This window comes from Abrus precatorius, unplaced genomic scaffold, assembly GCF_003935025.1.
Source record: "Abrus precatorius isolate BTA unplaced genomic scaffold, Abrus_2018 Scaffold3, whole genome shotgun sequence".
Classification (NCBI taxonomy): Eukaryota; Viridiplantae; Streptophyta; class Magnoliopsida; order Fabales; family Fabaceae; genus Abrus; species Abrus precatorius.
The window spans coordinates 352,796-423,511 of record NW_020874373.1 but is presented as its reverse complement, the minus strand read 5'-3'; the positions used below and the strand labels follow the sequence as shown (position 1 = coordinate 423,511).

Genomic DNA, 70,716 nt, shown 5'->3' with positions numbered 1-70,716 from the left:
ATTATTTCTTTTATAGTATATCTTTAGATGCACAATTAAAAAAATTAATTATTATCATTGATAGTTTCCTATATTATCAGTGAAATAATGTTTTATAATTAATATCAAAATATGTAATATATGTTTATGATGCATAGGTGGATTTGTTTCAAATAAAACATTAAGAAAGTCGAAGAGTGCGTAAGAACTAATTATTGAAGGTAATTAATTGCAAGTTATGAATAAATGTATTAGAGCATTATTTAAGGAGGTATAAAAAAAATTGAGGAACGTAATTTTTAAATATAATTAATTTATGAAGTAAGTGCTCTAAGTTTTTTAAAGATAAATCAAATAAAAAGTGTATTATCAATTTATCAATGTTTTTTTTTAATTAACTTTGTTATTAGAGAGAAGAGAAAGAGAGAAATGTTCGAGGACTACGAATAAAGAAAAAAAAATACAAATAATATTACAAGCGGGAATTTTCATTGATAAAGGATTTATAATTAATTTTTATAATAGCATAGACAAAATTACTGAGTTTGATCGGCCAACCCGAATATACACATAAATTGAGAGTTTGCATCTGAAATTTGAAGGCCCAAATAAATTATATTTTTATAAATAAGGCTCACTTACCTTTTTTTTTTTATTATAAAAATAACTATATTTTAGTGCTTTTTCATTTAAATAGTCAAAACTATTTGAAGAGTTTGTGTTAAATATTTGAGAAATTTAAAATGTGTTTTAAATTTATTGGACGAATTAGTGATTTTTTATTTTAATTTTATACCGATAATGTATTAATGTTAAACTCTAAGTAAAAATTTTATAATTTTGAAGATAAAAATTCATAAATGTTTTTACAATTACACGTTTATTTAATGTTTATTTTGGAGGAAAAATAAACACATATATTTTTACCCGATTTTAATAAAAATGTAACATTAGATTATACATTCTCGTCTTGGTGTGGGAACATCGATTACGTGTTTCGTTCATAGTAAGTTTTGGCCACGTAGTCACCACACCTTGTGGATAACTTGTTCATGTTAGATATGATTCATTGATTTCATATTTTCATTTGAGAAACACAACTTGTTAAGGCTTTCCTAAACTTAGTTTCTTCAATATTGATTTGTTTTCCTTTCAATTATTCACCTGAAATTTCGATCACTTTATGGTTTTGATTGAAAGGGTAAACAATAAGCAAACTATCACCGTAGAATTAACGAAAGTAAAAATGGGTATGCTTTTAAACATAATTTGATTTGCTGCATTCATTCATTTTCTCCTCATAGACCCTTCCATAACACATTTACTGTCAAAACTTGCCTGAAGTTTTTAAACAATTCTTCTATTTCTTCAAATGACATAAAAATCACTAGCTAGACCATGTTTGTAATTTTTGTTGCCTAGGAATAAAAACAGTAAAAATGTACACCTTATCCTCATTGATGGGCTCTCTATGAAACATTTATTCAACTCAACAACAAATGGATTCTTGAATTAGCCTTTCAGGAAGAAATTTAATAGGGGAGATTATGAGTTAATGCCTTCATCAACATAGAAATTTCTTTGGTTTTCTTCATCACCCCACACCCCACTCATTTTCATTAAAGTTGAAATTCCTTTTATTTTTTATCTAGAGTCTCAAAATTTCTTCCAGGTTTTACTAGAGACTAAGTAAAGCTATATATTAGTTGTGTAAAGAGAATTCAAACACACAAGATTTGTTTAACATGTCCAGCAACAACACCAACAATAATAAGGTGAAGGGCCTCCTTAAAGGGCTAAGATTCATTTCTCAGATATTTGGTAAGTAACATTAGGCCCCCTTGGTTGTAATTATTTATTGTATTATTTCTAATGACTTTTTTTTTCTTTTCTATTCTCATCTACATAAAGTTGAAGATAGCATGATAGATTAATTAAAGACTATCACTCATATACTTTGCAGATAATAATGAAAAAGAAGAAGAAATTGAGATCGGTCATCCCACAAATGTAAAGCATCTTGCACATATTGGACGCGATGGTCCCGTTGAAAGTGCTCCTAGCTGGGTAATTCTCTATTTTCATAAAAAAAAATATTAACAATATTCAAACTTGTGGAACATTAATTAAAAAATTAAGTGCTCTAAATATAAAATTGTGTTATTTTTAGTGTCTGTGTAAATTTTGCATCATTTTAAAAAAAGCGTTTGGAGCATTATTTCGCTTTTTTTCAGATGAACGAGTTTAAATCTGTCCCAGAATTTTCATCTGCATCTCCTAATGGAGACATTCATAGCACAGGGCTTGAGAATTCAGCTCAACAGGTCTCTAAAGGTAGATATTATTAAGTTTTCATGCTACGAGTTGACATACAAAATGCATTCTTGCGAATGACTAGTAAATTATTAAGTTAAATTGAAACATGCATGCAAAATAAAGATTAAAACAATAATATGATAAAATTTAAGTGTAATATATATAGGAGGAATAACCAGAGACTACAAAAGAATAGAACTAAAAAATGAAATACTAGACATATCTCTTACCAATAAGAAACTACACAATTCACAGAAGGATCATTAATATATGAAGATCCATTAAATGAGAAAACTTTATCTTATTACTTCATGCGTATATATTAATTTATCAAAGATAAAACTCTCAATTTTTACTGGAGAATAGAATAAAAAACAGCAACTAAGTTTTGTATATAATAATAACATTTATTTGAATCTAGTGGTTGTGTATGTGCCTACGTAGATTCAATAAGAAGAGGTTCAAAGTCTAGGAATCGTGAAGGTGAAGAGAAGGACATATCACCAGAGTTGCCAAAATCATCTAAGAGGCAATCAAATTCATCAGGAAACATGAGAGAGTGCCGAGCAAAGGAAAAGTCAGATAGGCCAAGGCACCAAAAAAAGTCATCGAAACATTCACGACCAAATGATTCATGTAAAGGATCTAAATACACCGAACAACCCATGATGCACGCAGACATGGATTCACTTCAACTCCAAATGAGTGATGACATGCCTAAAAGGTCTCGTTCTAAGATGTCAAAAGATGGTTCTGTTGGTGGTGGCTCAACTAAATCCAGATCGAAAAGGGACAACAATTCCAATCCATTATCCCCTTCTAAATTCAGTTCCAAATCTAAGAGCAAACATATGTCCTTTGAAGAAGATGAACAACTTAAGAGAGGACACACTCAAGATATATTGAAAAATTATCCAAATTAAGGAATTTCTTTTAAACTACAGCTATTTTTCACTGAAGATATTATGTTTGAGTTAGATAAAATCAAAATTTTATCTTTATGCTATAATAATAGTGTTGGGTAGTTAATATTTAAATTTAATCATTGTTCTCCTCCCTTTCTCAATTTGTAATGCATCTTTGTTCCCTAATTAATGACACTATCAAAATTAATTCATATGATGCTCTATCTTATTTGATTATCCTTATATGCCAATTGACGTTCAGAAAAAGGGACCAGTAATATCTTGTGTTATTTGGCTTAGTTTTTCTTTTCAAAATCAACGATGCAATAAATAAAATTAATTTTTTTATATATGTGAATTTGTTTAACCTTTTCATAAAAAAGAATTGATTCTAGAGTGAACTACAGAATACAATTATATTTACAGTTTAAAAAGTTATTCTATTTTATTATCCAAACACAGTTAATTTAGCCAAAAGGCCAATAAAAATGTATAGCATAATATGGATAGATTGATTTATAGCTTACAAGGTTGTTGGGTATTCATAGTATCATATGAAATATTTTGGGTTCATTAGCGGGCCAAAGCCCAACTCACACTTCGGAAGAAAAAATCATTTTTGGGTTGTGTAAAATGAACAGGTAGATTATGTTTTGAAAAATTAAATTAAATGTCAAATTGATTTATGTGTTTAACCTTAATTTGACGCTCGAAAATGGTTTTTTTCTTTATCAGAAAACTTTTCAGCTGAACAAATAAATATTACCATATTTATTTCAAAGCTAAAATAATTAGGTGGAACGACGCGGTTTCTATTAACTAATGTCTTAAAAAAAAAGTGGAATTGAATGCGAAAAGTAACAAAGTTATATATAAATATCGATTTTTCTAACGCGTTTATTTAATAAAAATTGATGTATAATAAAAATTTATTAAAATTAATGTACAATAAAATTAAATTTTATAGTTTTTAATAAAAAAATGTTATTTGTTAATCTTTTATTGTGCATTTTTGGAATCACAACTTATAAAAGAAACATGAAATTTGGGATTAGCGATCCCCAATACGAGCCATCTTCGGTGTGCTGTGCTGTGCGTTTCTCCGTAATCGGCTTCGACGATCGACGGTGACAGACACCCATCGCCATGAACATCTTCAATAAGAAACCCACCGCCAAAGGTTATTCTTCTTCTTCTTCAGCTAATTATCATAATTGAAGTAGCGTTATGTTTCTGATCAATTTTCACGTTTTGCTTTTGTTAAACTGAAAAGGCCAATTCACGTTTCTGTTTATGTCGTGCAGAGGCTCTTCGAGAGAGTAAACGAGAAATGGCCACCGCCACTAGAGGTTTTTTTTTTTAATTGCATAATTAACGCCTTCATCAATCAATCACTTCTCATTTTATTGTCAGAATAAGTTAGAGTGACACTTTTCTGCTTATGTATTCATTATTAATTATATGTTTTCTTATTTTCTTATATGATGCAGGTATAGAGAGGGAAATTGGGGCATTACAATTGGAAGTATGTTACATAGTTACTTAACGTGTGAATGTGACTATACTCTTTTTTAAACTCAGCTTTTTGTGTTATATCTAATATGGGTTATTTATGTGTGTCATTAGGAAAAGAAGCTTCTTGCTGAGATAAAGAGAACTGCTAAGACGGGTAACGAGGTATGATCTGCATTTTATGCTAATAGTCATAGTTTTATTATTATTATTATTATTATTATTATGGATATTTTGTTTGCCACTGTATTTCTCAGGGTGCAACTAAAACTCTAGCTCGCCAATTAGTGAGGCTTAGGCAACAGATTGCTAATCTTCAAGGTAGTCGAGCTCAGATGAGAGGCATCGCAACTCACACGCAGGTGTATTATTGATGAAAACTGTTTGTTTTTGTGATGTGCTTTTCTGCTACTTGTATTTAAGCAGGTACATGCTTTATGCTGCTGCTTATCTTAGCTGTGTTTGTCATTTGATGTAGGCAATGCATGCTCATTCTTCTGTTGCTGTTGGCATGAAAGGTGCTACTAAGGCAATGGCAGCTATGAATAAGGTCACATGTTCAATCTTGTATTTTAATTATGTTTTATGTCCATGCATAATATATTTGTTCCAAGTTTTTTGATTGGGCCATGAGAGCAACATTTTGTTATATTTTTATTACAACAAGAAAAGTGCTTTTAGGGGGGACAAAGTGTTGTTATTGAGTGCATGAATGGATTTAATGTTTATTCATGGAGAAGTGTGTAAGTTTGTTAAAGGTTGAGGAGGTGGAGCATAAAGTTGATATTTAGGGGTTGCTGTGTGATATTGTAAAGAATATGCGTGAGACTGTAGAAGATATTGCTTCCCTTCTTCTCCCCTCCCATCACATGGACACTCAAAGATAGTGAGAATCAGAAAAAGTAGATGGTGTGGATATATCCAACATCAAGGAGAAAATAAAAGGAAAAATGCCGCATCAAAAAAGAAGCAATGATAATTTTGTTCTCCTAACTTCATCCTTTTGTAATCTTTTCCCTTGTGCTAAATTAGAAGATTCATTGCAGCAAATGGCGCCAGCAAAGCAAGCCAAAATTATACAGGACTTCCAGAAACAATCAGCGCAGATGGATATGACTGTAAGATGATGCTTTGATTCTATTTGTTTTACAAGTTGGAAAAAATGGGAAACACTTGTTTTTGTTTCAACAGCTATGGACTTTAATGCTATATAATTTTATGAGCAGACTGAAATGATGTCAGATGCCATAGATGATGCCTTGGATAATGATGAAGCTGAGGAGGAGACTGAAGAGCTGACAAATCAGGTAATCTTTCTATTATATTACCTCTCCTTGCGACCTTTTTTTAAAAAAATTTGCTCCAATGTTTGTAGGGCTTTTTACTCGATTAGTTTTTCAAATAATTAAAGACCTTTACTATATTTGATGACATTTATTTCACTTGTAGTTTATAAGGAGGAATAACATGTATATCTCTGTCTTGCGTTAACAGTCCATAGGGATTAGCAGTGCCTAGAATCATAGGTTCAATTTTAGGTTCTAACCCCTATTAACTACAGCAATAAAACCCTGCCATTGGACTAACAATTTGGATTTAGCTGCTAATTCTTAATCTGGTTGAGATAGTTACAGTACTAATCAGTGAAAAGCTTAGGATCCCCTCATAGCCCCCTTTTTTTGAAAAAAAGAATTAAAACAAAATAAAGAGAAAGGGTGTGGCTTTTTTACCTTCACATTTCCTTCTCAAGAACTGAAACAATGTTTAAAATTCTGAAGATGTTATAATTTCTTGTGCCTTAATTTTTAACGTTTAGAAAGAATGGTTTATGATTCACAGAGAGTAATGGGTCTATATTTACCAAAGTGCAAGGATTATTGTTTGGCAATGACATTTGTTTTTGACATAACAAAAATAAACTGATGGTAATTTCACTCAACCTTTTTTTTTCAGGTGCTCGATGAAATTGGTGTAGATATTGCCTCACAGGTAGGACTAAGCTGTTATTAATCTCTGCACTCCTATCATCTGTCAAAATGCTTTTTCTCTAGCTAATTTGTGTTGTATTTGAACACTTTGGCAGTTATCAGCAGCTCCCAAAGGAAGAGTCGGAACAAAGAATACTGAAGATGTCAGCAGGTATCTTCTGGCTTACCCTTTCTCCCTTTCTCTTTAAAGTAACTTAAGAGAAAGAAATATATGAAATTCTGTGTTACTTGTAAGGCCTGAAGAAATTAATTTGGCTCCTTGTGTGTATTTGCATGAATAAGTTAAAATCTCTTTAGCCGTTTGCTTTCTTTTGTAAGTTTGTTTGACCTTGGAAATTTGATCTCATTGCAGCTCGGGCATTGATGATCTCGAGAAACGTTTGGCAGCTCTTAGAGACCCATAATTTTTGCCTGAGATTATGTGATTCTCGATCTCAAAGTTTTAAAATAAAATTCTTTCTTGAAGTATGTTTTCTTGTGATTTCACAATTTTAGAGTGTATATACTATACACATCCTTGAAATTATGTATGAATATTAAAATTTCTGAGATGGACAATTTTCTTGTAGAAGTTTTAGATGTAGATGAACAACGTGAAGTTTGATGCTATTTGTAAATGAGTTGCCAAGTAAATTTTTGTTGTGGGTGGCCGAAGAAGCCTTTACACGTGGGTGAGCGAAATTGGGTAAGGGGAAGCAGATTGAACACTTGTCTAATGTATCACTGTTTTGTGTGTCTTCTCTTGCCACCATTTTTTTAATTCCTGCCAAGTACACCACGAGTGTTTTATTACTCCACAAGAATGCACCTAGAACTTTACAGTGACCTTTTTGGGAATGAATTTGGTATGTTAATACTTTTCGACAGCACACGTGGAACTCCGAAATTGTCACTTGTAAATGAGATAAGATTAATTGGTTCTACGGAAGGGAAATGCTATCGCTAGCTAATTGCTCGTGGACCTTTCATTATCAAGATTTGTTAAAGAAACCGTTATGAAGTTCCCGTAAATAAATTATCCCAAATTTCGAAAGAGACCATTTTTGACATTAATATAAGCATTATCTAGTGTTTTTAGTTTAAATTTTGCTTTCATATAAGATTGTTTCATATTTTTACGAAGTAAAAGGTGTCCAATTAACTGAAAGTGTTTCTCGGCTAAACAAGAACCGAAATAAATTGAATAATTGTCACTCGTTTGATTCCTATTGGGCCAAACCAATCCTTATTTGTGATTCAGTTATGTGTTGCTTTCAGTTAAATTTGGAGTCTATTTGTTTGAACCTTTTATTATTTTGAAAGAAAATGCTTCTTAATTAAAGATATTTTTAAAAATTATAATAATTATGCATTTTAAGAAAATTGAAAAACGGTTTCAATACTTTGTTCATTATATTTGTACAAAAAGTAACTTTGAAGAAATAAATATAAAAAGTAATAGTTTTTTAAGCTCAAATAATTGAAGACACAGATACAAAAGGGCAATTCGGCAACCACAATTGATTTAGCTTGGTTAAAATTTGTATTAAATCAATTTTACAATTAAATGTTGCTCAATACTTTAAATCAGTTTGACAATCTAATTTGGCAACCACAATTAAATATTAAATCAATTGACAAAATTTTAATCATTGCACAATACGGAAACTATATTTCAAAACTTAAAAGACAAACAGAGATAATATTAAAAAAGAAATAGAATTTCAGAGAGAAAAAAGAAACCATTAATTAAAAGAAAATACAATAAAACTTTGTAATAGTTTTTTAAGTGAACTAATTTTTTTTTAAACATAGATTTGTAAGAAAATATATATATATATACTTAACACTTCAAATTTAAAACAGACACCATTATAACATAACTACTTGTGTGAATGAGTTAAGCAGCAACCCCCAAAGTTACCAAATATATCCGCCATGTGAGCATGAGTTGTAGTAGAATTGTAGTAGAAATGAATAATGAAGGATATCAAACTGCTTTTGTAACTTGAGACCAAATTCTATCAATTCCACTCTCATAACAAGGGTAATATAGATGCAGTGTTGGGTCTCATTGCGAAGAAACAATTGTATCATGAACTACAACTCTAGTTTCATCTATTTTTTTTTTTTGGGCAAAAAAGTAAACAAGTTCTTCTAGTAAAAAGTTAAAAAAAAAAAAAAAGAACCCTGATTTGAGTTCTCTGGAGCATGTTTAAGGAACATGTTACAGCATCCGAGAAATCTTCTTTCAGAAGACTATCTTGCTGGGGGCATAAAATAGTCCCACCTTAGTCCACAAAAGTGAAGTTGATTATGACCTCATGGTAATTCAGTAATATACATGAACATGATCTTGAGATCGATGGTTCTTGGATAAACAGGTGCATCAGAATTAAGAAAATGTCTGGTGACAAAATGAAACTGAATATACTTGTTACTTCCTGATAGAGAGGAGCTCAAAACTCCGCAGAGGATCATCTCGGTTGCCTCTGCTAGATCCGGACCGTGTGTAAGTTGGTTGTTTGGTCTCATACATTGGTTGAATATTTCTATGAGTGGTAGATGGACGGCTAACGGTAGAAGTTAGCCGGCCAGTACGACTCTCAGTGTGATCCCCAGAGGAGCTTGGTCTGGTTGATGATGAGATTATGGCTCTTCTGGAACTGCTACCATATCGAGAGGAATTGCGTCCCTTCTCTTGATCATGATACTTGAAAGACAATGTAAAAACTAAACGTCAGAATAAGTGAGTGGAAAATGTAAACAAATATATGTATGTTTCAGCCATACGTAAAACAGGAAGGAGAAAAAAATAAAGGGTGATAAAAGCAAATGACAAAGTGCCCGTTTGGTTAACAGCTTAATTAAGCGTTTATTCAACAAGCACTTACTATATAAGGGGTTTACACTATAAATTTGACCATGAAACTTATTGGAATAAGTTGAAAAAAGCTTATTTTGATAAGTTATATGAAAAAGCTTATCAAAATTAGCTGAAAAGAGCTATGAAGTCATAAATTGTTTTCATAAGCTCTCTATAAACTCTTCTAAACGCACTCAGAATCCAGTCTTTAGTTTTAGAGCCAAAACATGCATCCTTGCCCACTTCTTCCTTTTCTTTTTTCCTGCTTAAAAAAGTTTATACCCCATTGTAATTATATTTTTTTTTAACTCTTTTCAATTTTTTTCATTTTGATTTCTAGTTTTGTTAGGAATTGATGTGGGAAATCTAACTGCAATTGTTTGCAACAGAGATCCAATCAGACACTTAAATGTCATTGGACTAAGTACTAACAAATGAGCCAGTGAATTTCAAATCAACATTTGCGGAAACACCATAAAGCCATATACAAATTAATAACATAAAGACATAGCACATACCTACTTAAAATGAAAGATGTTATCAGACATATTCAGCTCAAAATCCAAATTATAGGACTAAAGAAGAAGATTAACTAATTCATTATCTAACTAGCAACTTTAACCATTTCTTCCACAATGGAAGTACTCCACAACTATGACAATCCAGACATAAAAATTGATAATAAATGATTGAGTGCAGAATCTTCACAACCAGATATTTGGATAAATGATACTCCTCTAATAGGGAATATTCATGTGATGAATTATGGATTCTCAATTGGTAGAAAACAATATTTACCACATCTTTGTGCACTGCTACTTCCTCAAAACTCCTGTGTTTGGAGTGATCACCACGAGGACTAGAAGTTGGGTTCCTTCGAGAGAATGCTTCAACAGCACCAGAAAATTTCTCTCGAATCTCCTTCCCAACTGAAATAAGCAATTGAATGACCAAAGATTATACAAAATAAATTTGGGAAAAGCATGTAGTTTGACAGTGATGTGAGCAATGAAAATGATAATTATAGCTGAATGCTTTCAGACTATCTATTTTCTGAATTCAGAATGTCACCGCATATACTAAATTCAAAATTCCTGACCACCCTAGTTCCTTATGAATTAGTAGAATAACAAAGTTCATTATCTAATTTGGCTAAAAGAGAGTGGACCTGAGATCTTTTCTGGCTTTTGTACAGATGGTCCTGCATTCATCGCTGCCTTGCCACTGTCATGCTATTTATTGAAACAATTATAGTGACTCCGTGAGTGACCTCAACTAGAAGGTAAAACCCAAACAAGAAATATATAAAAGTACTAACCCTCCCTCTAGAGCTGCTGCCACCAATCTGTGGATACTTCAATATAGTCCAGTCAAAAACATAGTCAAATTGATAGCCTGCACTAGCAATGTCCAGATCAATATGCAATCATATCACATACCAGGTTTCCATCAAAATAAACAGAATACAAGTGTACTAATTAGATATCTTCTGTATCAGACCTTCTCGAATAAATAAATCTCGAAAAAGCCTCTTCAAATATGAATAATCAGGCTTGTCCTCAAACCGCAATGATCGGCAGTAGTGGAAATATGATACAAACTCTGAGGGATATGATTTGCAGAGTACCTATTATACAGGCACAAAATCAACAACAGTAATAAATGATTTAATTTAAGAGATAAAAAGCGAAAATCAACCCGAGAGCATTCAGTTAACTGCAGCATCCCATAAGTAAATCTAGTTCTAATGCGCAAACGAAGCATGCTGTTCATTTTGTACAAGTATTCACATTCAAAGGAACAAAGTATTATGAGAGTGGCTCTGAGGCCTGGCCTGGCCAGTCTTCTAAACCTCATGGTATCATACACCCAGGTCCAACTACAGATCAGACCAGTCAACATCCCAACTAAACTTAAAACATCAAACACTAGATCCAGAGGGAATATCAAATTTCACCAAAAGCCACACAAACCCAACTAGTCATAATACCTCTATAGGAGTTGACATCTTCTTTTCACTGATTTTATCATATTTTTGTTTTTTAGTGCCAGCCTTCAGTCCTTGCCAAGGAAGACTGAAAAAAAAAATTTTCGGTGAAAGGAGATAGTAAGAATAGTATTATAAAGATGTCCAAATCTAGTAGGGTGTAAAGTGTGTCTATCAAGTATCTCACCTTCCTCTTAAGAAGTACATGAGCACATAACCAAGAGATTCCAGATCATCCCTTCTGCTTTGTTCTGCCAGAACAATAAAGTAAATTAACAAAGAACTGTAATAATTGGTTGTCAACACAAAAAGGAATGGACCATCATACCATATATTACTCACCGATTCCAAGATGAGTGTTGACACTTGCATACCGAGCTGTGCCTGTAAGGTTCTTGTTTTCCCTATGCAAGAAAAACAGTTTTTTCATAATAAATAAATAAATATATATATGAATTTTACAAATAATAAGAAATAGAACTATAATTAGATTCATTCAAAGTAAACAAAACATCTTTGTAGAATATTTGGTATTAGAATGAGAAAACAGACAAGGCAATAGAGACTTGAAGCCAAGTGATGGATGACAGGTCATAAATTGCTCCATGATGGTATCTATGGTGCAGAATGTACTCGATACCAATTCAAATTTGCAACAAACATACATGCATGCTTGTCAATACAACCACACTTAAGGTAACTGACAGTGACCCCAATTATTACTATCATTATTATGAGAATGAATGAAACCAAGACCACCAACATTTAGATGAAAAGTGTCCACTTGAAAAATGACACAACATCCATTAAAGTGATGACATGTAAATGCTTAAATCCAAGGAAGACTTGCAATTAATAAGGCAAGAAAAGGTTGCATTCTTCCTGGGGTGTATTTTATACTACTGGTACCCCTTAATATCATAAAATAATGATGACAAATTTTACCTGTATGGTATGTGCCTATGAGTTTGAAGATCCCTATATTTTTTAGCAAGGCCATAGTCAATGATGTACACCTGAAATGGGATATCCAGTACAATATGAATATAGTTAAAAGAACTGGGATTTGAATGTTAATATAGAATAGTTAAATTCATAATTGATCAATCATTTATTTTAGTGGCACTGAAGAGGAGGATTCTGTTGAAATATAATAGACGTATAAGATTGGGAAACCATCCATCCAAATGACAAGAAAGGAGTCAGAGGAAGTGTAATGACTCAAAATGCTACCCAATCATTTTGCGTGAATCCCTTGTGAGTTTCAAGGTGTAAAAGTGGCCACCATGACATGCCAAACCTGAGGCAGGATGAGGTGTGATGTGCCACCTCATGGTTTGTTGTAGAAAACAACTGCTAAAACTCCACTTAATCACTCTTAACCAAATATGTATCCCATAGGACAAAATAGAATAACTAGTGGTTTTCACAGTTTTTCAATTGACTATTGTTCTTTTATTTGGTTCTTTTCTCATCCTTGAAAAGCTACACATTCTGCTGCTTTTTTTCTTGTTCAACCTGAAGCAAGCTTGTGCAACTCAGCTTCTTACACATACTACAAGTAGCATGACACTGTCATTTTATGACTTCTTTTGAAACTTCAAAGAACAGTTTGGTTCTGTTGGAGGTACATATTTTAGTGGTCTTGCATGATATCAATTCCAAAATGTGCTTTGACTGTATGACTAAGAGTATTTGTAAAACAGTAATTTCTTTCTATTTGTATGAAAAACAACAAAACAACAACTAAAATCTTCCAAAATAAATAGGAGAAATAAAAGATCAGCATAAATAATATACCTGGTTTGCTTTACGTCCTAAGCCCATTAAAAAATTGTCCGGCTTAATGTCACGGTGAAGGAAACCTCTTGAATGCATATATTCAACTCTGTTAATCTGAACAATAATATGAAGCAAGCAAAACATTCGTATCACTATTGAAGCAAGGTACCTTATATTATAGTTGCTATGTTGAGTAAAAATGTGACTTACTAATTGGTCAGCAAGCATTAACACTGTCTTCAGTGTTAACTTCCGATTGCAATAATTGAACAAATCTTCCAGACTTGGTCCAAGAAGGTCAATTGCCATGACATTGTAGTCTCCCTCAACTCCAAACCACTTAAGATGGGGAATCCCCGCTTCAACAAGGAAACAAATTGGATTACTCAAAAGGAAACATCGTAACTGTTTTCTGGAAAATTTTCAGCCGTAACTTTACTTTGAGGGCATGGCTTAAAGACTAACATTTTTTATTTCATTAGAAGATTAATGACATCAATTATCCTACATTACAGATTCAAGAAGACAGAATAACAGCACACACACATATAATGATTGAGAAATAAGTTTAATGTCAAACTTTAGCACGAGGTATTAGCTAATAAATTTAGTACTCAAAATGGTAAAAATAAATAGAGATTTAGACTTACTTCCTCCTTGAAGAAGCATATACAATTTTGACTCATAGTGAAGCTGTGGATGTTTGGTCTTCACAGGTTCCTGCAAATTTTATGGGGCAAGGACACGATTATTAAGAATAAAAACATAGAATATAATAATAAGCAGACTAATATTTAACTAATATAGAAATTTCTCAAAACACAACAAAAAAAAAGAATATGATGAACAGTCTATGATAAACTACAATGTACAAATGTGAACCAAAGTATACACCCATCATGAGACAATGTAACATTTCACACGCCACTCCACTGCAATCCATAAAGTGATCTTATTGATTTCTTGAAAACCTTAAGTATTGCTCAGTAAAAATCTACTTCAACAATTAAATATATCTAAAATCAAATGTCACATATCCTTATAGGAACTCCCATAGCTTTGATAAAAAAAAATAGGACACTTGGTCTTCTTAAGTGACAATGTCCACAGCATGGAACATTACACTCCAATGGGTGCAATACATTTATATAGTCTTAATAACATGTTCCAGAGTATATCAAGGTGGTTAGATCATATATGCAAATTTGCAATATGATATCATAAATGAAATCAGAAACAAGAAAACATAAATCTATCTGTAAAAATTCATAAAAGAATTAACTAAGTAATCACTTTGCCCCATTTAGACATAAAAGAGGGTCAAAAACTTGAAGAGGACTTAACATACCAGCTTGACAGCCACCTCCTCCCCAGTTTGTATATTAACAGCTGATGAAGAGAATAAAATGAATATGTTACAAACAAATATAACATTCTATGATAATGCTGCAAAAGGAAGATTACAATTAATATTTCAAAAAGAAATAGAAAAGGGGCAAGAGACATGAACAAACCTATATAAAGCTCCCCAAAAGAACCACTCCCAATTTTCCTTCCCAGTTTAAACTTCCCAGCAATAACATGATCCATCATAAAACGACCTTCAATACAACTACACCCAGCAACTATAGGGAGCCTTTTCTGCTCAGATTTGTTCCCAATTCACCAACTAATTGTGCATAAAGGGGTCTAGCAGGTAAGAAATCCCAAGCTTTATCCAATAATCCACTCAAATCCAATTAGATTTCCCAATCTATTCATCCGATTAGTCGAGAAATGGCAATATAATGTAAATCCACAATAAGGGTAAATCGAAAAAGGAGAAAAATTCACAACAAATCAAAGCATCCCCAGAAATGAAGATGAAATCTTTATTATCCAGAATACAACACCACCTTCTCCAACTACATTCCCTTACCACACATATCCCAAATCAATCACCCCAGACAACGGATTGAAGCCCTAATTTCCAGAGAACAAGACGGCATTGACCCCAGAACAGAAAATGCTAATGGATATCAGCAACAACACCAAAAATTGAACCTTTTAATTATAAAAACAAAAACACAAAGAAAACAAAAAAGAAAGAACTAGAGGAGGAGGAGATTGAGGAGCCTGTGCTTAACCAGGTAGGAACAAGAGTAATTCCACAAATCAAAAAGCTTGGACTTTGAAGAGAGAGAAAGACAAGGAGAGAGAAAGAGGAACAAGAAAAAGAAAAAGCTGGCACAAGATTATAGTAATCGTTGGTGTGTTTTGGGTGTATTTAAAAATATTATTTTATTTAAATTATTCTTTACTTTTTTTCTCTTCATTTTTTCTCTTTTTTCTTTCGAAAAGGAAAATTTGAAGAATATGACAAGACGAGGGGTTAGCCGATACCTTCTCTGTCTGCCCCTTACCATTACTTGCAGTCAAACTCCTTCCCTTCTTTTCTTTTCTTCCTTTTTTTTTATTATTTTATTTATTTACTTGTAATTTTTACAACAATAAATGTTTCTTCTTTTTAGGATTTAATTTGCTTAGACATTTCTTACACGTAAAACCTCTATGATATCATTATTCACAATTTAATTCTTACAGCTATGTACAGAGTTTGTATAGTCATCCTCTTGTGTTCATTATTTTGATTCATCATTCATGTGTATATAATGACAACGAATGAATTTAAAACAATGTTATATATTAAAATATTAACACATAATAAATGCACCTTAATTTTGTATAATGCTCGTAAAAATATGTGCAATATTTTCTTCTTACAGTTAATAAAAAATAAAGGAGGAACTATGAAAAGTTTGGTGTAATGATTTTGCTATGGATTTGCCACGAGTGCAAAAAATATATAAGCATGTATAAATGGGATATATTAATTAGTAAAAGCAATAATTGTAAGACCAAAAGGGTCATTATGGCGAGGATAAGGAGAGGAACGTGCGATCAATTATAAATCCTATTATTCCACTCAAGAAAAACTACATAGTAATTAATAAAATGGCCAACAAAAATATAATGATGAAGCTTCTTTTTTTCCTTTTACCATTATAGAGTATACGCTGGCAAGAAATTGGTATTTTTTTTTTACCTTTTTACACAATTAATAAGTATTTTGTTAATTGCATAAGCATTTTAAAGTTAAGCAATTTTTAATAAATTAAAAATACTTTAGAAATATTTAAAACTATAAGAGATATTATCTAATAATTAAAATAAATAAATAAAATTATTTAAATTAAAAATAAGAACAAACTTGATGCAAAAATATTTAATGAAATTAATATAAAAATATAAACAACCAAAAATTTGGGATAAGAAATATATTTTAATTTAATTTTTCAAATATATTCATTTTGATAAAATTAATAATTATAAAAAATGTCATTTTTTTAAAATAATTTAAATTTTGAATTTTAATTAATTAACTAATAATAATAATAATGAAGTCATGCATTTTAATAAAAATAATCAGATTTAGAATTTATTACAAACAACTTAGGAACAATGCTTATGAAAAATAGTGTATAATTTTTTAATTTATTTTAATAAAACTTATAGTTAAAGTTATGATATAAATTATTATATAAAAAATTATTAAATAAATACATCAAACTTTTTTTTTAACATACAACATGTTTTTACCTTACTTGGCCGTGACCCTTCAAAATTTTTAAAGGGATCATATCATAATAATATTATTATTAAGAGGATGATCGACTAACATTCTCTTGATCCTCGATTGTTTGATCTAAGCTAAGAGGACGAATTTTTCACAGTAATTATAATAATATATACTATTTGGATGTTTTTGTAGTAATAGATAGAGATGATAAAGTTAGATGACACTTAACCCACTATCACAAAGTTTGATCACGTTATATCTTTTGGTTAGCATCATCCCTTAAAGTGTTCCTTATAGTATGATTAAAAAATGTTAACTCCCAAATAAGTTATGAATAAATTTTCTCACAAAACTTGCTCAATGATATACCCATTGAATAAGCACTGGTTGCATCTTCAGCAAAATCATGCCTCGCATAGCTCAATCCTTCATTCTCATTGCCTAAACTTGTCTCGAATGTTGATGAAGAGGGTAAAGTTAGAGCATGGAGAGAGAGAAAAAAAAACCTAAAAAGACCCTCCATGCAAAGTGTCTTACTCTCCAAAGATTGCATGCTTAGTCACGATCGAGTGAAATAAAAGTACAATAAAATAAATGAAGTCAATATATTTTTTATGACAGAATAGGAAAACATAATTTTGTTTAGTTCTCTCAAATTAAAAGAAAAATATTAAAATATAGCATTTATTTCAATCTATTCGTTTTTATTAATCCAATGATATAGCAAAGGGACTTTCGGCTTTATAACTCCACATCAAGGGAGCCTTAATGTTTTCCAATGTGGTCCAAACACAGTAAATTGATTGTACGCACCCAAAAAAATAAAAATAAAAACACTGATTATGTAGGATTATTTTTATATATATTGTATTTAAAAATAATCTATACTAAAATATGGTATTTTTAAAAATATTATAAAAATATAAGATTAAAAAGTCAGTGCAGGTATGTATATTCTTTAGTTAATGTCATTTATGATGCATTTTTTATATGTATATTTTATATCAAGGAATGTTAGTAAGGCAAAATGATTATGTTAAATTACGTATAACACAAAAAATTAAACTAATACAAGAAATAAAGTGAAATATAAAAAAGTATGAAAGAATCATTAATTAAAATATTAGGAACTTGCCAATGTCAAGCAGCAGGTAATGCATGGCAAGCATATTCATGACAACAAGAAAAGGATGAGTGACTAGAAGCCAACCATTACAGTTCGGTTCAATTGTGATTTTCATATTAAGAGTGAAGCTAAATAATTTCTAGAGCAATTATTGGCTTAACATTTGAGCTGTGCTACAAAATTGAAGTTTACAGAAGGGAGAGGGACATTTTGATTTGTCTTGATGGAGTAGAAACAACTACCACTGTATAAATTTTTTAATGATGCATTGTGTGAAGATTAAGTGAAAATCTAAAATTGCCCGTGATGGGTTTCCATGCATGTTCTATGACTTGGACGTTAAGGTACTTCCATAATTAATTTATAGGTAACAGGGAGTACTTTGGTGAGGACATGCCGGTGGATCTTCTGACTGAAAACAAAAATCATTAAGATAGTGAAAATTTTTCTTCAAAGAAGATTTAATTTTAAGGTGTTTACCAAATTTGACATCTGAATTCATGTATATATACTTCAAGCCTAAAAATTAAAAAAGTAGGTATATATGTGTAATTGGACTACTAATTATTAATTAACATATATATTAATTCAGTTGTTAAACAACCATTTAGGTAAAAGTGATGTCAATATGTTGGTTTATTGGGGTTTAAGGGAGTATGGAACAACCATCCAATTCTGCAATTCATTTTACCAACCCACAACCAAAGTTTAAAACACAAAGCTTATTATTATCGAAAATATTTTTTGAGTAATGAAAATGAGACAACAAATGCTTCTTTTATTGGCATATTTTAAATATATGTCTGTATAGAAAAATATTTAAAAATGAGAAACGATAATAGTTATATACATTCTCATATATAATTATAAACTTTATATTAAAATAATTGAATATATTGTTAATTATTACTTTAATTTTCCTTAGAACGCAACCCTCTTGAAACTTGAAGCATTTGGCTAATGATGATTGAGTTGTAAGCTTGGATTTGAAACGTGCCCTTGTGTACTATTGTAGGTCAGAGGTTCTGATTTTTCTTCTTCTTCCATAGATGCCTAATGACCTAAACGACACGGCATATATATAGAAAAATGGTACCCAAGTGCATAAAATAATGACAAGGAAAGCACTACAATTTAATGCATAAATAAACAAAAATGTTTATAAATTTGGTGCAGTATTTGATAATTTTTTTTATTTTGGTTTTATATTAAAGTATTATGTACTTTAGTTTTTATATAAAAAATTATCTATAGATCAATTTTTGTCACTTATTAAAATTAAAATAATATTAAATTTAATTAGTTCATTTATTTAGGATATTATTTATAGATAAAACTTGAATTCTATTAAGAAAAGGTTTGTTGAGATAATACGTATTTTGTTCTTTAAAGTAAAATTTTAAGTTTAAATTTTATGCATAAAGAATTTTGTTTAAGGAGTTACTCTTATTATATTATAAATGTTTTCATAGTTATAAAAATATATATAATTTATAAATATTATTCAAGTTATTGTGCCGAAAGTGTTATGCAATATTTTTATTTTTAAAATATTTTGTTTATTGATTTATTTGTTAGTTATTAACTGTTCACGTGATTCTTTTATACGCTTTTAACCTTTTATGATTTTAATATTTTTATTATTAAATATTTTATATTTTTTCAATAATTAAATTAATACTAATTAAATTTTTCAGCATTAAATAAATAATTTATTTTTTTAACAGTAATAATATTTTTATTAAATGTATATTTGATATAAATAAAAATATTTAACATTAATAATATAATATAATATTAATAATTAATAATTTTTTGTTATAATATTAAAAATATCATAACAAATAATAAACATAGGTTATTATTTAATCAATAAATAGTTTGTCCGGATTCTTTTAATATCTGGTAAAAAACTTTCATAACTTGAATTCTTTAAATTTGTCCGGATTAAGCTATAAATTAAACTATTAAAAAAATTACGTAACAAAAATATATATTATTGTAAAAAAAATTGTGATATCAAATAAAATTTCAAACATTAAAAGATAATTTTTTAAATTTAACAGACTCATTTGATATTACAGTTTTTTTTAATGATTGAGTAGAAAAATACAAGCACCTATATATCAAAATTTAAGATATTTTTTAGCATCTCAAATGAAAGTGCTTGATAAACACCTCTCTCGCTTCATCCCTGATCTTGCAAGAGTATGAACTATTAACAATAATTAAATTTTAAATTTAATTTTAAACGGGTCACGTTTTGCAAAAGTAGCATATATAGAACGTCTTTTAATGATTTGCCATTATTATTGTAAAAGAATAACACGAATATACACGATTAATTTCTATTTGTAATACGTGTGCATGAGTGCTGCATGTTTGACAAGCAAAAGAGAATAAGAGATTTACAGTTTTATAGTTGTGGTGACTAGCAAAACTTGCAAGACTCGCCTACATACAACACTTTCTTCTTGCATGCCTTTCATCAAGACATCAATCAAGTAACCATTCATGTTGCTAAGAACAAAATAGACGTGGAATAGCATCAAGAATTATATTAAAAATGGAAATGGTCAAAAATGTTGTAGGCTATAATTTTGGCACTTATATTGATTGGGCAGGTTGATCATTATATTGCTTAGTCATGCTTGCAGATGTATCTGAGCTCTCTAACACTTCGGATGTATCTGACTCATAATCTGTGTATATGTCACCCCAGTTTGATTGAATAATATGAGTTAATATTACAAGCAAGAAACAAAAATAAATGTATGCAAAGAATTAACAACACAAACTAAAAAAATTGATTATAATCATAAAAAAGTAATTACCAAATAAGGACTTGATGGACGGCTTCTTTGCTTTGGATGTTTTCTTCTTCAATTCAGCTACAAAGGAGAATGAGAAATCAAGACAAAAGATGATAATTTTTAACTTCTAGAACATTCTTAAATGTAACACACTCAATATACATACACACACAAAAATGTTTTATTGTCGCTTCCTAAAACTTATGTCACCTCATCGATGTGAAACTATCTTTTGATTAGAATTCCAATTAACATTTTTCAAACAAGGAGAAATTGAAGGAATCATAAGCAGTATCAACCAAACTCCATAGCATGATTATGCAAGTAAATTATTCTTTTAATTGAAATATTGAAGGGTTTGTGAGCTGAATAGAATTTGGTAATTTATTGATATATTAATGTGCATATAAGACTCCCTTCCAAAAAGGAAGAAAATGAAGGCCCAACTTAAGCTTAAGAAATGCAACATCTGTTAAAAAGTCCATGCTTTCTATCTTCCCTTGACAAATTTGCGGTTCATTGAAATAAGTTTTCATAAAAGTTTTTTAACTCCGTTCATGTTGAAGAAAGAAATCCAAAGGAAGCCATTTAATAAAATAAATATACTTTGTTATACATTTTAAGTGTTTAAGTTCCCTCATGTCCTATTATTGTTTAATAATGATACGAGCTATATATATAGTTGAGGTCTATTTGATAACTTGAGTTCAAATAAAATAAACCCACTGCTTAATTTTGCATCAATTATTGTGTATGTGTATTTAGTGCTAGATTTTGTTCTAACAAGTGTATCCTCAGCCGACAAAGCTAAGAAAGTGGTTTACATTATTACAAAGTTGTTAGAGAGTTAAAATTAGCATTATAAACAAGTATTCAAAAGGAAAATGAGCAAAAGGATATGTACCCATCCCAGGAACTTGATAATCGTTAACAATTTCAAAGTTTTTGTACGTGTATCCTACAAAATTCATGTCTTTGGACGAAAGCATCTGCAATAGCCAAATAAAGAACACAAAGCAAGAATAAGAAAAAGAAAAGAGAAGGATAACATTTAAGAAACTGAAACTATAAAGGTCAAGAATTATAGACATATATAAACACACACAAAAAATAAAATAAAATCATAAATATGGGCTTAAGAAAAGGAAAACTAACTATAACTTGCCAAAGACCTAAAAGCATGTCCATTTTTCTTGTTAATCGCATGCTATACACTAATATTATTTTCAATAGAACTAACAATAATTCTCTTTTAGTACAAAACAATATATCTTAGACTCAAGCAAGTGCAAACAAGCATAACTCGTTAAACTTGTTACAAACCCTAGCATGAGCATGTTTCATAATCTTCATTTTAGCAAGCCTAACAAATACACAAACCGGGTAAAGCAATGACTTAAAGCTTCCTAAAAATTCAGGGAAAAAAAAAAGTGTTTTCATGTTACATTTCAAAAATTCAACGATGTCTTTCAATATTTAGACAAAATGTTATAAAGATCTATATGAGGATTACCAACAGAGACATAAACACCTATTATTACCTTTCTCCATGGACCTGCTTTTGAAGATGATTGAATCTGTGTGTCAGACTACAGATGAAAAAAAAAAAGTTAAAAGAAAATAATGTAACAATGTAAATGGTTTTGCATAAGTAGCAAAATAGAATCAGCAAGATTCTGAAAGACTCAAATACCTCTTCAAATTTTTCAAAATTTTGGGTATCTAGCTCATCATTAACCTCCGGAATAAATGCAGCCTCAATTTGATACAATTTGTCCCATTCAACACCTTCGAAGAATGGATGAGCCTAAAATGGTAAATAACAAGAAGGTAACTTCTATATCCAAATATCTATATAATATATTTTAGAATTTAGAAAAGGACACACCATACAACACCTTTATTTCATCCGCACCATTTGACCCTAGCCTTTGGTGTACACTACACAAAAGCTTACTAATTAGATCTATAGCCTCTGAAGATAGCCTTGCTTCTTCAGGAAATTTCAAGTGGGATTTCCAATTTACTATCTGTATAAGAATAAGAAGATTTCATTATGCAATATGAGATATCTTAACTATTATGTTTACAATCAAAATGGTCAAAACAAATGAAACAAATTAAAAAATAACATGTTTTAAAAAACCAGGGAAAAAAAATAAAATAATTAACTTTATTTATTTATTTATTTGCACTTGAATAGTCTTTTTAGGCTTTCATATTCTTATTACCAATAACAAACAAGTTGAATTATAACCCATAAGAATATAATTTTTATTTCTTTACAATCAAAGAATTGCTTATTAAACTATCAGGTCTTCAATCACTTAATAAACAATTCTTGCATAGTTTAATAATAGGCTTAGATACCCACCCATTAGTGAAAAAAATCATACACAACATGATAAGGTCAAATGCCACTATATTCAAAGGATTTCAATCTAATCACCACTTTGACACTAAAATGATGATCGTCTAAGAATTTTATATAAAAAATATGCAAAAGAAAAGGACAAATAGCTTTCCTAAAATTCAATTATAATGGATAATAAGAATGTGCCATAGACATTTGTAGAACCAAAAGTAAAATGTAAAATAAACGTCACTCTTCTTAAACATTTATATTATAAATTAAAGATTACCTTCCTACAAGTTGACATTGGATCATCTGAATAAAAAGGCGGATATCCCACCAACATTTCATACATAATAGCTCCGAGTGACCACCTATAGTTTTTATTAAAACAATGTCATTATGTCAAAATCAGCTATGTAACATGAATTCATTAACATTTATTTATTCATAATTCTATGTAAGATAACAAAAATCTAATATATAATGAAAAATTCAACATGCTTACAAAATACTTTATAAAGTAAAAGAAACTAATTAAAAGGACAATGTCTCGAACAATATGTCAAGAATAAAAGAAAAACTTTAACGTAACAGTATATTGAAACCTTTTAAAATAATTATCTGTCGAACAAAAAAATTTGCCATAAAAATTTAAATGGAATCACTTTTAAAAAACTTATAAAAATAATTTAAAATTTAAAATTTTATTTTAATAATTTTTAAATATAATTCATACTAATAAATTATTTTTAATTTATTGTAATAAATTTTATGGTCAAATTTATAACAGAAGCTTTTATCTATAATAATAATAACTTATTAAATAAATATTTAACTAAATTATGTATTCAAATAAACCTTTAATGTTAACCTTAGCAATCAAAAAACTCACCAATCACATTCCATCCCGTAACCTTTCTTCAATAAAACCTCTGGAGCAATATAGTCTGGTGTACCAACAGTAGAATAAGCCTACAACATTTATACACTCACAATTACAAGCATAAACATGCATGCAAAATAAAAATTACTAGATCATAAAGTCACCATAATCTAACTAATTACAATTACACCCAGTATCATATTGAATAAGAAAAATATATCACAGAATAGCAATAAACTTACAAGTGTCCTCCTATTCTTTTGCCAATGTTCCAACTGTTCTTGTTGTGTGCGTTTTGGAGCTACACGTTCATCATTTTGTGCAGATCCATTTGCATTTTGACCTATAGAAAGATCTGTTTCTTCGAGTGTACTACAGTCTAATGGTTTACATAGTCCAAAATCTGACAACCTCAAGTGTCCATATCTATCAAGCAGTAAGTTATCAGGTTTAATATCCCTGCAACATGACAAATTGAAAAGATTAATTTACATTATATAATTCACTAAGGGTGCTTTAGATGTTAGTTTTAGACCAAATACATATATTGTTATACAAACAAATAAATCTGACTTCATACATTGGATAATTTTGAGTATTAAATCATTTTGAATTTAAAAAATGATGTGAAAAGCAATCATAGCAAAACTTGTTTCCAGGCAATGAGTTTTTTTTTTTTTTTTAATTCATACTAGGTTGATTTCAATCTAAGCCTACTAGAAACAGTTGAATATATATTATCAAATAAAAAATAATTAGCAACACACTCTATAACATATTTTTAATTATTAATTAGAATCTATAAAAAATTGTATGAATTTTACTCATTCTCATTCACAAATTAATATATTTTTAATATTTTTATAGTTTTTTTAATAAATTTTAATTAATAATTAAAAATGTATTAAACAAATTGTGTTAAAAAGTTGTTGTTGACATTTCTCTCGGTATAAAACACAGGACTAATATTATGTAAACAACCACTTTTATGTATACCTATGTATATAATTGTGTTTATGTATAGATTCAATAGCCAAAACTGTTTCCCCTACATAAAATCTGGCTTCATCTTCAGTCAATATATCCTTTCTCATAAGAAGAGTCATCATATCCCCACCCGGTAGATACTCCATAATAAGATACAAATAGTCATCATCTTGGAAAGAACAATAAAGTTTAACTATGCAATTGCTGTCAACCTCTGCAAGGAGATTCCTCTCAGCTCTAACATGTTCTACCTGAAATAGTTAACAAAATTAAAAGAAAGTGTGATGACTTCAATAACCTTTTCCACACAAAAGTTGTTATTTATTGAAGAAAATAATACGTAGCAAGACAAAATGAGTGCAAACCTGGCCTCTACGAAGCATTTCTGATTTCTTTAGCTTTTTCATTGCATATACATGATCTGTAGTCTTTTCTCTACAAACTCTGACCTGTAATAATTTCAAATTTTAGGTAAAAAATAGAATCATTGATGGAAAGCATATAAAGATTTAGAATTGGAAGACGAAAGAATAGTTGGTTTTGTCATAACACTTGTGTCATATATAAGAACTTACCTCCCCAAATGCACCTTTTCCAATCATTGTCAATAACTCGAAATCATCAACACCCATTTTGTGCCTTTGAAGACGCATATATTCAGTTTCCTTTTTCTCTAAAAACTTAAGTAGGTTATTTTGATCTTCCTCAGAGACATCAGCATCAGCTAACTTCTTTTCCAAGATGGTTCGACTGTTATATGTAAGGTGTTAAAAATTCTACAATTTTTTTTTGTCAATTCAACAAACATAATTCAAATTAATATTCAAGCTTATACAATACTTTAGCAGTTTGAGACATGCTTTAGCCAAATGAGGAGGGGAATTAGTAATTATCACACAGGTCAACTCAATTTACACCTCTAAAAAGGAATTTACGAGAGGATTATACATCTCCCACAATACATTTCGCTAATTTACTAATTCTAGGTTTTATATTAAGAATCAATGGCCTATGATCTCATGGAACTAGGGATGAGTTCTCTTTATTCGATGAGATTCCTATCCCTATAATTAATAATGAAAAGGCATATGAGGAACGGGGAAATACTCCCTACCCCTATCTTATCTGATTGAATCCCCTTCGTGCATTTTTATTTCTACATATAGTTGTCCACAATACATCCAAATCCTTATGGGAGTAGCAATAACAATTCCCTCCAATTTGATTAACAAAATAAAACATTAACTACCACAAACTTGTGAGGCATGAAATACATATTGAGAGACAAATATTTATTTTTCTTCTACAGGTAGCTTCTTATTCAAAGTTATGCCCTATATGATACCATGCAACTAGGGTATTTATCCAAATTAGTTATTTGAAAAACCCAACCAAACTAGGCTCACAAAACAAAATATATTCTCTTGTACTATAACTTGTGTACTACGCATAGTATAAAGCAGTAATAGAAAAGTGCAACATTTACACTAAAAAATTAATAATAGAATAAATATCCATTTAAATATTACATTAACAATATTCTAATAAACATGGATAGTTTCAAATCCGTTGGACAAAAGCTATGAATGCGATTTTTTCAGTTATATAAAATTTAATATGAATGAAATGAAACACACCGTTCCTTCCTTTCCTGAAGGTTCTTCATTTGCTCCTTGTAGTGGTTCTCAATATATTGCTTGGCTGCTGCAACCTTTTGTTTTGTGGTACTAGAGAGAGATGTTTCATCCATTGGCTCATTTAAACCTTCATTTCCACCATCAGTATCATCCTTCTTCCTCGTAGAACCCCTCAATCTGTCACGGGGTTGAAACTTCTGTAACCAACTCCTTGCCGAATCCATCTTCCTCACCAATAACAATCTCAATTACTACCAATAACAACCATCCTTATCCTTCCCTACAGTTTCTATGCTTTGCATCCTTGCAGTGTAACTATAATCAACCTGTGTAACATTTTCTGCATTAAATAATGAAACCACAAGAAAAACGTGAAAAAAAAATAGTCGTGTTTTCCTACAATCGACTTGAGAAACCTGTGTGACCTTAATTTTCCATTTGAAACATTTGGGAAGGAGAAAATGTAAAATTAAAAAAAAACTAATGCAGAAAAGTAGGATGATATATATTTGTTCATGGATTAAGGAAGCTTGAGAAATAAGAAAGAATTGTATTTATAGGAATTACCTGAGAATTCGGATTACCGCGTAATCAATAGTTATGATTCCACCGGAGAGAGAAAGAGAGTCCAAAAATCTCGGGTGCAATAATATGTTATGGTATGGCTTGACTCCTCCAAACAGAAACTTAAGATCACAATTCACAAGTACAATGTAACATGGCATTTCTTGAGGGGAAACTAGTCTTATTTTATAAATATTTTTGTCTTTCCTTTTTTGTTTTACCTTTAAATACATTTTTAAATTTTATAAATATTATTAAACTTCATTTTATTCTTGCAATTTTTTTTATTGCTTTTGATTCTTGCTGCAAGTTTTATTTATTTTTTTAAAATAGTCTCTGTTGTAATTTTTTTTTACTTTGTAAAGACATGACATGCAATTAGCATTACTGCCAACCATCGTTATAAAGTAACAAATAACATATTTTAAAATTTTAAATTTATAAGAATCAAAATCAATAATTTTGTTTGAAAAAAAATCAAATTTAGTTTCTTTTACATGGATAAAAATATATTTTACTTTTTTATTTTAATTTTAACCAGTGAAAGAAAGCAAAAAAAATATATGAATCCCTTAATTAATTATTTTTTATACAGAGTAAATTGTATTTTATTTTTTTATGATATGTATACATTATGCTTTATCTTTTTATTTTTAAAAATATGTTAAAATTATTATTGTGCATATAAAGAAATGGTATTAGTATTCTATATTTCAATTATTATATTATATGAAGAAAGTATTAAAATATTGTAAATACCCAATCAAACATTAAACAAGCTAGAGATATATTTGTAATTAAAAAATACCACACGCAAAAAAGACGAGTTCAGCTTGATTGTGCAAAACTATAAACACAATGCACAAACAAAACAATAACGTTTCAATCTGTTCCATTTTATTTTACTCCTCATACAATATTAATATTATATTTTAGAATTTATTTTAAATAATTAAAAAATGATAAAAATTTTAATTAATAAAATACTTACTACACTTTTATATTTTAATTGCTTAAAATAAACTTTAAAGATTGATATTTACAAAATCATAAATAAATTAAAAAGTAAGACAAGGTTACTGAACGGGCCCGTCTGAGACAAGAATTGAGACCAATGCCCAATTGGAGGACAAAAAAAAGCCCAGTAGGGTGACCTAAAAATAAAAGTGATTATGGTAAAGGCAACTTGCGCGAAGTAGAGGATCATAATAAACCTTGAAACCCTTTCCTCGCCTCCATCACAGGTTTCTCTTGTGCTGTTCTCTCTCAATCAGGTATTGTTTTGATAACCTTTGAATGATAATTGTTTCCAACTTACGATGCCATCACGTGCTCTGTTTCTTGTCGTTGTCCTCTTTTTTTCTCGGAATAACTGTTGTGTTATTTACATTGTGCGGGATGAATAATAATAACAACACTAATAATATTATTATTGAATTTACTTCATTTTTTTGCAGTGATAAGCTATCAGCAACCATGTATCTTCAGTTTTACATAAACGAGAATGGTGACAAAGTCTACACCACTAAGGTAAGCTCTGCGCAAGTGATTCTGTTATATATCTTTATCAAACCTTCAATCATGGACTCAAAAAAGATTTTTTTTCTCGTTTTTTGATTATCCTCTTCGCTTAATTTGAATTTAGTTATTGAAAGGTTGTTTCAACCCTAGCTCAATTTGATGCTGCATTTTTATTTATTGTTTCTAGAACACCCTAGTAGTTGAATTTTGCATAGATGATGAGTAATAAATAAAAGTTGACACTTGCTAACAAGTACCCTAAAGTTGCTAATTAAGAAATTAATAAATAATAATTTTTTTATTAGAAATTATTGTAGGATTTCATTGGAAATCAAGGTTGAGTATGCTGGTAATACGTTTTGATAAAAGTTTTTCACTTTAGGGCACTGGTTAGCATTTTCCAAAAACATTTGGTGGTTCACTGGCAATTCTAACATTGTGTTTTAATTTTATAATGACACTTTTGCTTCATTTTCGTTTGCAGAAAGAGTCACCGCTTGGGTTAGCTACACAATCTGCTCATCCTGGTATTTTGCTGAATCAATTTCAGTTTTCTAACGTCTATCACTTATGTGGTCTTTCAAATCATGACATATGTGCAGTGATCCTAAAATATTCTGTGGTCTTTTTGATTCGAGGGCTTTCTTTTATTCTCTTCTAATAGCCTCTGAATATTTTCTTGGTACGTGCATTGCACTACCATCTTGTATTTTAATGAACTTTTGTCCTAAGAAAAGTGAAAAGAGGGAAAAAAAAGATGACGGCATTAGACCTAGTACCCCTTATCGTTTTGCCTCAAGTGCTGACTCAATTTCAGCTTGGCATACAAGCTTAATAACTTATTTTCTTTTTCCTTTATCATTTCATTGCAATCTTCAAGTTGTTGTTACTGTTAGATACTAGATAAAGAGTAGATTTCATGTTGGATGTAAAATCATTGGCTGAGAAATATTAGTGTGGCTAATTGATTAAGAACTTGAACCGTAGGATGTGGAGCTAGGTAGCTTAATTTGCTCCTCTCTGTGTTTATTTGGCTATAAATGAGACAAAAAGGCGTGAGGCAAATGATGATAGCTAGTACAATTTTTTTTTTTAATGGGAATTGGATAATTCATATTTGCTCATTTTTCTCTGTATTATTTATATATCTACTATGAATGGCTGTTTTTTTGCACTCCATTGATGCGTCACTGGCAAAATTTGTCACTGCTTATTGAAATAACATTACAATCACCTTGTTTTGACAACTGAGTCTCAGACTAATATGTCAAATATTATTTAGAATTCATGCACCTTCTATAGCTGTTAGTGATTTTTCTTGGTTTTCCTGATCTGCAGCCCGGTTTTCACCTGATGACAAATATTCAAGGCAGAGAGTTCTTTTGAAGAAGCGTTTTGGATTATTACCAACCCAGCAGCCGCCTCCAAAGTATTGAGCGATGTAGAAGCTCTAACTTTCAAGTGCTTTTCATTCCCTGCTTATCTGTGTTTTCTGATCTAGTACTGGTGTCAAGTAGCTGAGCCGTATATGTATTTTTGTTCTGAACCAAATATGCCAAAATCTAGCTCACATATTAGAATGAAGTGACGAATGTTGAAGTGCACTAATGAATTGAGTTGATGTGTTTGCAGTTAATATCTTCTTCTAAAGGTCATCTCAAAAATTTATTTGAACTTTCTCACAATGCAAAAACAAATTTCGGAACAAGATAAAATCTGTTACATGAATAAAAATAAAAGTATGCCTGTGCGGGCTTTTGCTACCTCCTTTTTGAGGACTTAATTGGTGAATCGTTCCTTAGCATTGAAACTGTAAGAAAATTGCACTGCAATTGATTCATTTCCTAATGACAAAGTTGGAATGCTGTTGTAAGCATTAGAAAAACAGTACATATACGGGGAAGTTAAATCAATACAGTTTGATTTGTCATCTAGAAGTCATGTTACCCTAATCAATTTTATATAATTCTGTTTCAAATTTAACATTTTTAGGACCTTCACATTGTCACGCTTAGTTTTGGGTTGTCTAATGAAAAATAATGTACTGAATTTGTATAAATATGAGCACGAACAACACGTATTTCTGAACCAACTTTCAAAGAACACCCAAGCATCATATTTCTGAATTGCTCTTCTTCCCATTGTGGTAAGATTAACCAACAAGATAGACTTGAATTGTGCAAAGAGAGAGGATGCGAGGCGAGTGCGGTTTATGCTAACTAGCGAGTACGTATACAATTTGTTCTTGCCAAGAGATGCTTCGCTTTCAGTGAGAACATAGCATCAAAGTACGAGAGGCATATTTATGTAATTGTTCGATTATCTTCCCAGCATTTCAGCAAGCAATTATAAATAGAAATGATAATTTCTTTTTTTAACAAAAGACAGAAATTATTAGTATCTTAAACTTTTACATAGACAGATAAATAGAAATGTTTTTTTTAAGACTTAAATAAAAATTCACGTATAATTTTTCTTTGTAAATCAATATAAAATATCACAAATTTAATACATTAATAATATTAAATATTTTAAAATTTAATCGATTTTTTATTATTCTTATTTCTGTGAAACGTTGATTTCTGCATTGACTTGAAGGGGGACAGATAAGGTATTAAAACAGTATTTTGGGGGGCATTTTAGGTAATAAAATATGATTTCACGACCAAGACGACTATAGTTCAGTTGCACTCGAAACACCGAGTGGAAGTCGAAGTCGTCGCTTGGCAAGTGCAACCGAACCCTTCTCATCTTCATGCTGCTTCCGCGTACGTCCTAATTCTCGATCCCTAAGCCTTAAACCTACGCCGATCCGCTCCAAATTGTAAATGTGATTTGCTTTCTTTGTGAAATTCTCTCTCTGATTCATCGCTGCAGGAATGGCCAAAAACCTAGGAGGATTACTGGCACTACTTCTCGCTATTTCGATCTGCGGAGCCGTAACGATTCCTGGCCCTATATCCGATTCTCACCGTTCTGCAGCTTTAGAACTCTTCGATGGATCCTTTTCAAGGTCAGTTGAATCCTCTCTAGCTGTGTTTTTCTATGTATAGTTTGATTTGATACATGCCTAACTTAGTTGTGAGATGCGGATTCATGGATCCTTATATTGTGTGATTCCGTAAATCTAACTATGGTCTCGTCGTGGTTTAATTTCGTGAATCAGTGTAAGTAGTGAAGAGTTTGTCTAACTATAGTTCCGTCAATACAAACTATGATAAATATTGATCTCCGATTTCTCTGAGGCTATTTAATTACAGCATTGTTTCGGGAACCAAGTAGGAGTTGCCTTAATGTGATTTTTGTAGTCCTTTAATATTTGTTTGAAATGCAACATTGTGATCTAAGCACATCCTGAGACGTCAAAAGATTGTTTGTAATTCTTTTAGGTTTGTATGATGTGTTACTTTGTTGAAATTATTGATTACTGTATAAAAGACTACTCAATAATATTCTCTCGTATGTTGTCAGTTTGGAAGATGCCTATGAGGCCCTAAGAGTTTTTGATATTCTTGCAATTGGGAAAAAGCCTAATGTGAGCACAGCCGCTTGTCAGAAAGTATTGGAAAATCTTGGGTCGTCATCCCCTCTTAAGGATTTGTTTTATGCCTTAAAGGTTAATGGCATATTAAAATGCAAGGTTAATGGGGATGTTTTCAAGGTAATCTAATGCTTTGGGTATTATTTTATGATTTTGTTGCCAAGGTAATCAAAATCAATATTTTACTTAAGATCCAAAAGGGGACTGAAATTTTTAAATCATGAGATTGTAACATGGATCATCAATATATGTGCATATAAAATAGCTGAAGTATGAAAATAACCTTTAAATCACTGCAGACACTTAATCAAGCTGAAATTGAATATCCATTAGGTGATATACCATTCATAAGTCACAAATTAACAACTTAAGCTAAAGTAGTAACAAGTTAACAACTGCAAATGCAAAACACCACGTTTTTTTTTTTTGCAGGTGACAAGACATAGAATATAAACACCAACCCCTTTAGAACAAGTAGCCGCTTGAATGTCATTGCTTATGAAATTTATAATTTATGTCGTGTTGTTAAATACCTAGTCTGAAAACTGATGCTATTATTTGTTTATCTTTTAAAGGATATTGCTTCAAGGCTTAAAGCTACTATCAATGATGCAAGTACTTTGGTTGACATGTACTACTCAATAGGAAGTTTACTTCTTATAAAGGTAATTCTCTTGACTCTACTTAATTTGGGAAGCCCAGTGGGCTGTTTTGAGTTTTTATTAGTATCCTCTGGGAACGATGTGGTGCATTATTGAAAATATTTACCTGTCCTTTCTACTCATAGTAAACTGGGCTTAGTTCCTAGTTATCCAGCTAATCTAATTGATATGTAAAATTTCTTTTGGTCTTTCTAGTATTCTCCTAACATGCTGAAATTTCTCATGTTATGTAATTTTAAATAGTGGAAATGTCTCTCTTTTGAGGGCTATGCTTTTTAATTAAGACTTGCAAACTGCAATGTGATATGTTTCATTATGATTTATTCCTTCATTGTCCCTTCATCGTTATACAGGATCAGGCTTCTGATGTTGATGTGCTTCTTACTGATGCTGATGGGACTTTCCATTCAATCAAGGTCTGTTTTTAATGCCTTTAGTTTTGAGGAAGATGGGAACTTGGTTTGTTACTTGATAAATACCATTCTGGTCTCATCTAACATGGTGACAGGAGATTCCCCCAGTTTAATTCGTTTTGCTTCACAAATTACATAAGATTTTGTTACTGGGTGCAATATGATGATTTCATCTACTGCAATATTGGCAGGCTCTAAGCCAAAGTGATGGAAGATGGCGCTACAGCTCAGATAATCCAGAGTCTAGTACCTATGCTGCTGGTAATGATCTATATGGAAATGTGTTGAGATTTTATGTTTTCTGCACTGAAATTAGCAATACTGAATCCCTGGAAATGTTGCTGTTTATCTGTAAAACAACTTAAGCTATTAATGTATTTTACAGGATTAGCACTTGAAGCACTGGCTGGAGTAATCTCATTAGCATCTTCTGAAATTGATCAGTCTAGGGTAAAATTCTGAGTCTTAAACTAGCTGCTACTTGCTTCACTATTTTATACTTAAAAATCTTGTTTAGTTGAAAAGCTTCATATTATTTCTAAATTCTCCAATTCATGTTGATGAAATTATTTGCATTATAATAGTATGCTAGATAATATTTTCCTGGGCATCCAGGCACTCCCATTGATGTCTAATATTAGCTCCATATTGTCAGGTGAGTGCAGTGAAAAATGATATATTGAAGCTTTTTGATGGCATTGAGAAATATGGTAAGTGTACCTTTACTTTTAACCTCATTCAAATTTCAAGACATGACTGTTAATGTTCATATATAAATTTAGATTTCCCGAGCATGGATTTATATAGCTTCCATGGTTAATTTTTTCTTTGGTAAATGTTAGATTCTAAATATCTCCTTCTGTCAGTGCATTTTGTGCTTTGTTGCATTGTTTCTTGTTTGGCTCTTTGTAGCATTTTGTTCCTTTTAGTTTAAATGTTGATTGTGTGTCTCTGTTGCAAATTAGCAACCACCTCTTTGGAATTATCCTTCTGATAGTGTCATTTGTCTCTGTACATTGGAAAATGTTATGTTTAAACAATACTGAGTTTCATTTTGGTACTATAGTATTTTCTTGAAGGTTTCAATTGAGTTGACTACCTTTATTAGTTGCATGCAATGGTAGCATGTTTATTAATTATTACTGACCAATATAATGTCCTATTTTATGAACTAAGTTACCCGAAGATAGAAGAGGCACCTCTTCAAAATGATTTAGTCTTGAAGGCCTTTTTTTTGTGGTAATATATATGTTGGGTTGAGAATGAGTATAGCGATTTCAATGTTTTTTTTAATCAAATTTAGTACTTACTAACGTAGAGCAGACTTGAATAAGTATTTATTCTTCTTTTGCTTGTAAGACCTCTATTTCTTAGGTTCATCAGTATTATAAGAAATTGAAAATGCAGAAAAACGTTGTTTGTTTTTTCTACTTCTCATTTTTAATGTTATGTCATAATACTATTAATAATTATATTCTTAAATTAAAATATTTTTATTCATATATATTAAATAAATTTTAATTGTCAGTTTTACAAGTTTTAAAAAAAATTCTAGATGTAACATTTAAATTGTAGAATTGAAATTGAATTTAGAGTTCAAATTATAAACCATAATTATTTGCACAACCAAAATATTAAAATTCTGCTTAAGAACCCTAATTTTATCCAAATGGACCCTAAGTGTTTGTTATTGCATTCAATGGTTCTTCTGTTTCATTCTTCATCCTGCTTGTCTTTGATTAACATATTCTTTTTCAGATGATGGGTCCTTCTATTTTGATGAGAAATTTGTTGGTGGACATGAGCATCAGAATTCTCTTTCCACTACTTCTTCTGTTGTTCGAGGGGTTACAGCATTTGCTGCTGTTACTTCTGGAAAAATAAATGTATGTGGAGTGTAACGGGCTGCTCTTTAATTTTTTATTCTGTTTGAATTTTCTGTTAATGTTTAGGCTTTTTATTTCCAGCTTTCAGGGGATAAAATATTGGGTTTAGCAAAATTTTTCCTAGGCATTGGAATCCCAGGAGATGCCAAGGATTTCTTCAATCAAGTTGAATCATTAGCTCTTCTAGAGAACAACAGGTAAGTGCTTCTCTCAAGAACAACCTATTATTGTGAAGTTCATGAACTTAATAGTGATACCTCTTTTTTTTTTTTCTGTTTCTTCTTTATTGATACTATGATCTCTTTATGATATTCAGTCATAATATGTACCTTGGATTTCTTGTTGTGCTGTAGGGTTTCTATCCCATTGATTCTGTCACTTCCTGCAACAGTTTATTCATTATCCAAAAAAGATCAGCTCAAGGTATGCAATGAAATTAAAGTCTTTAAAGTCCTTATTTTGGGAGTATTATAAGTAATAGCTCTTAGAAATTGGGAGATAATGATTAGTGGATGGTATACATTGGCTTCTGAATGCCTCAACGTTAGTACAATCTTTTTTTAAAACTAAAAGTAAATAGTTTGTAGCCCTTTGGTTTTTATCCATTTTTGGCCTGAACCATCATCCTTAAATATACATTTTTGTCACTTCCTGTCAGAATCCAGCATTAATGAGTCAAATCTCTAAAATGATTACCAATACAGCTCATAGTTTTGATTAGGCTTCTTTTGTCAATTATGACCATAAGCTGTTATTTGAATTGTTAATGCCTTCATTTTCAATCATTTCTTTTAAATTCTTTTTGTTATGCTCTCCTTGTGCTGTTACCTTTATTCTGTTATGTAGCTTAACAAGCTCTTGTTTTGCATGTTTTCCCCTTTTATTGTGTTTTTATTCATTTACATGAAGTAATTCATGAACGTCAAACCCATCAGTTGGCTGTGTTAATCGTTCATCTGCCTTTTTATAATTGTGCAGTTTTTCTGCTTTTCACATACGTTTATAATTGGGAAAACATGACAATTTTCTATTTCAAAATTAATCAGGTTAGGGTGAATACAGTACTTGGTTCAGTTGCACCACCTCTAACTGTTAAACTTGTCAAAGCTTTCCACACTGATGCTAAAGGTTCAGCTATTATTGAGAGCAAGGTGAGTGATGAACCAATGATTTATTTTGAGGAGTGGAGCTTGGTAATTTCCCCCCTATGATGCAGTCATTTAATTTGACGGTTTTTTTCTTATCTCTGGTGTGTGCTACCTTCCATAGTTTGAATACACTGCCCATGTTTCATGATACAGGAGCTCCAATATGATAAAAAGAGTGGACTTCATGTCTTGGATGTTTTTCCAGATATGGTGGACGTGGGAACCTATGTGTTTGTTTTTGAGGTATTCTTGCTTATTAAATTTAGTGATTATTTTTCCTTTTAAGTTGCATCAAGGTGTATTTGTTTCTCCTGTCAACTATAATATTGCAAATTTGTTTTATAGACGATGCTTCATGATTCTGCTGGTGAAAAAGTTTATGCTACTGGAGGCCAAATTCATGTACCAATATATGTCACTGGCATTATTAAAGTTAGCACTGCAGAAATTGCAGTTCTTGACAGCGATCTTGGAAGTGTTGAAACCCAGAAGATGTAAGTTTTTGTTTTTGGTTTAAAATTTTTTCTGAAGTTATACTATGGATCATTCAACTTATTTACTGAGCACATTTAATTGTCATATGCCTGGCATTTTATGTTGTGTTTACTGTATGAAGTTTGGACTTAGTACGTAGGAATTTAAATCTTGAGTGTTGTATTTAACTGTTCGTAACTCATATGCATATGTTTTTATTTCTTCATTTTCAATTGGCATTTTGCTATCCAGGTTAGATTTGGCAGGAAAGGATGTTATTTCACTCTCAGCTAACCACTTGCAAAAGTTGCGCTTTTCTTTTCAATTGACAACACCTCATGGTCATGCTTTTAAGCCCCATCAGGTCTGTAGTAGTTTCCTAATTGTCTTAGACCTTCTAAATATATGTCATTTCAATGCTCTGTTTATTGTGAATTTGTTCTTCTGCAGGCATTTTTCAAGTTGAGGCATGAGACAAAATATGAACACATCTTTGTGGTTGGAAATACCGGCAAGAAGTTTGAGATTATTCTTGTTAAGTGTCTCTTATCACATATCTCATTGTTTATGTCAAAATGCTCATAATTCTTAATAAATATCTGTTGCACAACTCCTGAGGTCATATGATGTGTTTATGCATAACTGCATCTGCATTGTCATTCTGGATATTATAAATCAAAATGCAATATTGAGTGGAAAAGGTGTGTGGTGGTTTTGGTACATTCTAGTACCTTTAACCACTTGTAGGGAGGGGTTATTTTATATATTATTTTGGAACTACATGCAACTGTATTGTAAACTGATGATTCGCCTTCCTTAACTTCTTTTAGTTGGACTGGGATTGAGGAGCTTGTAATTTTGTGTGACCTATGTTTCTGTGAAGACTGTAATTGTCATTTCATTCTCATCAACCAAAATAGCTGTTCTTGTTTTGCTAATGTTTTGTAATTTTGGCTCTTAGGATTTTCTTGGTCTGGTAGAGAAATTTTATTACCTCTCAGGCAGATATGACATTGAGCTGACTGTTGGTGATGCTGTCATGGTATCCTGTGCTATTTACTTTTAATTTTCTCCTTTACCCATAATACCATAGGCAATCTAAGAAAAAATTATTTGGTTTCAGGAAAATTCTTTCTTATGGACACTTGGCCGTGTTGAATTAGATCTTCCAGAAGCACCTGAGAAGGCAGCCCGTCTTCCTCCACTCCCTGTCGATCCATACTCAAGATATGGACCCAAGGCAGAGATAACCCACTTATTCAGGGCTCCTGAAAAGCGACCACCCCAGCAACTCTCTCTTACTTTCTTGAGTTTGACCCTGTTGCCATTTGTTGGCTTTTTGGTTGGGGTAAGTCTTGTGAATAATCCTCCCTTAGAACTGGGAAGAGAAACTGCAGAAGAGTTATCTAGAAATGTTAATTTGCTTTTACTTTAAATTTACTTTTATGGCTAGTCTTTATTAGTTAACTATTAATTTTATCAAAAAAATATTGAATCAGATGTCATAACTAACAAGAAGCCCAAAAGCTCAACCTAATAGGTGAAGACACATAAATTGTTTTATATTATATTACTAACATGCACTTGAAGTGGGAACAATGCACAGGCCCACCTACCGTGTATGGAAATTAAATATTTATCTTTATTAGAAGAATGGAGATGACTAGGATAGAATTCTAGACCACTTATCACAGAGGCATTGATACCATATCATGATCCAACAATCTCAAAAGTTTAAGCTGCTAATTGAAGACACATGAATGGTTTTTATATTATACTTCTAACTGATGTGGTAATTATTTTTGGGAGCTTTTGGGGTAAGAACTGAAGAGTGAAAATGGCCTTCCTGTTTTATTTATTTATAGCAGTTATATACATTTTCCCCTTATAATTATGACAGACAAACTCATTATTGGTGGTGAATCTTAATGTGATAACCTAGTCTCAACTTAAACTGCCTGTTTCTCTCGCCATCTTTTTTAACCAAGTTACACACTCCCACATTAAAATATATTTCCTTTTTGGAAATGGATATGGCTGACAATGAGAGCACTAGGGTCTTATCTACTTTAGGACACCAGTAAAGGTTTTTTAAATGTAGAGCAGTGTTGTCTGGAATCTTGTCTTATGAAAGATAATATTTGTAAAGATCAAACATTTAATATTGGAAAGACTGCTTTAAATTTGCAAGACTTCCATCTGCATGAAATTGGGCCTCTATGGGAGTCTGGTCTGATTGCTTTAAGTTGCTCTTGCTAAATGTTTAAATTGTTTTCTTTTCGGTCTAAAGTTTGGAATTCAGGAATTGTATGTTAAACATATAGATATATTTTTTCGCTTCTTATGTTTAGGAATTATGAGGTTACTTGTACAAAATTGTGGTTTATTTGCTTTGTTTTGTTAAAGATTTGGTCTATTTTCCTGTATGTTATTTAACATTTGTCATTCTCTTTGATGTCATTTATAGCTGTTACGCTTGGGGGTGAACTTGAAAAATTTTCCTTCTTCAGCAGCACCTGCTACATATGCCATCCTGTTCCATCTTGGCATTGGTGCAGTTCTATTGCTTTATGTTCTTTTCTGGTTGAAGGTATGCCAGCGTATCACTATTGAACATGTTTCATTCAATTTCTTTTGCTAAATATCTATTTGTCCATATAATTTCGAAGTAGAGGTAATTCATTATCAATGAGAAGCACCGTCTCCTGTAAACTGAGGGGAATTTTGTCAGACATTTTATTCCTCCTTTTTTCTATGTGAAATGCTTCTCTGCTGACATTTTTTGGTCATGTGCAGCTGGATTTGTTCACTACACTCAAAACTGTAGGGTTTTTGGGAGTTTTTCTGATATTTGTGGGACACAGAATTCTTTCCCATCTCGCTACAACATCAGCCAAGTTGAAGTCTGCATGAGTAAAAGGAAAATTGTCTATTTATAAAGACACAACATGATAATTTGAGTTTTTCCTTGAAAAAAATGGTACTAATCCAATTTTGTAGGACTTTGTTGTACTAGTTTGTAACAAATTTAGAATGCTCAACTATATCAAGGGAGAAAAGCTTTATCTTGATCTTGCTTTATCCTGATGAAAGCCATCGTCGGATACCGCCTGTTTTAGCATATTCTACCTATCCGTGACATTGTATGGTAGACATGGCTTTTTTTCAAACCATATGCTACCATAGTCCGTGTCCTGCAATGTCTGCCAACCCACTTCAGCATCAACTAATCAGTATTGCGTTTTATAGATCATAAAGTGTTCGTCAAGTTTTGAGGACTTTTGTTTACTGTCTCAAAGTTTCAGCGTATTGGAAAGGCTGGACAAATTCTGGTCCGTGGATAAAGATGGCTTAGACCCTTTGTGAACATGTAGGTCGTGTAAACATATTAGCTGTTTCAAGCGGTGTCTTTTCTGGTTCTTTTAAGTTAGCTATGATAGCTGCAACCAAAATAAAAAACCATGATAGCTTGGATCGAGAATGAAGAGCTGTTATAGTCCCTGCAGTGTAGGTCGAGTGATAGTTGGACATGCAGTCAAGCGGGGTGGGGTTCGTACTGTGTTTCCTGGTCTAAAGGGTTCGAACTCTATCAACCCAAATTCCCTGTCCAATGACCCCACTTCCAGGCCGAAAAGAGAGAGAGCAAAAATGAATAATATTTGAATTTAAGAATTAAGTACTGCAAAACTTGTTAAATAAAACCATGGTTGGCATACAAATCTTTTCGTAGACTAGATTATGCGATTTTAATTAGTTTTATGTATTTAAATGTGATTGCCAAGACAAAAGTGCTATTAGACAAAAATTATTAGACTAAATTATGCAAAAATGAATTTTGTATATGTATAAATAAACTGAATTTGGAGAGAAGCCCGGTTAGAAAACTCTTCCCAAGGTTCCAAACAATTGAAGTTAAGTTGTTCATATCACGAGAATGTACACATGGGAGCTACATCAAAATCCGTGATTTTGATTAGATAATAGAAGTGTGTAGCTAAACTGTTACTAAGGTGAATATAAAATTTGATCAGCTTATTCATTCTTTATGTGCTTTCCTCCTACTGAGAGGGATTGCTTATTTAAACTGTAAATTTCGTGATCCATAAGAAAAATTTACGACGAGTACATAGTTCATACAATTGCAGCCCAAAACAAAAAGAAATAACTTAATTGCTGTAACTTGCCACCAAATTGCTCCAGATGCTGACTACTACATTATTATTAATTGCTGCATGCATTTCCATTTAGGCCATACACGTTAATGAGAGACAGGATTCCATAACAGAATAAAAATGTAAAAATAAAACTAAAAAATATCCTGTAAATGTAAAAATTAATTTAAAAATCGGCATAATTCTTCATACTGGATAAAAAGGTTGAAGTGTCTAGAATTGAATAAATTAGAATAAAGATAAGATAAATTGGGTGAGCTATCACTGTGACTTACGGCTGTGGTGAACAGAATAAAATCCAAAAAAAAAAATCCTAAAAGCTTAGACCCTAAGTAGATAGTGTGGGCATCTTACACCTAGCATTGGTAATGACACTATTCTGATTCTGATTCTGAAACCCGAATGCTACCACTTGTGAGCCACATTTTCTTTTGAATTATAAACACTGCATCATCCTTACCTTGATCTACATTATATATGGTCACAGCCTCCCAGTGTAACGCTGGCAAGTATTTCTTTATATAGTCTACCACTGATCGCTTATCATGTACAATGATGAAACCTTTTGGCCTCAAAATCCTATCCATCTCAATTAATAAATCCTCTGGACTGCATTCTTTCTTAATAATATCAGAAAATACAGTCCATGCATGGAGTAGATCATAAGTTCGAGGGTAGGTTGAAAAAGCTTCACACCTGTCACATTTATATGCATAACATCATTATGGTCATAAAAAAAATTAATGTTACATTACATTTCACGTGTTTAGTAATCATTCATATTTTCACAAATTAATTTTCATCAGATAAAACTATTTTACTGAAATACTGTTTGGTTTTAAGTTTAACCTAATCAGTTTTTCATCAAACCAGAAGTTCCCATTTTTTTACTTCCAACATGTTTTGGCACACAATATTTGGTATTAAACTTAAAGCCAAAATTTAGACAAATCACTTAAATTCGCAACTAGAAGTTCCCTTTTTTTTATGGTCATCATTTTTCCTAGGAGGGTATTTTAAAAATGAAGAAATTTATGAGGGGTTGCCATAATATAACCTTGCTAAGATAATTATTTGAATAAAGTTAACACACGAGCCATACCAGTTGTGAGTTGTTCCTATGAGTCCTCTGTCGTATACTATCTTGAGTGTGTTTGACCCGTTTTCTGGCACCACATTCATAACCCAAACATCTTTGTCCTTCAAAGCAGCTGCAAATGAACCCAAATTTGCCTTCATATCCATCACATTCCGAATTGTGTCTGCCTTTATTCTACTGCCTAGTTTGCTCCAGTAATTATGAACTCGTTCTTTCCAAACTTCCTACACAGAGTTAGATCTCTCAATTACCAAAAGCTACCAAACGTTCATTTGTTTGTTCAGGCCAGTGTCCATTGCAAGATCATATCAAGCTTTATTGCCTTGGATTCAATTCTAGAATATTTTCTTCTTTTAAAGCTTATTTATTGTGTCCATGATCATTTTAGAGCTGAAAAATAAAATTATAAAATTTTCCACAAATTCAACCAACATATGTTTATAATGCATGATGAAATCTCAGTAATCATTGTTTATATTTTTCAGTTAACTAATGCAGGAGAACAAAAATTATAAATTACCATGTCCTCCTTAAACATTTCAGCAGAATAGTTAATTTCAGCCAGACGAGGAGGTGGAGTCGTCAATCGAGCTGGCCATGGAGACAAACCACTTCCTTTTGCTTTGTGCATTTCTGTATAGAAAGCAGAATATATTGTTATTGTATGCAATAGTTATTAACTATGAACTAATACAAGCATTAGCTGGTGTAACATTAAAAAATGCAGTAGTATCATCATATATTGGACCTATCTCTAATAGCAAAAGCAAATTCATAAAGTGAGCTCTTGAAAACAACTGCTTAGTAGTAGTGCTTTTGTTGCAGTTGGTGTCTCATCATTTGTTATTCATAATCATATTTTAGAAATATTAATGAACTGAGAACAATTTCTTCACCAGTATATCTCACGATCTAGCAATTATAAACATGAAATAGAGGAAATTTCACTCACGATCTGAATAACGCGAAATGCAAGCTTTCATTTTAACTCCCCAAACAGCATCAGGATCATCATCATATCTGCATAGTGGAGGTTGAGTACCAGGTTCTCTCTTTAAGTAGCAGCTATTTGTAAGAGGTTTGACCCAAATAACAGTCTGATTCCTCTTAGCAGCTATTTTCCAACACATCCTCTCTACAAGAGCACTCATTTCTCTCCATATTCTCCTATCCTCTTCATCCTGTGCATAGGCTTCAGGAGATGAGTATGCAAAGTAGCCTCCTGGCCTCAGTATCCTATCTAGCTCAAGAAGAAGTAAACCATCTCTCTGAAGCCAATCGATTCTACAGCGAGAACAATGAGCAAATTCAAAAGATCTACTGGGATAAGGGAGTCTTAGGGTCCCTAAGACACCAAGATATGCTGGAATTCCTCTCTCTAAAGCAAACTGAATTTGATTTTCATGACCATCATTTGGTGCTAATGACATTGCTATTACATTAGAAGAAAGAAGATATCCTCCAAAGCTTGCAACTCCACAGCCAACATCAAAAACAGTCCGGATTCTTCCTCCATTGTTTATATTATTATTTGGAAAATTGAGCATCTGAAGGCATAATTGTGAATAAATATAGTGTTAAGGGTGCGTTTGGATACACAAGTTATTTAAAATTCAATAAGCTCTTTCTAAATGATGATTTATGCCATAAATTTATCGATGAAATTATATGGATATGTTGAAAATAATATTTTGATAAGTTATAAGAAACTTATTGAAATAACCTGAAAACAACATCATAAGTTTTTTCGAACAGACCCTAAAATATTTAATTAGGTGAGAAACTTATATGTCTCAATTTTGAGAGAAGCTTACATTAGCAATTGATGCAATATATTTATCAGCACCATGGTGGAAATGGGTTCCTCCACCAGGAAAAACTATTCTTTCACCTTTCACAACCATCCAGTTCTGGTCAGATTTCTCAGTTGCAAGATGGGTGTGAGGTATATTTGCCTTCCATACTTGGTCTCTGCTTTTGGGCCACTTAATTGGAATCTATTATTATCAATAACAACACAGAAACTAAAAGCTTAAGCAAAGAAAATTTCCAATCCAAACACTATGAACTTCCTTAGTTCCATCTAATATAAGCAATGAAATGCCTAGAGACGAAATGTCACCTTGTAACCTGGAGTAGGAGGAATTAAACAATTATAACGCCTCTCAGGTATTGGGCAGTGTCTCTCATAGTGCTCCATCAAGGACAAATCAAGCTTCAATCTTGTTTGGTATATGAGGTTTCTGTCCAAACAAGGAATCAGCTCGGATAGACGATCATCACAGACCTTAACAAAGTAAAATGTAAGAGTAAAAACAAGTTGAAAATGTTCATAATATCATAAACTAACATTCTAGGCTAGTGCTAAGGAAAAACATAAAAAACTTGTTCATGTCAGAATCTTAATTTAACTCACTGGAATGCTCTTTGGTATAGCACTGTCCTCTACTCCTCCAAGTAAGGGGGAAGATTCATCGTCATCTTTGTTCCCTCTTAGGTGACTTGATGATTTACTACCATACTCAACAGGAGGTGAGTCACTATAAGAATAGAAGTACAAAAAAGCACCAATAATCACCAAAACCAACACAGTTGTGAACAATCTTTTTCTTGATTTCACATCTGGTCTTCCTCTTGTCATGCTTGCCACTGCAAAGGAATCAACTTTTTAGTATGACTTTAACTTCCACAACATGAAAAATCAAACGAGAAGGTAAAACTCAAATACCCGTAACAAATTTTTCTCACAACACTCCCTTGTTTGAAGTTTACTGACTCATGCTCCTGCAAGGCCCCTGTTTGATGCAGTTACTTGGAACCTCGAAACAAGAACTGCACACAAAGTTGAATTCTTTTAGAAAAATCATCGAAACAAAAACACCCCAAAAGAATAAGCATGACTGAAACATCATTGGCTCTTTGTGGGACCTTCAACACATTCCTCATAGAAGAAACATCACTGTTGAATCAACTACACATTAATAATTAATGCTTACAAAAAAAAAATACACATTAACATAGTCAAAAATGAAAAAGGAACCTTGTTGGACAGAATGGTAGTAAAAAATGAAAGCCAACAAACGTACGTAATAATATTCCAAAAGTTATGGAAGGAATTGCAAGTGGCTCAATGAGTGGAACTAAAAAAGCACATGAAATTTGTAGAAATAGTGCAAAGGAAGCACAAGTGGGGAAGTGTTGATGAAATGGATTAAACATTAGATAGTTATAAATGAATCACCGACAGTTGCCACTTGCCAGCCAATGATGTCATTGTTGGAATACCCAAATGGGTAGTGATGAAAAAATAAACAGAAAGTGACTTAACCACTAATCCCTCGTATGGGACCATAGTTTTAGATATTTTGACGTACATGATCTTACATAACGGTTTTGTTAACACTACTTAAAAATAGTATTTTTATTAAAAAATAATATTTATTATATTTCTATATATTTTATTACGTCACCATATAATAAAATAATTTGAATATATAATTATCCTTGTTTTTAATCAATGAAGGTTCATTATTTAAAACAAACAGAAAAAAAATATATTGACTGGTTTTTAAACCAGATTTCTCTGCAGTAACTACAGTTACCTGCACTTAGTGTATTTTTGCATTTTTTTCATAAATTGAGATATAATTTTAATTTGTAGAAAAATTTCTTTATTTTATAATTATTTGTTTAAAAATTAATCCAACTAACTCAAAGTTTAGAAAAACAGTATCAACAATACCTGTAGTACTTAAGTTTTGCTCTTTGTTATGTCTCTTACTAACATGTATCTAAATTTTCATGTCAAGAAATTAAATGGGCAATTTGTGTTTGGTGAAGTTGAGCAGTTTACAATTGGTCCAAACTTTTACCATAATTTTCAATAAAATCCTTCTAATGTTTGTTCTTTAATCAATACTTATAAAACACTCGTTAACAAGGCTTTAGTTTTTGTCCATTTGAGGATTGAATTTGACCCCCAAAGGTCTTATGGGCCTTCACTATTTCCAGCCGAGTTGTGCAACTTGCTTTTTTCTTTTTTGTGTCATTTATTAAAAATTATTGAAAGAAAACTGTGAAAAGCTACCATTTTTTGGGTCCAAGATTGAAAGTTGTCGTTCCGATTCCCATTTTATTAAAGATGCTTCTCTATTGGTTGCCGTTGGAGTGGGCTGTACAAGTTATATTACAGAATGGTTTTGGGTTGAGGTACTGTTTCCTCCCTACCGGGCCCATTTGCTTCAACTTTCTCTTTTTTTTAAGGGGAACAAATTTTGACCAAAAAGAGGGGGAAAATATATATATATAAGAGAAGGAATTTAAATATTCTCAAGTTTTAATGTTTTGATACAAATTTTAGTTAAATTTAGAAGAGAAATAAAAAATCTCAGTCATTGATGGTATTGATATTATCCATACACATGAATAATAAATTATGAATTTGTTAAATTTTATTCAATTAATTTTTTAAACTAAAATTTGTAAATATACCTTATAGTTTGGAACTTTATAGGAGTTAAAGTCACGAACTCACTGTCACAAAATTTAAAAAACTAAAAATTTTGGTGAATAATATAATACTCATCTAATGTTCATTTTTAAAATGATTAAAACATATTTAACGCTTCGTATAAAAATGAAAAGTTTAACGAAAAGGTTTTCTGATTCTGAAGTTAAAGCATGTGAATCTTAATAAGAACGTAACTTATTGATCACACACTAATAAAAGTTCACTTAAACTAAACCCAATAACTATTTTAAGAAGGAAAGTCCAAAAAAGTTTGATCGACACATGTTTTAAGGAATTTATTGCTTTCACGAATTATAGTTTGCTAAATCTTTTGGGAATTTATTCAAACCCAATGAAAGAGTTTAGTGTGTGAATTAATTTCACAGCGCATTTTAAGGAATGAAGTATTAAGGGAAGACGTGGAGTGCTTTACAGCGTACGTGGGAGGGAAGAAGAAAGATTAGTAGAAACGCTGTAGCTTTGTTCCATTAACTTTCATTTATTATAACTTTGATTGTCAATGTCAGTGAAAGAAAATGCAAAATTGAAATCATTCTCTTTGTACAGTGTCATGTTCAAAATTTTCAGATCTTTGCTACCTTTTCCTTAACATATTTTTTTATGATAAGTTTTAACGTATGATAGAAGAAGAAGAAACTAAGGAGAGTCCATCTCAGATTCAAAGTTCAAAGTTCTCATATGAGAGATTAAGTAAAGAGATATCTTCAGCGTCTAGAAGAAGCTGGCATGACTCTTGAGGACTAGCAATGTCTATTAAGCATATAGGAAATTGGACTGTTATGATTGTTTTTGAACAGTGCAAATTCAGGTTGATTACATTAGGTTATTTACTAAAATGCTTCATTGTTAAATGTATTAGTTAATAATCTGATATGATTGCCAAAAAATATTATGGAGATTAAGTACTTCAATTGCATGCACTTAACCAATATATTTGAAATTTGAATAATTGTTTTTCGTTTTAGTAATTTGATCATTTTTAAAACAAAACAAATATCTTAAAATTAGTTTACTTGTTTTTATAAATATTATATAATTTTCTTAACTTTAAAAATTATCTTCCTTTTATTCAGAATTATATTCTCAAACACATCCTAAATTGAATATCTACATTTTTATGATTATTTTCTAAATCTTATACACTAAAACACGTTTAATTCAGTGTTGATCTTGGTAAAGTTGAACAATAATTGACAGAGGAAAAAAGCTAAAAAATGAGGCCCACACGGGTGGTAGGTGTGACATCGCATCAAAAACAAATAATTCATATAAAAGTGGAACACACAAAAATAATATGAAATTCATTGAATTCTGGGATTATTGAGTTACAGGGAACGGGACTAGAGATTCAGGGTATACTGATGAAAACATGATTCAATCAAAACTATAGAAAAGCTTCTAATCAGATTATGATTTTTCATGAGAATTAAAAGATTAAATTATTATAATTAAAGAAAATAATTATATTTGTTATATTTTTTATAAATATAAATCTTATTTTAAAAATATTTATAATATTAAATGATGTAGTTAATAATTTATATATTTAATTATATTAATAAAAAAAATATAAATTTTTTTAATAATTAACACATCTTGAATCTATCATTTATTTTTTATAATAAAAATTCTATTTTATTTCTTATTAAAAAATCAGAGTCAATAATATCGTGCAAGCTAACAAAATATATGTCTATTGACACTATTTATGAGTTTTAAGTAAAATTTGAAAATAAAACTAAGGTATTATGAAATACGATAATACTACATGTATTAAAAATATTTTTTACTATACTCTTTTTTAAAATAAAACATGCGAATCAATACACATTATCTTTATCTATATCAATATAATATAATCTAATCTAAAAATTAATTTAATTTTGAGATTTTCTAAGACTCAACGATCTTAAAATCTAATAAAAATATATAACCCTTTTAATCCAAGCTATTAAACTTTGAACTTAATTATCATAATTAAATTTAAATAATGATATTTAAGGGGAATTAAAATATAAATTAAAAAATAATGTAGTTAATATAAAAAATAAAAAGCACCTGATAGAAGAGAAGCCACGTAACCTAATGTGAATAAATTAAAGATAATCTTAAAAACTCTCCTTCTAAGAGTAACTATATAGATTTATAAGTTATAATATATTAACAAATTTTGTGTATATTAAATATATATTTTTTATGAACCAAAAATAAAATTTTAAAAATAGTGTGTTGAAAATATTAATTAAGGAATAAACATATTAAATGAAAAATTAATGTATAAAATATTTTAAAAAAATTCTTTAATACTTTTAAATTTCTTAACGAATGCACCTATGTCAGAAAATGACAAAAAACCATGCAATACATTCTCAAAAAACTGTTAAAGAGTACAAGTATTATCAATTTGAAGACAAAATTTCAAAGGTTAAAAAGTCTATAATTATTATTTTCAAAGATAGCTTTTAGTCTACAAAAACAAAATAAATAGAAATTTGCTTTATGGATGTTGTTTTTTAAGCTCTGTTTTGCGTTTTAATTTCTAAAATCACACCAAAAAGCAGAAACAAAAATTGGCCTTCATAGTGGGCTCATTCACTTGGCACAAAAATATATAATTGACTTAATTTTTCCAAACTTGAAATTAAATGTGTCCTTAAACGACCAACAACTTCAAACAGTGTATGCAGTGTTCTAAGTAGTGCCAAATCTATTATGGTCATGCCCACCGATGAAGAAACGTCTCTCAACTTTATGTGCTCTAATATATACATGCTAGCTTTCAAGAAACCACACCTAAGATTCCTTTCAACATTAATTTTCTTCTACCAAACTTTATTGAGTTACCTTGTATTTCATCATTAATTTTACCAAACTTTAATAATCTTTTATTATTAAAGCTTAAGCTGTGAAAATTAATCATAACAAATTTATATAATTTAAGAAAAAATAGCCTAAAGATACCTTCGTTGAATTTTGCCATATGATTGTACAAACCATCTCTGCACTTATATCTTTTGAAAATAGTTTATCATTTTTAAGTGTTAAAGAACACAACTTAACCATTTTTCTCATTTTAGTTTTATTTTTTGTTTTGCATTTCATCTTTTCTCTTGGAACCAAAGCTTAATCTTTAGATGGAGCAGCTAAAAAGTTTTTTAAAAACATCTAAGAATATTCAAGATAGAATAAAATAAGTTTCAACCGAAAGAACCTCAATTTCGAAACCTCCAGTATATGTGTCGAAAACTAATATTACTGAAGAGAAACCATGAAATTATTTACTAAATCAATTTACCAAGATCTCCAAGAAAAATGTCGTAGAAGATAGAAATCTAGGGTAAGAAATACCTATTCCCTCTAACTTTAGTTGTCATTCTTAAAAATAAGTGATGAGATTTGAGAAGGAAAGAAGAAATTTGTGAAGAAGGAAATTGTTGATTACAAGATCTCACGATTTGGTTAAAAAAAAAAAAAACAATATTTTCCAAAGGGTTTGGGTGAAAAGAATAAAATGAAGGAGATAATTTGTATAGTTTTAGATTTTTCACTATATTTATTACTAACAAAAATTATTATAAAAACATAATTTAAATATGTGCAAAGAAAGTCATTCGTTAGGAAAGTAAGTAATATGATTTGTAGTTTGATAAAAAATAATAAAGAAAATATAAAAGAACTTTAAAATAAACTATTAAAGGATATTTAAATTTTTTTCTAAAATATCAAAGAAACTTTTATTTTAACGTAGTTTAATTATATCGCATAATTTATGTAGTTGTTCTTATTTAATGAGATGGGAAATCGACGCTGTTAAATACTCATATTTAACTTTTTTTAATTATTTAATTATTTAAATTAAGTCTTTCACATTAATGTTTAACCTAATAATTAAAAAACATAATAAATAGTATATCATTGATTCATATAAATTTATAAAAAATATATATAAAATAATTAAATAAAGAACTTTTTATTATATTGTATTTAAATATTTTATAAATTTTTTATTAATATATAAAAATAAATAATATGTCTCACTTTTATTATATTTCTGTTAATAATTAAATAAATTTTTTTAAATAATTTAAAATTTAAAAGAACTAAATTTGAGGAATTATATTTAGAATGACTACAATCATACGTAAATAACTAAAAGTAAAATTAAACTAATTAATAATTAAATTTAAGTCGTCAAATTGTTTTGCTAAATAAATTTTATTTAAAAGGGAATTAATTATCACTAATTTGTAAAGTATTTAATAGTTATTTGTCAAATAAAACTTCATCTCGTGTCTTTAAATATTAACTAGAAGAACACAAGTATCAGTAATCCATAACTATTTAATAGTTATTTGTCTAACAAAACTCCATTTCATGTCTTAAAAAAAAAACTAGAAAATCTTTTAGTGAAATTATGGTCAATTTATTTAATTTAATGATGTGTTTAAATACACAGTTTAATAAAATATTTATTTAATAAATATATTTTATATGAGAATAATTTTATTATAAAACTTATCATTTGATAAATTAAAAAAAAAATATTAAAATAAGTTAAAAAATGGATAAATTTTATCCTAAATATTCATAGTTATCAAGTCTAACCCAAGTATAAAATTTTGTAGTATCAAAATTTGACCTCGCAACCTAAACGATTTTTATTATTTTTTTGTCTAACACTTAATAATCCTTCAGTGTAACAGTTCTTGCATCTATACTAAAATGCGAAAACGATTCTCGACCAAAAACTTGTACGCGTACATGAAGGTGACCTTATCTAGACCAATAATTTTAGATACCTTACGTCGCAAACGTGTGTTGTCTCAATTTGTTCTTCCATTTCACTGTTCCTATGTATTATCACATTATTAACTGTTATAATATGGTCTCTCAGGCCGTGGCTGCAATAATCATTGTTAAGTACCTCTTGTCACCTCATGTGCTGTCTCTTAATTATTAATTAGGTGTTAAGCACACTCTTTCTCCACTGTTGCTCTATTCATTTCAAAATTAACAAATCTGTGGGGAACCCTTGAACCCAATAGCGGATATAAATTAAAAGTGCAGTGATTGAATGATTGATTATAACTCGTGCGTGGGAATGGTTTGTCAACAAATGTTGACGGCCAAACATTATTCGGTGGTGTTCAATCTGCAAAAGCTCTCCAACACTGTTGCGTAAGCATCATAATAACTCCTCTCCAACTGGTTGGTAATGCCAAGAGTGATATTGCATTTGCAGTCTAGTTAAGTTAACGCCTGGAATGCACACATTTATCTTTTTCTAGCTATGCGATTCTGACTATATAAGTATACAACCTTACAGGAGCTAGCTAAGTTGCCATGGCATGTCCGTTTCAATCCAGAATGTGTAATTCCTAACTTGTGGATCACGGCTTCTAAGTATCAGTCTCTGATAGCAACCCTCTTCCTCTTCCTATCTCCATTATTGGCACTACACAGACAAGTTAATTTAATTCCACAGTCCCTTAGCCCACTTAAAAAATAATATCGCTCCATGGATTGATGCCAATGATTAATTTTTTAGCACTTTTAATTAACCTATTAAAATGTTTCTAACTTCATTTATATTAGGAAACATGCTCAGAAGTTGATACTTGTGTCTGGGTACAAATTCAGCATTAGTTGCTGATCACTGATCATCCCCCTCACAAGGAAGATCCACCCCCAAGCAATTAGTGATGTCAATATTTCGTGGAAGGCCTTTTCAACTAAAAGAAATTACGTTAAAGTGAAAGATATAATTCACTAAATTTCTAAATAAGTGTTTATAAAAAAATATTTTTTTTAAAATTATCTTATGCTGATTAAAATTTTTTAAATTTAAATGATTCTTTTTAAATGTAAATTAATAATAAATTGTATTTTTTTATTTTTATCCTCTGTAGATATTTATTGGAAAATTTATTCAAACTAAGCACAACTCAATTTTAATAAATTTTTTTATAAAAATTTATAAAAGAATTAAATCTTCTTTCAAATATTAAAGTCAAATTATACGTCTCAATTTTAAAAGAAGATAAATGAACAAACTGTTAAAAAATAAGTTATATAAATTAATTTTAATTTATTTTATACATTTTTATAAGTATTTATTGATTTGAATAAGCTATAATTAATTCTTAGTTCAAGTACGATTTTTCATACATACACATTTGCGAGGAAATACAAACTACGTACTTAAGGGATCTTTGAGACAGTACAACTTGCTTGCTATATGACAATTTATAATCACAACTAAGATCAAATAAGGAAAAATTCTTTGAGGGAAAAAAAGCATGATTAAAAATGGCTACCATATATAACATTTTAAGTCTAGATGAAATTAATGTGTTTGAATTTTTGAAAACTTACAAACAAAACCCTTCCATGTATAAGTTAAGAAAATCATTCATCATATGAATTCAATAATTGAAACACATAATATATCGACTTAGTCCATATGATTTAAAAGAAATTAAATAAATATCTTTATTTTAATTTATTTGATATCATCATTAATAAATAAAAATTAAACCAAAACAAAATATTTGGTTGTTGTTAAAAATAATATGGATCAGAAATTAAAGACTGTAATACATATGATAAAGTTCATGAAATGTTTTTTTTTTCTAAAACAATTAATTTTTATAAGTTTTGTTGTTTTGTGTACCCTGATAATTTTCATGTTTTTAGATAGAGTAATCCCCTTCGTGAAACTAAATTATACTACTCACTCAAAAGAAAATCATTATTAAATTAACCTTTATTAATATAATTGTTTTAGCAAAAATTAAACTATTAGTATAAACATTATGAGTTTATACTAATAATATGATATATTGTATTAATGAATAAATTTATAATAAAAATATTAATATATATCATTAAATGCTATATATACAATACATTATTTGTTAATATAAACTTTTAAAATTTCTGTTATTAATTTTTTTGTTAAACAAAAGTTATTAAAAAAATATTATTTTCATTCTTAATAAATTGATTTATTAATTAATAACATTTTTTTACAGCGTCTTAAAATTCCATTACATTAGTAACAAAAAACCTTATAAAGATTCTTGAATCACTTAACTCTTATTTACGTAAGTTGCATCTTATTCATATTAGGATTAGGTTTTGAGTCAATGGGAGGTTAAGAAGAGGAGTAGTGCTACACATCTTTTTATAGTATTTTCTTTTAATTTTCTTAATGGAAGAGTATTCAATAATATATATATATAATATCTTTAAAACATAAAATACATCAAATTCTATTTTCCTTTGATAAATAACAGAATTGTTGTAAATATATGCTTATTATCATGGAAACCAAATTTATATACATATCGATCGAGTGAGGAAAAGAAAAGAAAAGAAAATTGTAGCAAGGATAAGATTAGAAATGAAGCATATAGTAATGAGTATGTATGAAATTGTGCACACGAAGTGAAAAAAGATGCTTAAAGGATAACACTAATTTTCAGATTTAGCTTTAAAATGGTGGTCCAAATTATGATCATTTAGACGGATACAAACAAACATGGTAGAAAATTGTGTGGGCTTAATTAGGCTTTTATAGGCTTACCACCAACCAAATAATGCAAACGTGTTACAACTTACCCAAAATAAAAACAACTATATATTCTATATCAAGTCCACGTAAATAAATATATAATGTCGTGCTTCAATGTCAGAAGCGATATTAATAATATTTCCAACACGATTTATAACCTTTTTTTTTATTATTTTAATTCATTCATGCAATTAAAATCTATTAAATAAGACGAGTTTAATTTATTGAGTCTCTTGTAATTTTTGTCAATAATAAAATATGTTATATATAATATATTTGAATATATAATGATATTTTAATCCCTTGACCAAATCTTAATTTTAATTTGGCTTAGATTAAGTGAAACAATTCATGGCCTTCGTCTCTTGTATGTTAGATTTAATGTCTAAATCAGGTATAGAAGGAAAATTACAAAATTTCTTTAAAATAAATCACAAATGGAGTATTTTTCATTGGATTTTCATGTCTTTTGCATCAAACCTCATGAATGAAACCATCCTATTTTTGTTCATTGATCCAAAAACTACTCTAAGGCTGTTTTTATTAATATTTGTCGTTGGATTAGTCTCTATTGATATAATATTTATTTTACAAACAAAAATATTAGTATACATTTATAGATTTACATTAACAAACAATTTCACTAATACAAAACATTAATAGGTTATTAATACATTAATAGGTTATTAATACATTAAATGTTAGTGTAACACATCTTGTTATTAGTATAAACTTATAATATTTTTACTAATAGTTTAATTTTTATCATATTAAGGAAGACAATCCTAATATTTGATATTTTTTTTATCCATTAATAAGTGATAATTTATTATAAAAAAATCACATCTTATAATATTATTGTGCTTGCATATGAAAAAAAAATTCTTTGTTAATGCCTAGCTCATGCCAACTTTTTTACCTATTCACAATTGCCTTTTTTCAAAATGTTGAATGAGACATATTGAAGACATTGTCAAGTTTCAAAAGTATATACACTGTAATGCAACAAACTTACTGGCTATAATAATATTTTATTATTGATAGACTTTAACTTTGTTAGGAAAATTATTAGTGGTGTATCAAACTATTAACTTGTTTAAACTTTTGAAATAAGTAATTTTGTAATCATAAGAAATTTGAATTGCATCATATTAAATTTAAAGTTTTATTTAAATTAATTTAGACTGAAACATAGTATAATTTAATAATTAAATCAGATAATTATTTTAATTTAAATAATCGATTTAAATTTTATTATAAACACTCTTAATTTATTATTATAAGATATGTATGCAAATATTATTTTTATTATGATATATTTTATGACATCATTAAAATGATTTAGACTAATATTTTAAGAATGTATATTTGTCTCATTTAATTATGTTTTTTTTATTTGGTATGAAATATAAGTATATTAGCGCGTGTGATATATGTGCTATTATATATTTAGAATATACTTTGAAATTATTAATTAAACATGTCAAATATATATAAAAAAAAGTTATAATTTAATCATATCACTGTAAACACTGATGGAATTTTACTTAAACTTTTGTTACGTATGATTCATAATTAGTTGGACTATTCATGTATACTTTGTTGAGATATTCTGTATTCTCGTCTAGTATAGTCAGAATTATTTTTTGAATAATGGTATTTTAATACTTAATTTGGGTGTTTATATTATATACTGTATACAAATTTAAAAATAATTATACTATAATTGTATAGGATATTTGGTATAAACATTCAAAATGGATGTTAAAATAACATAATTTTTATTTTTCTAATAAGATACAATTTAATAATTATAAGCTTTCTTATTTAAAGTTTTAACCAGATAAAATATAATGCGTTCTTACATTCGCTTCTATATTCTAAATAATTATAATTATCAAAATAATTTGTCATATTATCATAATATTTATTATAAAAATAAATTTTATCAATATAATTTTTATTAATGTCATATTGTCATAATGATTTTGTATATAAATTTTTTATACATAATTAAAATATTTATTAATCTATAATTGAACAGTAATTATTTATTTATTTTTAAAAATTTTAAAAATTGACAATAGAAATTTTTAGCACTTTAATTTTTTTATATATAATTTTTAGTTGTTCCATCTTTGAATCTTTACACTTGCACCTTTTTAGTTTTCATATTTTTGTAATTTTTTCTAAAATCTCATATTTTGATATATATTATTTTTAAATATTGTATAAAAATAATCAAACTTAAAAATATACCAAGTACTTGTCTTATACCTGTGTAAATGTTCGTTAAATGAATTTTAGATGAGATTAGAGTTATTTAATTATAGATAATCATATAATTAAAAAGTATTAATTTTTATAATGATTATTTTAAAATTTATATCAACTAATTTTTATTAGTTAAAAGTGTAAATTTTTTTATACTTAACAATATATTAAAATAAATTTAAATACACTAATAATGTAAATAATTATATTCATAATATATTATAGTTAATTGATAATTTAAACTTTTTACATTAACAATGTAAAAAATTAAGCTTGTATGCGTGTATACATGTACGTATATTTTAATAGTGACCTAAACGTGTGAGAGTACGGAATGAACTATTTTGGTTATGTAAAAATATGAATAAGAGAATTTGAGGTTAAAGTTAATAGAGTTTGCTATTCTTTCCTCTCATATATAATAAAATTATTTTCTCTTTTGAGAGGAACATAGACTTTAAAATTAATTGTCAAATCATATTAATTATTATTTTGTTTGTGTACTCTTATTGTCATCTGTATAATTTGGAACGCAGAAAGGTTTCAACATGGTGGCGTCTTTCATCAAGTTGTTAAAATTAGTTGCTTAGCAAATGATTAGTACACTGGCCATGGTTCCAAAATTCTAACTAATTAATTACGATAGATTGAGTTTAATCTCTGAACCTTTATTATATAGTATGCACCATTATCTAGTTTCCTTTAAAAATATGATGCTCGAGTTTCTTAATAATAAATCGTATCTGAGGTCTCTGTACGTGATTGACGATGCTTATGCTTGTAGAAATCAATTTCCTACGATTTCAAGCTATCACAAGAATCTTTCGATGTGGTTTCGTTTTTTTTTTTTTCTTCTTTAACTTTTAATTTTAAATTATAGCAAATTATTAAGCTGAGAAAGACATAAAGTCATAAAATGTGGGTCACGAATCATTTATCCATTTGAGAGAGCCATCGATCTCATTCCCAAATCATCAGTTATTGTATTTTATAGGTGCATTCGTGAAATTCATGTGATAATAAATTTCCACACAATATTACTAATCTACTAATAAAGGACACGCTACGTTAGCTTTGTTGACAAAGAGGAATAGCTAGTGATTCTGGGGCTAGCCTGGTACCTTTCGTAGACTATGTTACCTCTTAAAGGATTATTACAATGCGACAATGTGACAGGAATCAAATCGCACATATGCCACCAAAAAACAAAATAAAAATAAAAATTACAACATGACAATGATCAAGTTACACATATCCAACTAAAAACAATCAACCGAACTTTCATTTTCATAAAATATAATGTACGAATACTTTTGAGTGGGGACAATTAATAAGAGAAATTAAAGAATATGGTTTATTTTCTCTGCTTTGAGCAAATGAGTATTTAAACAATCACCTTATTGAATAAGTCACTGAAATTGGGTTACTGATGAGGGACCTGTACAGTTTAAAGGAGATCATAAGTTAATTTGGAACCTTATTATCATTGGTATAGCTAGAAAAAACCATCACCTTGGATTAAAAGAACTTTTGCTTTCCGTTCATGGATTTGCTTATGGATAAATAACACTGCTAATCAGTTATGACATTTTTCATGGAAAGGCATACTTAATATGAAAAAGGGTGAAATCTTACAAGTTAATTAGTTTTCTTCTAAAAGAAAGCAAGGTACTTTCATAATGATAAAGTAGGGTAAAAGTAATGGCCAAACATGAATTCCCTATCTTATCAGGCAAAATAACAATATTTTCAAAAAAGCGCCAAATATAAAGTGAAACGAGATATTTCTCTTTTTAAAAGTGGATTTTGGAATTGGAGTGCAAAAAATGCCATTTTTTCATGGTTAAAGTTTTATGGAAACTCTATCTCAAGACTATTTTGAATCCGATTAAAAGCTATTTAAACAAATAAAATTATTTCATGATATTTGAATTTGTAACTTCGTGTAAATTATTTAAACTCCTAAGTATTCATTAAATTATATTCTAGTCTATAGACAAATAACTTATCAGATATGCTCCAACTTCGGAAGCAGTTGCCACAAAAAGTAGTTAAATATCCCTTCTTCTCTTGTCCCCCACCCCCTACTTTGTCTCTCTCCACTATTATCACTTCCTTCGTCTGAATATGAATATGATCCATGAATCATCGTGACTGTAAAAATATAACTTCCGCAGAGTTTTTTTTTTTTCTTTTCCTTTTTCTATATTTGAGTAAGAAGTTAAGAAAAGTACACGAGAATTGTATGTGCTTTCGCTTTAAATGTGTGGAGAAAGAGAATTGTCAATTAGAGAATTAATTAAGTACATAATAATTAGCCGTAGATTAATTAAGAAGCATGAAATAGTAATAAATTAAAATGATTTGCTTGTCACGCAAATCTTAGGACAATCGTTGGAGATGTTCTTTAAATGTTAAAAAGAGAGGCTGAAAATTAACATACAGTGGTATCTGTGGGACCTGAGAGAAGTGACGTTGATAATGATATCCCACATGAGAGAAAATAGTAGGGCAAAGAGAGTGGGAGAATGCCACGTGGTCATGGGAGCAGCTTCGTTCTTACTTGGCTGGAATTGATTGATCACTGTGATAGAAAAACCTTCGAGACTGATCAACAACAATCATTGAGGTCCCACTTAAAATTAAATTGAGAAAATAATATAAAAATCATGTGAATTGGAAAATGAAAGATTATTTACTGAGAGCTGAGTTAAATAATATAAAGATTATTAAACATTTGTTGAAAGATTTGGTTAGCTATAGGGTGTAACTAGCAATGAGAAAAAGACTTAAGAAACACACATTGGATGAAATTATTGGCCCTAAAGAGAGGGGAGAGGAATATTAAGCCGTCACTCATTCTCCAACATCATCCACCTTCACCCAACAAAAGTTCCATCATTAGACTAAATCCCTAACCTTCGCAATCATTTGTATTATCTTTTCCCTCGGTAAGGATAGTCATAATTTTATTATAGAATAATCTTCTACGTCACGCCCTGCCCATGACGTGTATATTCAATATGTGGCACTCTTATTACATGTGTCTTCTAAAGCATGCTCAATTCCCGTTGATTCAGGGTTTCGATTTCAAAGAATATATATTGTGAACAAGTTATGTTGATTTAATTTATGTGTCCCCCTACTAAGACCTCTCAGTCATTTTCGCTTTTCATTTTACCTAGCTAGCTTGTCATCAAAAGGATTCGGTGACAAATCATGATTCAGCCAGATTTTACTAATTCATATGCTGCTTCTACCTCTAGCTATTGCTATTTGACATTTATAGACCTTCGTTAAAAAAAATTTAGCAAGTAATATGATTACATATTTACATTAGCCCTAATAATCATTTAATTGGCCCCAGTGGTTTGTCCCACGTACATGAATATCACTGTTTCTCCGACAGGACCATATTAAACGATTAATGACCAAGTTCTCGTTTCAATAACGTACTGTGTTATCGTTCGTGCCACATATAACTTCACAACGGGACCACATTGATCAGTTCCCCTTTCTTGCAATGGCGAAAAAGGCCCATCATCTGAATGTGCAAAGTGACCAATTTTACAAGTAATCCTGCTATATCTTCCTAAGTTAGATCTTAATGTAAGATACTAAGTCCTTTTTAATTTGCCCCTTTTGTCACACTCAGAGACAAATCCCATCTCGCTAAAGCTTAAAATAAATGCCATGTAGTTAAGGTACATAATCATAAACAGACAGAGATTAACAAATATTTTAAAATGCATACAAAACTTTGAACTGTTTAAAAAGGGTATAATTAATAATGTTTAGTGTAATTAAACTGAATATGTAAATATAAATATTACCCATTATAATTATTATGTCTGGTCAAATAGAGGAAGAAAAGATCAGAGGAGGAATCGCAATGGAGTCATCATCTGTCACATACACACCCCTAATTATTATATAATTTCGATGATACATGTTTTGACAAATATTCATTTTGTCCTCATCTACATTATTATTGCCGTGCTAGCAATTGCATCCCTCATCACCCAGCCAGAAACAAAAAGCAAAGAAATCACCTATTAGAAACTCCGTTTTTGATAAGTGTAGAAAGTACAACATGGCTTGATTATCATTCCTGTTAGGTTCTCCATCACAAGGGGCAGAGGGAGCCCAGATAGAAGACAATTAATAAGGCTACCCCACACACCCCCGCATGATTCCAAACTATCATTCTGTGATCAAGAATGGAACAGATGGGACTTCTAACTTCATGATTGGCATTAAATTCTATTTCCAGCTACTTGAATTATTTTCTCTTATTTCTTAGAGCTGTCACATGTTAAATTTATTCACAATTCATCAAATGCTCACGTGCTAGTTGCCCAATTGAATCTTGGGACTTCCATTAATAATTTAATTGTAAAGCAATCAGGGACACATCTGGATATATTCTAAATTAATAAACAAGTTCTCAAACTTTTCTACTATGGTATGTGTCATTTGCTTGCTAACCTATTACCTTACCTACCAGTGGAATGGAACAAACAGATACAGCCACGCTTGTCTGTTGTGAACAGGAACAAAATTAAAAGGCGCACCATAGAAAAAGACTCCAAGAATGTATATAACAAGAGTGCATGACCAAAGTACTGAAAAGCAATAAAAAAAAAGACCAAAAAATCGTGATTTTGGGATGATCTACAAGTAATAACCTTGATTCAATGTACCCAATAAAACAAATAAAAACTTAACTAATTGATTAATTAAGAATTTAAGATTCGTGCGTCAATCTAGAAAACCAAAGCCAGAAAAGTGTTGGACTACTACCAATGAGGTCTCCTAGCTTGACATATTCAACTAAACTCCTCAAAACTACTTTAAACTGGAGACGACAAATGCTGAGAGAAGAAAAGTTAACATTAAAGTATTGGATGGATATAGATGAGGGGACTCTGGTCACAGAGAAGTGTACATTTTTACGAGCACTCTATAAAATTATAAAAACATACAAAAATTTGTATAGAAGTATAACGTAAATTTATACAAATTTAAATCTTCTTTAGTTGGGCAACATTCTATCCAAGGAATTGGAATCTACTGCTGTCTTTGTTTGGTGTTCTCTGTTCCATCAATTATAAGGTGTTTTGTTCATAGTTAAGAGGTGATATTCTCCCTAATTAATTTTTAGTTTTTTATGTCCAAATATTTTTTTTATTGGAGAGACAAAAAATAAAAATAAAACAAGAAATGAGGACAAATGATTTGATTTCCTGTGCAGGTGCAAATTATAGTTGTGATTTGTGACACAAAAAGTTACTCTCATTTAGTTACTGTTATTTGATAGTTTTCTCCTCTAATTAAGGGAAGATAATGGAGGAAAGAAACTTTTTTTTTTTAAGAATAAAAATAAAAAGGGCATTTTGGAGGGTGTGTCTGAGTGATATTATTGTTCTACCCTTGTTTGTCAGGAGGTTTCTTGTAACTTTGGTTTTTCTTGAAACTTCCTACTATAACTAACCACTAACACAAGCATGTCCCTGCTGGAATATTTAGTAAGAAATTCTAATTAAATGGCAAAGTCTCATATCTTTCCAACTATATATACACACGCAGTACCAACCTTTCTGCCTCTATAACTCAATATTTCAAATACCCAGAGGGAGTAACTTCTTCAAAAGCTTCAATTATATACATTATCCACATTCCCACCTCTACAAAATACTCATTAGATTTCCCTCTCTCTTTCTCTATCAACTCTTTCATATCTTTACTCTGATCATTTCCTTCAAACCCCAAAAATCATGGGTCTCAGAGACATTGGTGCTTCACTGCCTCCTGGGTTTCGGTTTTATCCGAGTGATGAGGAATTGGTATGTCACTACCTTTACAAAAAGATCGCAAATGAGGAAGTTCTGAAGGGTACCTTGGTGGAAATTGACCTCCACATATGCGAACCATGGCAACTTCCTGGTATACATATGTTATCTGAATTATGTTCATCTAGCTCGTTAATTTTAATTTTTTTCTGAAACGTATATGGTTGTCTCCTTTGTTAATTTCTGAAATTATCATCTTTTCCCATTTGTTGTCTTTCTTTAATTATGTTGGTTTGTTTGTTATAATTAAGAAATATAATAATTACATCGATTAATTACTTCACATTCACAAAACAGATGTCCTTTTGTCTTCTCATAAACCTGTGTCTATAGCTATTGTGTTGGCATGTGTCTTCATAAACCTGCTAGACGAACATGTCTGGCATATGTTGTTAAATACGGAGAAGTGGGAGAGAGAGAGAGAGAGAGAGAGCTGATGAGAGAAGAACATAAAGGGGATCGAGGTAAGAGGAGGGGTTATCACATTTACATTCACGACACTGAATTAAGTTCATCAATGATATGATTAACGTAATGCCAAACTTCTTGATGAATAGTTGAATACTCTGTCTCTCTGTCAAAAAAATAAAACGTTCTTTGTATTAGTAATTAATTTTTATAATTAACATATTCAACTTGATATATTTGCCAGAATAATTGTTTTTGTCTTTTCTATATTATGGGCTCTTTTTTCTTACCCTACAAGCACATACCAAACATGTTTCTTTTTTGTTCGATATAGTATTAAATGAAGATTGAAACGATGTTTCTGAGCTCTATGCTGCAAATAGAGTTAGTTTAGATAAAATATTTATAAAAAGAAAACAAAATAAAGTAGAACAAATTAGATTTCTTGTACAAACTAAAATAAACTTAAATACATTAAAAAGTTTTATATATTTTTTCTTCAATTTTTATAAATTAGAAATTGAATATTTATCTTAATTAAAAAAAAAACTATAAACTGAAAATTTGTCTAGTTGGGGCCATGGTCTCTCATCTGTCTTTTTCCGGGTTCGATTATTCATTATTCTCTTCCTTGGTACTGCCAATTACTTCTTTCAGTTTAAACGGCTTCATAAAGTATTTTATTTTTGCGGATAATGCTTTATCCATTTGCAGTAAAATACAAAATATAAGGCTGCCAAGTAATACTTTGATTTAGTTTCCCATATTTGTGTTTTGGATTATACATATAAATAAATTCACAATTTACACAGCCTATATGCATGCACCACACTATCGTACATTCATATAAAATTATTTGGCTTATTTTTCATCATGAGTCAATCTGGGCCATATTTTTATAGTTATCATATATTTATTTCGAATAAGCATTGTGCATAGCTGGATTCGTTTGCTTCTAATTCTGTGAGTGATCGTTAGGTTTCCCACTCGTCATGAAGTGGAGAAACCAACCCCCTTCAACACAATATAGAGCCCTAGCACGGGAGCTTTTACAGGCTGGAGCATAACTCTTATTCAAGTAGTTTATTGATTCATGCATAGAATCGTGTCCCTTCAGTTATTTATTTTTTTCTTTTGGTTTTAGTGTTCCTTTAATTTTTTTTTCAGTCTAAGGTTAGAGAACATGGAATATAGCATCCCTTTAATTTGAAAATTGTTTGTTATAATTTATAGAGAGCTTGTACTGAGTGCAAAGCAGAAAGAAAAAATAACAAAAGATATAAAAAGTAATATGATAAAATATATAAAGAAAAGAGAAAAATAAAAATACTATAAGTATAAAAAAGAATTCTTGTAAATTTACCCTTACATGTGTATAAATATTACCTATATATAATTGGTAACTATTATTTATTATTACAAAGTTGACAAAGCAATACTTTTCTACCAAGAAAACCAAGATTGATGTCTTTAATAAACGGTGACACACACATACGTGTATATACGCCTCAGTTACCTTTCTTGGACATGACATGACGCGCTATCTAGTTGATTTTTACTCGTTAGCATTCATATTATGTGCGAATATGTAATTATCAACTATATGTTCCCTCATAAAATATAATTAAAGGCAACTTTTATACATGAAAGGACATACGTGATCTTTCTTGCGTAGAATATTTAGTCCTCTTTTCATGCACAACATTATGAAAGCTGTGAAAGGCGGTAAGAAGAGAGAGGGTGAAACAGGCCACGCAATCACATATTCAGCAAAATAGCCAAAACCTTGAAAATTCCAAGTTCCAACCACTTATGTTGGTGTAATCAATCACTACGTTGTTGTCATCTTTGTCCGGTAGGATTGGAAAATTGAAAATTTAATGTCATTAATGTACTAGGTGGCATGTGAAAATGATTCTACAATAGACCTAACTATTATTATTAATTTCATGAACACAATTGATTGCACGTACTATTATACCTCACCTTGGTCATGTGTTGTCTGTCTGGTTGCTATATATATAAAAAAATTGACCGGTCATGTGTTGATGCATGCGCACTGTTCAGAGGTGGCTAAGCTCAACGCAAATGAATGGTACTTCTTCAGCTTTCGGGACCGCAAATATGCGACAGGGTATAGAACCAACAGGGCCACTACATCAGGGTATTGGAAAGCAACGGGGAAGGATCGTATGGTGCTGGATCCAACCACGCAAGAGGTTGTAGGGATGAGGAAGACATTGGTGTTCTATAGGAACAGAGCTCCAAATGGCATCAAAACTGGATGGATCATGCATGAGTTCCGCTTGGAGACCCCACACATGCCGCCTAAGGTTCGTTTCCACTTTCCCTTTGTTAGCTTTTGCTCGTGGGGTGCATCTTTGTTTCCTTTTTTAAAACAAAAATAGTATGTTTCAAATTTACTTTTGAGAATGGTCTGATTTGTTAAAAGCTAATTTTATAACGTGATTTTAAAATATATATTTTTTAATAAATGTGTTAAAATTATAATACTTGCATAAGTCACTATAAAAGAAAATATCATTAATTTATTAATTATTTAGTGTTGTAGCTTTTAACTGATAAAAATTACACTGTTGTAAGGTAGTTGGTTTGATTAATATGATTAAGGTCAAATCTTTTGGTAGGAAAGGTTCTTTGTCTTCTTTTGATTGGTGTTCAAATCCTTCGGGTGTATATTCATCAGATTTGGTAATTTGAGATGTGTAAGGATTAAGACTTGCTTATAATATCCACTGTACTTTTTTAATACTATTTTGCTTATATTGTCAGCAGATAATTTTTTTAGTATAAAAAATTAATTTATATTAGTATTATATTTCATCTTAGTGAATTTCATCATGTTATATATGCTAATAATTTAATTGTTAATCATAAAAGAGTTATATTATTGAAAGTAATTAACATTTTCTATACAATAATCAATGACTTTTTTAGTGAGTTGAGATTTAAAATGAATGTTTTTCAATGTTATAAGACATAAGCTATTCTAAGAATTGTCAAAACGAGTAAATTTAGCTCACAAAATGTTTGCCTACTAAAAGTTGGACATGACAGAGAGGCCATCTCAACTCACTTCTAAAGTGAGTTAAAAAAAATGTTAATATGACTTAATTTACTTATTCAGTTAGTAAATTTATTGGTTGATTTATCAAATAAAAAGCATTATAAAAATTTATAAAATCCAAAAACATATAAAATTTTCATAAAAATATATTTATTATCATTTAATAGCTAATCTCTATTATTATGTTAAACTAATTTTCAAATAATTAAACTTTTAATTATATATATATTAATTTAATTTAAATAAATAACTCAGGGTTTTTTTTTTTTTTTTTTTTTTTTGCTGATACTTAGGGGTTGATTTAGCTTACCATGGAATCATCTATTTAATAGGTAAGTTAGGACTGAAAAAAAATTCAAATATATAACTTAAGAATCAACTTCTATGTAATCTAACTTACTAAAAACTCACCACAAGTGAAGTTGGCTTGCGAGTTAAAATATATTTGTATCAGCTCTAGGCATTGCTAACATTAAATTCATGGTTGATAGTTACATCTTTAAAAATTGTGATGAAAAACCCTTCATGCTATTTAATGTTATACATAGATAATCCAAGTTGTAATACTTGACCATGATCTATGATTTCTGTTTATGTAATATGAAAAAAACCACTAAATCATATTATATAACTTTGTACACATAATAAAAATATTTAACCCATGAATAAGTTGTGTTTCGTATTCATCATTTTATATCAATTACATAGTTCTGAAATTTAAATTTAAAATTATATATATTAGTAAAAAATAATATACAAATATTTTAATAAATTTAAGTTATCATTTATTAAATATTCATTCTGAAAAAGGTAAAGTAAATTAACACATAGATGTTAAAATAGTGTAAATCTTGACAAAATTTTTAGTAAATTACATTTTTAAAATATTAAATAAATTAAAATTATAATTCACTGACTTTTTTTAATAATAATTAGAAGTATATTAACAAAACTACACACGTTTATAAGGAAATTAGATCTAGTGGGGAAAACATGTGCACAGATTCTCCCTAAAAAGACACGACAGATTTTCCAACCTCTTTGTACTGAAGTTGGATGCTATCAACTTTAGCACCATGGAAAGAGAGATATAAAGAAGAAAAAAAGTAAAATACATTTTTAATCTTAATAGATATTATTTAATATAACTTTCATTTTTTAAAGTTCTTTATAAATTGGAATCCTCTTCATGAATATATTTTTATTATCACTCAACGATAATCAAATATACAATGAGGATTGTCGTGATTCAATTCCTTTGTTACGGATGAATTGCTGTAAGCCATAAAATAAAATATAATCAGTAGGGGAAAAAACGAAGAGTATTGTTGTCTTTACTGTGTATTTTTTGTGTGAGGATAAAGTTGATTTACGCGTATATTTCAAGTTGACAATTATTTTTGCTAATTAGGTAAAACCTTTGTTGATTACAGGAGGACTGGGTGTTGTGTAGAGTCTTCCACAAAAGCAAAGAAGAAAACAGTTCCAAACTAAGCACGCAACTTGTGTACGAGACAACACCTCCATCCCTAACTTTGGCTTCGTCATCTCCAACCAACCAATCCATCCCTGTTGGGTATAACAGATTTCCCTCTTTCTCTTCCTCCATGCCAACCCATCATCACTTCAACCCCACCCAAAACAATTCTTTGATGAATCTCCTTCACTTTTCTCGGGAAACAAACACCAACAATAGCACTGTTACTCATATTAGTACCAAAGGTGATGATGGGTATGGCTTCTTGTGGGACATGGATCTAGAAGAAAATAGCCTAGATGATGGCGTGGCTTCAAACTTGGACGCAATAAGATTCGACCTTGATAATAATAATAACAATATGGTCTTGTTGTAAAGATGTGTTGTGTTATGTGTACATAATCATATAGCTATATGTGGTTCATATCTCATAAATTGTCAAAATTCGTTGATTTGTGAAGTATTTATGGTGTTTCGCTTTGAGGGGCAAGTCACATGAAAGATTGGGATTAGTTGTTCCAACGTTGTGGTATGTTGTTAAAGTGGTAGGGTTATTATATAGTGTGTCCTTTAGGCATTTCGTAATTATTATTTACTTCTTTTATTATTTTGGGGATAGGGCACTGTGAATCCTTTGTATACAATATCTGCCTATTTGTAATTAGAAATAGTGTTTATATTTTGTCTTTCTTCGTTAATTTCTTTTATTTATTGTCATCACTGAAAGCTCTTACTGCGAGACTGAAAGTCCATATATATAACCTACAATTATTTGTGTGAATCAACCGATCGATCGTGACATGCAAACTGAAGCTTGTGACAACAATTTTATTTTGGAAGGAACAACATTATATTGTACTTTAAAGAATGATTAACCTCGTACTTAAATGGCTGAGGGGTATCTTTCGAGAATTATAAAAAAGAAACGTTAGACCAAAGGAGATGAGTTAAAAGAAAAGAAAAAGAAGGTATGGCCACTTGGCTTTTATGAATCATGATAACTGTGGACTTAAAAAATTAAATTTAAGATTTCTATTGATGCGTGATATGGAACCCAACCAGATGTCCTTGCTTAGATTGATGATTTCCCCTAACTTCAAAATAGGAAGAGCACCTAAACTATATTTAAATTAGAGGGGAATAAAGATTGGAGTGCAAGTTTTATGTCTTCTAAACAATCTAGATCCTAGCAAAACCATATAAAACAGAACTTTTATTTTTTTAAATTTTATTAACCTCAACTCTTAAAGTTAAGTTTAAACATATATAAATAAAAAATAATAATAGAAAGATATACATTTATTATATTAAAGTTATAAAAATATAATAAATATTTTTTAATAAAATTATTATTATTAGCAATGGCATTGGTTATTTAAGGTTATAACAAAACCGTATCTTTCAAATTTCTTTCTTTTTTAATGTATGACATCAGCCATCGTATTTTTACTTCTTTATCTTCTCTTATTATCTCGAACGTAAGCATATGTATCCATGAAATGAATGTATAACAACCATTTTTCATATTCAATTGACGCGGGAAAGAGGCAAGAGAGAGCAGGAGAGAGGGAGATATTAATAGAAGGATATTGAAGTTACGAGATAACGGTCCTGAAAATGTAATTGAAGTACATGCGATCTTTATCAAGTTAGGATCTTAGCAACTCAAACTATATACGTAAATATATTTTCTTTTGTCCACTCAAATTGCCTCGTAAATAAAAAATTCAGTTGGCCAACTACAAAACAAACAAAATCGAAAGCAAAGATAATATTTAATGTTTCATTGAAATGGAAAATTTTAATTAGGGGAGTGGGGACAACAAGTGGAGACAGATTATTTTGATCTCTCATAATAATCTTTTTCATACTTTACAAGTAAAATCTTAAAATAAAATATATATACATTTAATATCTTTGAATATATATAACAAATGAATGTCTTCTTTATTTAAAAACCAAAAAAATAATAAAAATATTAGAGGTGAGTGGTGAATTTCTTTTAATACAAATTTTGAACTTAAAAAAACTTATTTATAAAGTAAATAAATTTTTTATCATTTTGATCTACATGTATTGGTCAGTTTTTTGTTTTTTGTTACGTGAAGAAGATTGGATGAGTGGTGAAATTATTCCATTATATTAAGAACTTTATATACAAATTGCTTAGTTCGTAAAAATAATGTCGTTAACAATAAATCCTATATAAATCTTATAAACAAAGTGAGCCTCATGCTCCTGTGCTGTCTATCTAGCTAGGCATCAATGTCGCAACACAAAACCACCAATTTATCCAAATCTCAACTGTAAAAACATCATAATCGTGGATGGGATAGGATGCTTATTAACTTGCCATGCACAAAAAAGTAGAACACAGACGTGTTGATTGATCATAGGTAGGAAAAATGTTTTCGTCAAACAACATTTGAAAATAAGCACATTTGACATATATGTTCGAAGCATGTGAGAAATTTCCAATACTTGATGAATAAAGCTTTGAGTTATCATTTTTTAACCTATGCACCCTTGCTGCCCCTCCTATCACTTTCAACGGGGAATCTTCCGTCTATTCATGTTTTAACAGACACGAATCAGACACCTAACCTATGGTAAATCCATTCTATATATGATCAACATTTAAATGATTTAATGAAGGGCATGAACAACAACATAGTAAGACTAATCAAATACTAGCTAAGAAAAAAGCACACGAGATTCGACTAAGCGATACAAGCATATGTGACTTTTGCACGAGATTAAAGTAAGGAAAGGGACATGAAATCAAGGCAGATAGAGCTTGTGAGATCTTAATTTGCCTCTCCTATTTCACTTTTTATTTATTTAGGTAGTCGCTTTAATTAATCAATGAGTCCTTAGTCATATTGTGCTTGAATTATTTCTAACGTAGTTCACTGTGTGTTAGTTATTTGTCGGCACTCTAATGGATTGACATTGATAGATATATATGTGGCGCATGTGGCTACAAGAATATGTTATATACGTGTGCTGCATGTGCCTCAGGTAAAAAGAGATTCCTTCATTCCCACTTCGCATCTTTGCTTTGCTTTTTCGATCTCTTTTCTGCTTCTTTAGTTACTGTGTTGAATGTTACGTTGAGAGAATTGATAGCCTTTACCCTCCTAGTTAGCTTTCAGTTGATAAACACTACTCTTATTAAAAAACGAAAGGGACATAAATAATTGAGGCAGAGGTCCATAATTGAGATAAGAGAAATTTAAGATAATTTTTTAATAAGTTAAGCAACTTTTTAAAAGAGATATTAACTGTTAGAAAA

General features: G+C 30.1%; 8 protein-coding genes across 12 annotated transcripts; 5 read left to right on the top strand and 3 right to left on the bottom strand.

Moving 5' to 3' along the window:
* The first annotated feature begins 1,724 nt into the window (after positions 1-1,724).
* LOC113860754 (CRIB domain-containing protein RIC10-like) lies at positions 1,725-3,218 on the top strand. The gene is made up of 4 exons (XM_027493258.1): positions 1,725-1,800; positions 1,943-2,046; positions 2,214-2,313; positions 2,740-3,218. Exons 1-4 carry the CDS (start codon positions 1,725-1,727, stop codon positions 3,216-3,218), a joined length of 759 nt encoding a protein of 252 aa, XP_027349059.1.
* A 998-nt stretch (positions 3,219-4,216) lies between these two features.
* LOC113863846 (vacuolar protein sorting-associated protein 2 homolog 3) lies at positions 4,217-7,434 on the top strand. Its single transcript, XM_027497593.1, has 11 exons — positions 4,217-4,380; positions 4,505-4,549; positions 4,691-4,725; positions 4,827-4,877; positions 4,970-5,074; positions 5,191-5,262; positions 5,759-5,830; positions 5,939-6,019; positions 6,666-6,701; positions 6,796-6,851; positions 7,053-7,434. Exons 1-11 carry the CDS (start codon positions 4,347-4,349, stop codon positions 7,102-7,104), a joined length of 639 nt encoding a protein of 212 aa, XP_027353394.1. The 5' UTR covers positions 4,217-4,346; the 3' UTR covers positions 7,105-7,434.
* A 1,257-nt stretch (positions 7,435-8,691) lies between these two features.
* Positions 8,692-15,555, bottom strand: LOC113863932 (casein kinase 1-like protein 6). The gene is made up of 14 exons (XM_027497724.1): positions 14,829-15,555; positions 14,663-14,703; positions 13,965-14,034; positions 13,525-13,673; positions 13,333-13,428; positions 12,478-12,548; positions 11,875-11,936; positions 11,720-11,783; positions 11,536-11,620; positions 11,046-11,172; positions 10,864-10,940; positions 10,714-10,777; positions 10,344-10,474; positions 8,692-9,392 (listed from the first exon to the last, which is right to left on the bottom strand). Exons 1-14 carry the CDS (start codon positions 14,905-14,907, stop codon positions 9,117-9,119), a joined length of 1,392 nt encoding a protein of 463 aa, XP_027353525.1. The 5' UTR covers positions 14,908-15,555; the 3' UTR covers positions 8,692-9,116.
* A 5,111-nt stretch (positions 15,556-20,666) lies between these two features.
* On the bottom strand, positions 20,667-26,968 carry LOC113860750 (serine/threonine-protein kinase tricorner-like). Its single transcript, XM_027493253.1, has 13 exons — positions 26,736-26,968; positions 25,674-25,848; positions 25,464-25,547; positions 25,108-25,349; positions 24,354-24,570; positions 24,121-24,200; positions 23,515-23,599; positions 22,771-22,902; positions 22,566-22,679; positions 22,414-22,461; positions 21,777-21,861; positions 20,894-20,950; positions 20,667-20,761 (listed from the first exon to the last, which is right to left on the bottom strand). The coding sequence occupies exons 1-13, from the start codon at positions 26,957-26,959 to the stop codon at positions 20,667-20,669; spliced, it is 1,638 nt and encodes a 545-aa protein (XP_027349054.1). The 5' UTR covers positions 26,960-26,968.
* Positions 26,969-28,518: 1,550 nt separating this feature from the next.
* On the top strand, positions 28,519-30,405 carry LOC113863537 (H/ACA ribonucleoprotein complex subunit 3-like protein). The gene is made up of 4 exons (XM_027497159.1): positions 28,519-28,573; positions 28,757-28,829; positions 29,305-29,347; positions 30,159-30,405. Exons 2-4 carry the CDS (start codon positions 28,776-28,778, stop codon positions 30,254-30,256), a joined length of 195 nt encoding a protein of 64 aa, XP_027352960.1. The 5' UTR covers positions 28,519-28,573; positions 28,757-28,775; the 3' UTR covers positions 30,257-30,405.
* A 998-nt stretch (positions 30,406-31,403) lies between these two features.
* LOC113861251 (dolichyl-diphosphooligosaccharide--protein glycosyltransferase subunit 2-like) lies at positions 31,404-40,975 on the top strand. Its single transcript, XM_027493952.1, has 20 exons — positions 31,404-31,588; positions 31,698-31,833; positions 32,292-32,481; positions 32,937-33,026; positions 33,377-33,439; positions 33,628-33,697; positions 33,822-33,886; positions 34,092-34,146; positions 35,195-35,322; positions 35,404-35,519; positions 35,676-35,745; positions 36,369-36,473; positions 36,624-36,713; positions 36,816-36,964; positions 37,197-37,308; positions 37,395-37,478; positions 37,906-37,986; positions 38,068-38,292; positions 39,412-39,534; positions 39,741-40,975. The coding sequence occupies exons 1-20, from the start codon at positions 31,576-31,578 to the stop codon at positions 39,855-39,857; spliced, it is 2,082 nt and encodes a 693-aa protein (XP_027349753.1). The 5' UTR covers positions 31,404-31,575; the 3' UTR covers positions 39,858-40,975.
* A 168-nt stretch (positions 40,976-41,143) lies between these two features.
* On the bottom strand, positions 41,144-45,418 carry LOC113861302 (probable methyltransferase PMT3). Of its 5 annotated transcripts, none has more exons than XM_027494033.1 (9): positions 45,302-45,415; positions 44,944-45,047; positions 44,632-44,864; positions 44,338-44,502; positions 44,030-44,212; positions 43,168-43,762; positions 42,736-42,848; positions 42,219-42,439; positions 41,144-41,812 (listed from the first exon to the last, which is right to left on the bottom strand). In XM_027494033.1, the coding sequence occupies exons 3-9, from the start codon at positions 44,854-44,856 to the stop codon at positions 41,491-41,493; spliced, it is 1,824 nt and encodes a 607-aa protein (XP_027349834.1). In that variant the 5' UTR covers positions 44,857-44,864; positions 44,944-45,047; positions 45,302-45,415; the 3' UTR covers positions 41,144-41,490. The 5 variants fall into 5 exon arrangements, with proteins under 5 accessions (XP_027349834.1, XP_027349835.1, XP_027349836.1 ...); XM_027494034.1 differs by having other exon boundaries at positions 45,256-45,351; XM_027494035.1 differs by lacking the exon at positions 44,030-44,212 and having other exon boundaries at positions 45,302-45,418.
* Positions 45,419-57,926: 12,508 nt separating this feature from the next.
* On the top strand, positions 57,927-68,028 carry LOC113863415 (protein CUP-SHAPED COTYLEDON 3-like). The gene is made up of 3 exons (XM_027496985.1): positions 57,927-62,542; positions 64,924-65,189; positions 67,378-68,028. The coding sequence occupies exons 1-3, from the start codon at positions 62,374-62,376 to the stop codon at positions 67,795-67,797; spliced, it is 855 nt and encodes a 284-aa protein (XP_027352786.1). The 5' UTR covers positions 57,927-62,373; the 3' UTR covers positions 67,798-68,028.
* The last annotated feature ends 2,688 nt before the right edge of the window (positions 68,029-70,716 follow it).

Excerpts from the sequence above, each read along its gene's own strand:
- LOC113863537 (XM_027497159.1), top strand. The coding sequence starts at position 28,776 with ATGTATCTTCAGTTTTACATAAACGAGAATGGTGACAAAGTCTACACC. Across the intron at positions 28,830-29,304 it reads ACAAAGTCTACACCACTAAG|AAAGAGTCACCGCTTGGGTT; the intron begins GTAAGCTCTGCG and ends TTTCGTTTGCAG. Across the intron at positions 29,348-30,158 it reads TACACAATCTGCTCATCCTG|CCCGGTTTTCACCTGATGAC; the intron begins GTATTTTGCTGA and ends CCTGATCTGCAG.
- LOC113863846 (XM_027497593.1), top strand. The coding sequence starts at position 4,347 with ATGAACATCTTCAATAAGAAACCCACCGCCAAAG. Across the intron at positions 4,381-4,504 it reads TAAGAAACCCACCGCCAAAG|AGGCTCTTCGAGAGAGTAAA; the intron begins GTTATTCTTCTT and ends TATGTCGTGCAG. Across the intron at positions 4,878-4,969 it reads CTGCTAAGACGGGTAACGAG|GGTGCAACTAAAACTCTAGC; the intron begins GTATGATCTGCA and ends TGTATTTCTCAG.
- LOC113860754 (XM_027493258.1), top strand. The coding sequence starts at position 1,725 with ATGTCCAGCAACAACACCAACAATAATAAGGTGAAGGGCCTCCTTAAA. Across the intron at positions 1,801-1,942 it reads ATTCATTTCTCAGATATTTG|ATAATAATGAAAAAGAAGAA; the intron begins GTAAGTAACATT and ends TATACTTTGCAG. Across the intron at positions 2,314-2,739 it reads AGCTCAACAGGTCTCTAAAG|ATTCAATAAGAAGAGGTTCA; the intron begins GTAGATATTATT and ends GTGCCTACGTAG.
- LOC113861251 (XM_027493952.1), top strand. Across the intron at positions 33,887-34,091 it reads CTGAAATTGATCAGTCTAGG|GTGAGTGCAGTGAAAAATGA; the intron begins GTAAAATTCTGA and ends CCATATTGTCAG. Across the intron at positions 37,309-37,394 it reads ATGCTTTTAAGCCCCATCAG|GCATTTTTCAAGTTGAGGCA; the intron begins GTCTGTAGTAGT and ends GTTCTTCTGCAG.
- LOC113861302 (XM_027494033.1), bottom strand. The coding sequence starts at position 44,856 with ATGACAAGAGGAAGACCAGATGTGAAATCAAGAAAAAGATTGTTCACA. Across the intron at positions 44,503-44,631 it reads CTATACCAAAGAGCATTCCA|GTCTGTGATGATCGTCTATC; the intron begins GTGAGTTAAATT and ends TACTTTGTTAAG. Across the intron at positions 42,849-43,167 it reads CATTTCGCGTTATTCAGATC|AAATGCACAAAGCAAAAGGA; the intron begins GTGAGTGAAATT and ends CTTTCTATACAG.
- LOC113863415 (XM_027496985.1), top strand. The coding sequence starts at position 62,374 with ATGGGTCTCAGAGACATTGGTGCTTCACTGCCTCCTGGGTTTCGGTTT. Across the intron at positions 62,543-64,923 it reads CGAACCATGGCAACTTCCTG|AGGTGGCTAAGCTCAACGCA; the intron begins GTATACATATGT and ends CGCACTGTTCAG. Across the intron at positions 65,190-67,377 it reads CCCCACACATGCCGCCTAAG|GAGGACTGGGTGTTGTGTAG; the intron begins GTTCGTTTCCAC and ends TGTTGATTACAG.
- LOC113860750 (XM_027493253.1), bottom strand. The coding sequence starts at position 26,959 with ATGGATTCGGCAAGGAGTTGGTTACAGAAGTTTCAACCCCGTGACAGA. Across the intron at positions 23,600-24,120 it reads TACGGGATGGAATGTGATTG|GTGGTCACTCGGAGCTATTA; the intron begins GTGAGTTTTTTG and ends TAAAAACTATAG. Across the intron at positions 21,862-22,413 it reads AAGCAGGTCCATGGAGAAAG|ATGCTTTCGTCCAAAGACAT; the intron begins GTAATAATAGGT and ends TGGCTATTGCAG.
- LOC113863932 (XM_027497724.1), bottom strand. The coding sequence starts at position 14,907 with ATGATGGATCATGTTATTGCTGGGAAGTTTAAACTGGGAAGGAAAATT. Across the intron at positions 13,429-13,524 it reads TAATGCTTGCTGACCAATTA|ATTAACAGAGTTGAATATAT; the intron begins GTAAGTCACATT and ends ATTATTGTTCAG. Across the intron at positions 11,173-11,535 it reads AGATGTCAACTCCTATAGAG|GTACTCTGCAAATCATATCC; the intron begins GTATTATGACTA and ends CCTGTATAATAG.